The sequence below is a fragment of the Psammomys obesus genome, unplaced genomic scaffold, assembly GCF_907164565.1.
Source record: "Psammomys obesus unplaced genomic scaffold, mPsaObe1.curated_primary_1811, whole genome shotgun sequence".
NCBI classification, from domain to species: domain Eukaryota; kingdom Metazoa; phylum Chordata; class Mammalia; order Rodentia; family Muridae; genus Psammomys; species Psammomys obesus.
This window is the reverse complement of record NW_026596091.1, coordinates 20598352-20666999: the sequence shown is the minus strand read 5'-3', so window position 1 is coordinate 20666999 and position 68648 is coordinate 20598352. Positions and strand designations below refer to the sequence as shown.

The 68648-nt window shown below is 36.3% G+C and overlaps 1 protein-coding gene across 2 annotated transcripts; it reads right to left on the bottom strand.

Annotated features, from left to right (window-relative positions):
* Positions 1-8026: 8026 nt before the first annotated feature.
* On the bottom strand, positions 8027-42157 carry Slc6a15 (solute carrier family 6 member 15). 2 transcript variants are annotated; one of them, XM_055627970.1, is made up of 11 exons: positions 41803-42157; positions 37594-37751; positions 36410-36536; positions 35242-35423; positions 27770-27880; positions 24183-24424; positions 23877-24069; positions 18297-18489; positions 16752-16911; positions 10437-10599; positions 8027-9314 (listed from the first exon to the last, which is right to left on the bottom strand). In XM_055627970.1, the coding sequence occupies exons 1-11, from the start codon at positions 42089-42091 to the stop codon at positions 8943-8945; spliced, it is 2190 nt and encodes a 729-aa protein (XP_055483945.1). In that variant the 5' UTR covers positions 42092-42157; the 3' UTR covers positions 8027-8942. The 2 variants fall into 2 exon arrangements, with proteins under 2 accessions (XP_055483945.1, XP_055483946.1); XM_055627971.1 differs by having other exon boundaries at positions 24261-24424.
* Positions 42158-68648: the final 26491 nt, after the last annotated feature.

The window sequence follows — 68648 nt, the reverse complement described above, 5'->3', positions numbered from 1 at the left end:
TTAAGGAAGAAATAAAGAAAGAAATTAAAGACTTCCTAGAATTCAATGAAAATGAAGGCACAACATACCCAAATTTATGGGACACATTGAAAGCAGTGCTCAGGGGAAAATTTATAGCACTAAGTGCCTGCAAGAAGAAATTCATAACATCACATACAAACAACTTAATGGCCCAACTGAAAACCCTAGAAAAAAAAGAAGCAGATACACCCAAGAGGAGCAGACGGCTGGAAATAATCAAACTCAGGGCTGAAATCAATCAATTAGAAACAAATAAAACTATTCAAAGAATCAATGAAACAAAAAGCTGGTTCTTTGAGAAAATCAACAAGATAGACAAACCCTTAGCCAAACTAACTAAAAAGCCGAGAGAATCTATCCAAATCAACAAAATCATAGATGAAAAGGGTGATATAACTACAGACTCTGAGGAAATTTAAACAATCATTAGGTCATACTACGAAAGCCTATATGCCGCAAAATTTGAAAACCTAAATGAAATGGACAATTTTCTTGATAGATTCCATCTTGCAACATTAAGTCAAGATCAGGTAGAAAAACTGAACAGCCCTATATCCCCCAAGGAAATTGAAGCAGTCATTCACAGTCTCCCGTCCAAAAAAAGCCCTGGGCCAAATGGTTTCAGCGCGGAATTCTACCAGACCTTCAAAGAAGTTCTCACACCAATTTTCCTCAAACTATTCCACAAAATAGAAACAGAAGGTACATTACCAAACTCATTCTATGAAGCAATAGTCACCCTGATACCTAAACCACACAAAGACCCAACAAAAAAAGAGAACTTCAGACCTATCTCTCTTATGAACATTGACGCAAAATTACTCAATAAAATTGTTGCAAACCGAATCCCAGAACACATCAAAGATATCATCCAGCACAACCAAGTAGGCTTCATCCCAGGCATGCAAGGGTAGTTCAATATACGGAAATTCATCAATGTAATCCACCACATAAACAACCTGAACGAAAAAAACCACATGATCATCTCTTTAGATGCTGAAAAAGCATTTGACAAAGTCCAACACCCATTCATGTTTAAAGTCTTGGAGAGATCAGGAATACAAGGCACATATCTAAACATAGTAAAGGCAATATACAGGAAGCCTATAGCCAACATCAAACTCAATGGAGAGAAGCTTAAATCAATCCCATTGAAATCAGGGACAAAACAAGGCTGCCCACTTTCTCCATACCTCTTCAACATAGTACTTAAAGTCCTAGCCAGAGCAATAAGACAACTAAAGGAGATCAAGGGGATACAAATTGGAAAGGAAGAGGTCAAAGTGTCACTATTCGCAGATGATATGATAGTATATATGAGTGACCCCAAAAATTCAACCAGAGAACTCCTCCAGCTGATAAACACCTTCAGCAAAGTGGCAGGATACAAAATCAACTCAAAAAAATCAGAAGCCCTGCTGTATACCAAAGACAAAAGGGCCAAGAAAGAAATTAGAAAAACAACAGCCTTCGCAATAGCCACTAATAACATAAAGTACCTTGGGGTGACTCTAACCAAGCAAGTGAAAGACCTGTTTGAGAAAAACTTCAAGTCTCTGAAGAAAGAAATCGAAGAAGATCTCAGAAGATGGAAAGATCTCCCATGCTCATGGATTGGTAGGAATAACATTTTGAAAATGGCCATCCTGCCAAAAGCAATCTACAGATTCAATGCAATTCCCATCAAAATACCAACTCAATTCTTTACAGACCTTGAAAAAAAGATTCTCAGCTTCATATGGAGAAACAAAAAACCCAGAATCTACAAAACAATCCTGTACAACAGATCATCTGGAGGTATCTCCATTCCCGATATCAAGTTGTACTACAGAGCAATAGTAATAAAAACTGCATGGTATTGGCATAAAAACAGAAAGGAGGATCAATGGAACCGCATAGAAGACCCAGAAATAAACCCACACACCTATGAATACTCAATTTTTGACAAAGAAGCCAAAACCATTCAATGGAAAAAAGACAGCATCTTCAACAAATGGTGCTGGTCCAACTGGATGTCCACATGCAGAAAAATGAAAATAGATCTATATTTATCACCCTGCACAAAACTAAAGTTCAAGTGGATCAAAGACCTCAACATAAAACCAGATACTCTAAATCTGTTAGAAGAAAAAGTGGGGAACAGCCTAGAACTCCTTGGCACAGGAGACAACTTCCTGAACAGAACACCAACAGCACAGGCTCTAAGAGCAACAATCAATAAATGGGACCTCATGAAACTGAAAAGCTTCTGTAAAGCAAAGGACACTGTCATCAAAACAAAACGCCTGCCTACAGATTGGGAAAGAATCTTCACTAACCCTTTATCTGACAGAGGACTAATATCAAGTATATACAAAGAACTAAAGAAGCTGAAAAGCAGCAAACCAAGTAATCCAATTAAAAAATGGGGAACAGAGCTAAACAGAGAATTCTCGACAGAGGATTATCGAATGGCAGAGAAACACTTAAAGAAATGCTCATCCTCATTAGCCATTAGGGAGATGCAAATCAAAACGACCCTGAGATATCACCTTACACCCATCAGAATGGCCAAGATGAAAAACTCAAGTGACAACACATGCTGGAGAGGTTGAGGAGAAAGGGGAACCCTCCTCCACTGCTGGTGGGAATGTAAACTGGTACAACCACTCGGGAAATCTATCTGGCGCTTTCTAAGACATTTAGGAATAGTGCTTCTCCAAGACCCAGCTATACCACTGCTAGGTATATACCCAAACTTTGCTCAAGTAAACAAAAGGGATATTTGCTCAACCATGTTTATAGCAGCTTTATTTGTAATAGCCAGAACCTGGAAACAACGGAGATGTCCATCAACGGAGGAATGGGTACAGAAATTGTGGTATTTTTACACAATGGAATACTACTCAGCAATCAAAAAGGAGGAAATCATGAAATTTGCAGGCAAATGGTGGGATCTAGAAAAGATCATCCTGAGTGAAATACCAGAAGGAGAAAGACAAACACAATATATACTCACTTATATAGACCTATAAGATGTGATAAACATAATGAAATCTGTACACCTAAAAAAGATAATCAAGAGAGTGGACATGGGTTAAGATTATCAATCCTTGCTTAGGAAGACAGATGGGATGTTCATTGAATGTATGACAGGAGTCTACTGAGCGCATTTGAAAGACTCTAACTAGCAGTGTTTTCAAAGCAAAGACTCATGACCAATCCTTTGGTAGAGTACAGGGAATCATAAGAAAGAAGGGGAGTTATTCTGATGGGGAAAGGATAGGAGCTCCACAAGCACCAAATATATCTGGGCACAGGGTCTTTTCTGAGACTGACATTCAACCAAGGACCATGTATGGATATAACCTAGAACCTCTGCTCAGATGTAGCCTGTGGTAGCTCAGTAACCAATTGGTTTCCCATAGTGAGGGGAACGAGGACTATTTCTAACAGGAACTCAATGGCTGGCTCTTTGGCCTCCTCACCCACTAAGGGAGGAGCATTCCTGTTAGACCACAGAGGAGAGCTTTGCAGCCAGTTCTGAAGATACATGATAAAACAGGATCAGATGAATGGGGAGGAGGTTCCCCCTATCAGTGGACTTGGAAAGGGGCAGGGTGAAGATGAGGGAGGGATGGAGGGACTGGGAGGGAATGAGGGATTGGGACACGGTTGGGATACAGAGTTAATAAAATGTAACTGATAAGAAAAAAAATAATTGATATAATTAAACTTAAAGAAGAGCTTTGAATGTCTGAATTCAAATGTTTATTTTTTTAAATGGATTAAGCAACTATAGAATTGAAAATTAAATTCTTTTGTACTTTTAGTAGTGACTGGCCTATCTGGGCACCTTTTTACTGTCTTCATTTCACAGTTTCATAAGTGAGTTGTCTGCATCTTTGGACCCAACTTAGGTTGAGGATGTGGTGGATGAAAGATCAATGTTAGTGAAGGGAAGATTAAATGGATGCTGTATTGCCCACTCACTTGAAAATGGTAAACTTTATTTTTGCTTCTCAGGTGAGGGTAGACCTGTGCTGACATCCAAAGTCAGTGGACTCTTTGTAATCATTCTTTTAGTTGAGGGTCTTCTGGGATACCATGATCTCAAAAGAGGTTAAACCAAGGTCGCAAGTTGTCAGGTCAGGTTAATCTAAGGTAAGTACTATGATCTCAAAGCAGAATATACTAGAGCAATACATAAATACATACATGTACACACAACCACACTATACACACACACACACACACACACACATTGAGGTTAGAGCACACAGAAGTATAATGATCTTATATCAGGGTATAGTAGGATATTATCTAATGACACGGAATGTGCTGATATCATGCTCTCGAGTCAAGGAAGAAGGGCTATCATTTTCTTGGAATACAGTACACTGGGGTATGATCTAACAGACATTAAAACAACATATTTTTCTAACTGGCATAACTGCCTTTAGTGAGAAAATTTTATTCTTAGAACTATATATTGGTCCCTTCTACCTCTTTTTACAATTAGAACTGTTTTAATTGTAATATTTTTTATGCCTCTTTCATGTTTTCCAAGATTTCTGTAAACAATTTACTGGATTTATAATGAAAAATGTGATTGTATGAAAAAACATTAAAATATACTGGCTTTATCGTGGAAATTTATATCTCAGCAGTACAGGCTGTTTCATCTGGCAAGTCTGTTATGCTACCTGGTAGTAAATGACAATCAAGGGATACTTATTTGTCTGGGAAGTGAGAAGTGTTTTCATGGGTAAAACACAACCCATCACTATAAAGAGAGAAATGGGCTCTCAAACTTTGGACAAGTTTGCTGCTGGTCTAAGATGCCGGTATTAAGGTGATGGAAAGATTAGAAAAATCACATTCAAACGTGTGTGTGTGTGTGTGTGTGTGTGTGTGTGTGTGTGTGTGTGTGTAGAAAGTCATAGAGATTTGATTATATTGAATCTATAGTTTAGTAAAATGATCATGTAATTCTACCAATCCAAAATAAGACTTCCCATTTTCTAGAATCTTCCTCAACTTCTTCAGAGATTTAAAGTTTTCACTGTAGATATTTTTCTCTCTGCTTAGATTTGTCTCTGGGTATTTTACTTTCTTTGAGGCTGTTGTAAATGGGAGTGTGCCTGTGATGCTTTCTCAGCATGCTTGTTCCTGGAAAAAAATTAAGTGTGATTTGTTTTTTTTTTCTTTTATTGAAAATAATTTTGGCATATAATAAATTCTAATTAACATTTATTCTCCTTCTATTCCCTTCAGTTCCCCAAAACCAGATACATCCTCTTTAAGTCTCTCATTAGAAAATAAATATGTTTCTAAAGGATAAGAATAAAATAATTGTAATATCATTAGATAGTATGAAAGATAAGACGTCAGACGCACAAACAAAAAGAAGAGAAATAGCTTTTGTGAGTTAAGGCAGAAGAGATTTAAACAGAGGGACCCACAAGGTTCAGACACTCAGGCATCTCACAGAAACACTAAACTGGAAGCTTTAGTGTATATGCAAAGATCCTGGACTATAAAAAGAGAGAGAAAAATATATAAAAATAAAAGTTAATACAAAAATTAAAGTATCTACTTTTACATTTATTTATTTGCATCTGTGTGTGTGTGTGTGTGTGTGTGTGTGTGTGTATGTGTGGGTGGGTGTCTGAGTGTGTGTACACGTGTGTGTGTGTGTGTGTGTGTGTGTGTGTGTGTGTGTTAGGGCATCACAGTATGCAAGTTGAGGTTTCTCCATCTACCCTGTGGATTCTGGGGATTAAACTCAAGCTGTCAGGGTTGGTGTTAACCCTCTGAGAAATCTCAGTACATTTCTATCTTTCTTACCAAAAAAACTGAGTGTAACCTATAAAGTATATCATCTCTGCCTGGTAGAAAAAGAAAGGGTCTTATATTTGTAGCCATTGCATCTTCTTGCCAACCTCCCACTGCCAGGAATCATGGGAGATACTAGAATGGATGGAGTGAAAAGTTTATTAAAAGGCAGCTCCACAATGTACCTTCTGTGTTTTTGTCCATGATGGAGTAGAACTTGTGGTAATGAAGCTGTGTTTCCCTCACGCAGGCTTTATAAACAAGTCCAATAAAGCGATTGGTTCACCAAAAAAAGAAAAGAAAAGAAAACTTACCCTAAAGAAATAACAGTTAAATAGACAGATGTTTAAGACTTGACATGCATCTTAATGAAATCATGTTGCATCACCTGATCGTATCATGATAATATTTCCTATACTGAGACGCTAACTCCCACACCTAAGGGCATTTTCTCTCTCACCATTCATTTTATTCTCATCACTGCATTAAGGATTCTACCACTGTTCCTTCTACTTTGTAACTGTAAAAAATCTCTCTTAGCTTTGACTCTTAGGTGTAATTATGGGCCAAATCTTGAAGTGGTAGTATAGAAAAACAATTGACTTAAAATTTTAGACTATAGATAAGGATATCTCAAATTACTATATTATTTTGTTGCGGTGGTTGTTCTTGCTGTTTATAAATACAATAGCTGAAAAAGAACAGATACAGTTCTCACTGGCAATAGGAAATGAATAAGGAAAAGATGATTGTACCTATGTTTTAATTATCACAGTGCATTGACTCAGATATGTATGAGGAGTAATGTTGACCTTTATTTACTTACATATTTATTTGGAGACAAGCTATCTATTTAGCATTGTGTCTATCTATCTCACTGTGTAGATAAAGTTGGAACTGAAGTGCAGCAATCTCTCTGCCTCATCTTATGAGTAATGCGCTCACAGACAGGAACTGCCAAATCTTGCTTAGACTTTTATTTAGGAGGTGCTGAAGTCAAGGCAAAGGCTACATGAAAGGACAACTGAAGAATTAATTGCATGACAATACTAAAAAAGGGGACGTTTCGCTTTGCTTTAGATTCTTGGCCAATGTTCCTCATGTGGCAAGTGGGAGGATTGGAACAGATTTAAATTGTTTTCTAAACCAAAATTATACTTCCTAAGTTTTTCTTAATTTCTGAGTAGAGGGTGGAGATATGTTTCACTGTATAAGATGGGATCCCAAACTACCAGAAGATGAAACTGTTACCAGAAGAGAAATGAAATCATCCCCTTATAGAGCTTTATCTGCTGCAACATCACAGGGAAGACTGAGGGTATGGAAGCAACATATGTGTACAACAAAGCACTGAGACGTAAATAAGTGGTCATATATAAAACAGTGGAACATTATTTAGCCTGAGAAAGGAGATAGTACCATCTGTGACAACACAGAAGGAACCAACAGAGTGAAAAGATTCAGAAAAAGAAAGTCAAATATTACTTTCAATTATGTGTAAATTTTAAAAATTGTATAGTTGGAAACTGAGGGTAGAACAATAAGTTGCCAGCATCAGATCAGAGAAGGAAATGGAGAGAAACAGACTTGCAAGTATGTGTGATGCATAAATGAAGAGGGCAAATGTAAAGCATGGCTATGAACATGACTGGTAATGCATTATAACTCAGTGGTAGAACACTTGCCTAGATTGTAAAGTATGATAGGTTTAATATCCAGTAATGGAAAGAAGGAAGAGAAGGAGGTAAGAAAGCTTTTTATAATTAATAATATTATAATATATATTCAAAGTTGTTTTATGTGCATTTTCTATTCTTTAATGTCATACATGAAACAGTTGAAGGTACCAACTGCATTCACAGATTGCTAAAGCCTATATGAATATTTTCACATTTTGAGGCTACATTAAAGCAACATTCAATCATTAAACTCTATTGTGGATTTGTCTATGAAGTAGTCTCAGCTCTGGGACATTTTTAATCTCACTTGGAATGTGAAGATTATTACAAAATGCATTAGTACTGGCTGAAATGGAAGACAGTGTAGCTCACAGGTTGTAAGGGACAATCCAGTTCAGGTGAGTCAAGAAAAATCAATGAAGGAAGCAAACACCATTGTTTAAACTTTGTTTATTTGTAGGTTAAAATGTAATGCCATACAGTTTTAACAATCACTTAAAAAAGGATTTATGTTTGCAAAAAATGAAGCAAAACAGAAATATATGAAATCAAATGCTATCTTGCTTCAAGTTTTCAAATCAGCACTTAAGAGTCCTGATACTCATCTCTATACATTGCAAGTATATTATATAAATATACTATAAGTGATCTCAAAACCACAATAAATATTAAGTAGGTTTTTAGGCACACGGCATAAGAAAAATGCAGTCTGCATAATTCTTGAGAGTGTGGAGTGGCTCACTTAGATCATTTTCACACACCTATTTTACACAAAACATTCAGCCATCACGTGTGATCCTCAGTCACATCTTAACCTCTTCATCCAGGATTAGTGCCTTCTTGCTCTTTGATACTATTGCTCTATACAGCTATCATATAAGAAAATACTTTGCAGTTTTCTTCAGCTAAGTGCCTAAGAAGGTTTCAAGGCTACCAAAATAAGTACAGACTATATACAGAACTTATTCATGGAAATGTGCTGAGAGGCACCGGCTCACACACCTTTTTGTGGTGATCCTGGGACTTATTCTGAAGGCAAAATTATAAAATGTAAGGTATAGGGATTTTTAAAATTGCCGATAATATTAAATTCAGAAATTATTAGAAACTGAGGTAACACCTGTTTGTTTATTTTTGTTTGTTTGTTTTTGAAGAGATAGAAATACTTGAAAATATGTCAAAAGTGCTTTTTTAAAAATACTGGCAAAATATGACCCCAGTCACTGTAAGCTTTGTCTGCATCCATTTCTGTGCAAATGTAAACTGAGGATTGCTGTTCTTGAACTGTCTTAAATTGTGGGGATTAAAGATCGCAGCCATGGACACCTGAGATCACTTTTGATAAGTGAAACCCAATGCTTCTCATGGTAGAACCACTGTTCATTACCAATAATGAACCAAGCTTAATCTCGGCTTTTATCCCAGCTACAAGTCAGACTCCGGCATATCCGGCATGTCTGCCATCAAATACCCAATCCCATAGCGTCCATTAGGAGCGGTGTCCAGAGTCGGGGAACCACTTTGTTTTCGGTAAATATTTTTACCAAAACTTGGAGATGACATTTCGCTGGGTATCTTTCCATGAATGAGGCTTGCGTCATCTCCTTCTAAGTTTACAGGCTCTTTCAGGACTCTTCCTCTCTTATACGTCACAGAGGCCAAATTACCAGAACTATCGTCTATGAGGTTGCAGCGACGAATGATGAAAACAACTGGGACAGGAAGTATTGCAAGAGCCATCAGAGAGAAACAGACAACCATCCCCCACAGTGGGTAGCTCAGAAATTCTTCTGATGCCTGGTAAAGCCGGGAGAAAAATGAACGTCAGCCATCACTCTATGTGCTCTTAGGAAAGTTACATTGGTCTTGGGTTTATATATCAAACGCTAGGATAATCATGACAGGTGGTGTGCTCTGACTGACAATAAATAATGGAAGTGACATTCAGCAAATTCAATGATTATAAAGTCCAATCACTTATATTTTGGTTAGAATTCTGCCCTGGACCCATGAAAACTTGAGAGAACCTAAGAATGATAGAAAGAGAGAGAGAGGAAGAGGGAGAAAAGACCGATTGACAGACAGACACACACACACACAGAGAGAGAGAGAGAGAGAAAGAGAGAAACAGAGCAAGATATTCAACTCCCTAACCCGATAACCCAAATGCATATGCATCTGTTAACCTAAGAAACCCCCAAAGAATTGACAATAATTTAGCAAAACTCTCAGTCACTAAGTTTTGGGGTATTCTGTTACTACCAGCTATGTCTACCATACTATCTTTCAGAAATCTAAAAACCTGGGTTTTGATGCACATCTGGTCCCAAAGGTTTTGATACAGATGTCAGGCTGGTCTGTGTTTACATTGTTAATTTGTTATTATTATGTAGAATTATTGACCATGGACTAGGTAAAGCAAGTGCGCTGTCTATAACAAGTAACACAGATCTCACATAGATCCAGTGTGGATAGAGCTGCTTGAAAACAGACCTTCCGTAGCTACTGCTTATAGAAGACAATTGTAAAAAGACATCTTTTCAGTATTTCTTTAAAGGATGTCTCAATCACTAATATGTGTTATAAGTGTTTAAGTAGCTGAGATGTAATGAATTTCTACAGAAAAAAACAAATATTTCTGGAGGTTTTTATGTTTCCTAGTGTCAAAGGCCATGCAGCCACTGTTCTTCAATGACAAGATGAAGAGATTTGGTTGAATAAATAGGAGCCTAATGAGTCTCAGTTGCTAAAGAAGTTTACAATGTATGAACATTGGGGCTGTGAGAGGTACATAGCATAAATCTTCATATCCCCATACTGGAGCAACACAGTCCAAAGCAAAAAAAAAAAAAATGCTCTGAAGCAAATAAAACCTTTGTAAAATTTTCACTCCAAAATAATCTGTAATTTGTGTTTTACCTTCTCCTCGATCCATGCATTGTAGCCAGGAGGACTTAATCCCATGTTCACAATGCTAGCTATTAGCAAAGTCAGTAGCATTAAAGGAGAAATGTACTTCCACATGTAATAGTAGTATTTGCTTGGAGCAAAGCCTAACATATCGGTTAGGTCTTCTATAAACCTGGGTGTAAAAACAATATTTAATTGTCCTTACATTTTAGTACATTGACTTAATAACTTAACAGAAATCTAGATTTAAACACTTTGGTATGTTTTCTTTAATGGACCACATCTTCAAGGAAGAGAGGGATGGCTCTGTGGACCAAATGTCTACCATTAAATCAAGTTCAGATTCCAACTCCCACTTAAAAAGCCAAGGCAATGAGTTTGCATCTCATCTTCAGCTCTGGGGAAATGAATATTAACAAATTCCAGGGGCTTCCTTGCCAGCCAGTGTAGCTGACATAACAATAAGAAGGTTAGAACAGGAGAACTCAGTGTTAACCTCTGGCCTCCACAAGCACATGGACAGACATGCTCACCTTCACATATATGCCTAAATACAAACACAAAAATTCACAATGACTTGTGCATTACATATTTACTTACAAAATAAAATAAAGCTATTATCATTGTGTTTAGTGAAGCCCTTGACAAATTATTGAAGTGGTGTTTATAGTTCTGGGAAATCTCATCGTTTTTGTTCAGTAGTGTCATAATTGAAGCAGTGTTCCCATTTTGTAACTCATTCACCTGTCTCTTGAGTCCAATCTTATTATTCAAGTTCCTCTCCTACATTTTGTGTTTTCCAAGGACCATAGTTTCTTAGAGGCAATTACCTAGGTCCATCAACATTGTCTTGTTCACAGAGGCATTTGATTCCTTACTACTCACAAATTAACCATAGCAGCAGATTCTTGATTGATTAGACCTAAATCTAATTTGGGAAAATTTGTCTGACTATTGTGGCGTCATTTACAGGGAAAGAGACTCAGCCTAACACTGTAACAGCACTGAGCCACTGCAAAATAGTCAACCTTTTTATTTAGCTAAGAATGAGTCTTGGGGCCACCAAGATGACAAAGTCTGTAAGATGCTGGTCACCAAGCCTGATGACAGGAATGAGATCTCCAGGAACCACACAGTGGAAAAAGAGTTTCCATCTTTGAAAATGGTCCCCTGGTCCCCTGAGTTCACTGTAGTATGTGCTCTACACATAGAAGTAAAAATGTAATGAAATGAAGAGTATCAAGATAGATAAGTGACAGGGAATTTGCTCACCACCCACAGCTTTGCAGTGATGTTTCTCACAGACTTTCTAGGAATCTAACTCCAGATCACTGGTAGTTTCTTCAGTGAGATCGTAATAATTTTTCCTATGATTTTTCACAAGTGTAATTGTTGACAACTGCTACACTTGAATGTCAGTTTATCTATGTTGAGAAATAGTTTTTGTTTTTCTTTTTATTGTTTATTATTATTAGTTACATTTTATTAACTCTGTATCCCACTCCTTTATTCCCTCCCAAACCCACCCTCCCTCCCTCAGCTTGTCCGTGCCCCTTTCCAAGTCCACAGATTGGGGAGGACCTCCTTCCTTTTCCTCTGGCCCTGTTTTATCAGGTATCTTCAGGGCTGGCTGCAAAGTCCTCCTCTGTGGCCTAGCAGGACTGCTCCTCCCTTTGGGGGGGGAGGTCAAAGAGCCTGCCATTGAGTTCCTGTCAGAAATAGTCCCTGTTCCCCTTACTATGGGAAACCAATTGGTTATTGAGCTACCACGAGCTTCGTCCAAGCAAAGGTTTTAGGTTATATCCATACTTTTTCCTTGGTTATAAACATACCCAGCTAAGAAATAATTGAAAAATATATTGACAAACAGTTATTTTTTTCTATTAGAAATGATATTGCTTTGTCTGAACAAAGTTTTGGTATGATGCTCAATATTTTTATTCTTGTACTAATAACTTAGAGATGTAGTATTGCCTATTACATGTTGTTTTAAAGAATTCTGCATGTTCTTTCAACAATCACTTACTTCAGGTCAATTTCTTCAGCATAGTTTTTTTGTGTTTGGTCTGCTATACATATAACTTGCTCTGAAACACACACACACATATATGTATATGTATATATATGCATGTATATATATACATCATATACATACATGCATATATATACTTCCTTCCTTAACTTCTGCCCCATTTTCTTTCCTAAACCATTCACAATTTTTAATTGATTTTGTTAAATAAATAAATAATAAAAATATTTTCTATTCTCATATAATTAATTACTGTGCTTTCTTTTATGTTCCTTTTATTTTAAGCCTCATATGTAACATATTTACATTTTATACAGTTATTTCCTGAGTTCCAACACTGCTGCTTTTAAGTCTTTTCCTTTGTCATATTTTTGAAGGTTTAAACTATTACACAGTTCCACCCTTTTGATGTATTTATCAGTTCTAAAACTTTACTTCAGTATCTTGTGAAATATTTTTACTTTTGTTTCTTTGCTGTGTATCTCATTCCCTTGTTTTCTTTCTTTTGAAAGGATTTGTTTTACTTAAGACTTCACTACACTTAAATAAAATTTACTTTTCTGAATTTTCAGGAGAAAAGAATTAAGACACTTACATATTTGCAAATGATCAAGGACTGGCCTTGTAATGGCTCAGACCTATGATCTCTGCTCCTCTCATTTATCTGTGCTTTCTTTTTCTGCTGTCCCTGACTACATCTAAATTAATCTTCTCCTGCTATTTTCTTTTCAGATTAGAGTTTAATTTTAGAACGGAACACTGGTTTGTTTCTTTTTTTTTCAGAAACTGGTTCATTCTCTCACTAATGTTCTTTCTGTGGTTTGAACTCTCTGTAGTCCTTGCACCAAGCAAAAGTATCTGGGAAATTCATTTGACACTTGGCCATGTCTTCGGAAGAGCATGGTACCCTTTGATGCAATGAATTAAAGATACTAAAGAAGGTGCCATAAACCTGGCGGCATGTTCTCTGCTGTTCTGCTCACATGTGTGACACCACAGAGTTCTTGAGGTTGAAGGTGGCTTATCCTTAACCTTTCATGAAGCTGTCTTTCATGGAGGCATCTTCTTGCCAAAAACTGTATTATTGCCAATGAAGAGATAAAAAGCAAAACAAACAAAGCAAAAACTCAAACAACCAATAACTACGCTGCCACCATTCCCATTTTCTTAGAATACTCCTTTTCACATTTGTTTTCATATTTACTAATATTTACTGTGATGCTATGCTTCAATATATTCCTCTTCCGTGCTAAACTATTTGCTATTTCAAAACGCTAGATTTAGGCTACCTAATATTATTTGTCTATGAACTTCCAACTGTATTAGTGGAGATTCTGGTAAAAGTACATGAGGTTACTGAGCTAATAAGATCATAAAATCATTGGAGGCAAACAGGAAACGTTCAAAGCTACTCCATGATGTGAAAGAAATAATTAAATAGAAAAATTCCTGTTTGAAAAGTTTATACCAAATCCTAAAGTAAAATGTGACGTTTGAAATCAACATATGTTACTTCAAGTGACAATTCTGCTATCTCTTAATATTCATCTTTCTTTCTCTGAACTTTACTTTGGCATTTCAAAAAATAATGTATCTGCCTTGAGATATTACTGTTATAATTATAAATTGCATATGCAGAATATATTATTTCACGCACAATAGGTATTCAGCAAATGCAGCTATTGTCAGTGTTACTTTTCTTCCTGTTGTTACTATTGGCTATGAAGTAGAAAAAAATATATTCTCTAGCAAGCCTTCTGCAAATAATGAACTATTTAAATGTAAATCCAAATTGGTAACTTATTGATTGAGAGAGAAGTCTGATAACAGATCAGATTCTATTACAATGAAGGTTAGGGGTCAGTGTCTATGTGTTAACACATCAAGAGATGTGGATTTGGAATGAAGATCTTAACCAATATTCTAGCTGCACAGTTAGAACACTGTATCTTCCTACATAGAAAGGAACAGTTTGCCATCTGAATGGTGTGTAAATTTTAGCCACTAGAGAATATTTCCTCACATATATTTAATTTTTAGAACAAATTTAAGTTCATAACAAAATTATCGAGAAGAGGATGAATCAGATATATTCCTGACCCCAACTCATAAATCATATCCTCCATTATAGACATCCTATACTAAAGTTGTATATGTGTTTGAAATAATGAAACCTTATTGACATACCATATCATCTGTTGCTGATAACTCATTATAAGGATTCACTGGTGTCATGCTTTCTATAACTTTGGACAAAACCACAACAACATATATCCATTATTATAATATCTGTTCTAAATACCCCTCGGGCTCAACCTATACATCTTTCATTATCCTCAACACTTGTCAAACACTGATCTGGATACTGTATAAATAGACGGTAATAAGTTGACTTCCAACAGGATGCAGCATTATCAAATATGGCTTCTGTCTCTTAGCAATACACATTTATATTTCTAACATTATTTTCATGGCTTGGTAGAAATTTACCTAGCACTGAACATTATTTGATTCTCCAGATGAATTTACCCATTCATCTGCTGAACAGCATCCTGACTGTTCCAAAATTTGACCATTGTGAGTAAAACTGCTATAAATATTCCTGTACATAATTCTGGAATATATTGTCAACTACTTTTAGTAAATATCAAACTATGCATCTGACATGTCGTATGATGAAAATATCTTCATTTTTATCACAGGTTATAAAGCTGTATTCTGAAGTAGTTGAACTCTTTCATCCCTCCATTGGCAACAAAAGAGGGTTCCTTTTAACCTACAGTCTCACCATTGTGTTGTGTTGTTGGTGTTATAAATGTTGTCCTTTCTGGTAAGTGTATAAGGATATCTCATTACTACCATACTTTTCATTTCCTTTTTGATGTGCATATAAGTAGGCATGGAATGTATGTATGTTTACATATATCTGTGCGTGTGTTTGTGTATGTGTTTGTGTAGTGCAAAGGTTGACACTGCATGACTTTCTCAATCATTTAGTCAGACAGGTTTTTTGTTGTTTTTTTTTTTTAATGTTACCTTTTGGCTAGCCAACTTACTAGCAATTTCTATCTCTGTTTCCTTTGTGGAAAGATAAGCAGGCCACTATACCCAACTGACATCTTTTATATGGGTTATAAGAATCTGAACTCCAGTATTCATGCTAGCTGTAAGTGCTTTATTTACTAACAATCTCCCCAGTCCCTTATCCCATTAATTTTCATGACACAGATATTTTCACCCACAATTAAAGCATAAGACTTTATTTACTTCTAATATTTATATTGCCGCTTATTCTTCATGAAACATGATTAGTAAATGCAATTTCCTATTCTTCCTAGCTTTTAGCTTTGGACAACAATAGTAAGACACTCTCAACTTTGTGAAAGCACTCACTCAGTACCAATAATATTATTCATATTACAAAAGAAAACTCTAGTCTTTATGCAGACTGCACTTTACACAAGACTCTCATCACTCAATCTGTGTGTCAGGTGAAGGCAATGAATTTAAATTTTAAAATGATTTCTACTGAATAAATACTTCAAAGATCTCTTATCCACTGAGGTGAACTTTCTTTTTTATTTCATATCAATCTCACAGGCTTTACACATAAAAAGTGTGCAACTGAGATTTAAACATATAGAAAATTTAGTTAATTACACATGAAGTTTGTATGTATCTCAAAATAGAACAATTTTCCCAAATCTTTCTGATACTATAAACCATTAACTTACACTCTCTTTTTCTTTATATCTCTTTCTGTCTCTCTGTCTTGCTCAGTCTTTTTCTCTCTGTCTCTTTCTGTCTGTCTCTCTCTGTCTCTCCCTCTCTCTGTTGCCATCTCATAAAAATTCAGCAAAATAACTAAAGCATAAGCTTTAGAAAAAGTGGGGAAATCTGTGAATCACAGTTATGCAGTTGTTCAGGCTTTAAATGAATAAGGTGCTTCCTGTTTCTCTTATTATTTTTTTCATACATGAAATGTGGGCAGCAATAACAAGCCAAAGAAACCTAAGGATGTTAGAACGTATCAAGTGCTTATCAATTGTGGATGTTAGTCTTTCATATTAATTAAAAAAATGCTTGGAATTCTAGGCAAACTTAACATTGTAATTTTCAGCCCTCATGCACTGGGGTAGTAGACCTCAGTAAACTATTGAATCAACAAAAAGCCTGTGAAATATTTGACTATGAAGATTAGTCCATTTTCCTGGCTCTTCGCTTTGAAATGAAATATTGATCGAACTTCTCAAAACAAAGCTGAAAAATAACTGAATGCAATTTAGTATACTTACTTATCTATGCCGTAAACAAAGCTCACAGCAATATTCTCCAAGATGACCACAATTAGCAGAGGCAAAGTAGCAGAATAATCATCAAACATTGTAACAAAGTAATTTCCAGAGCGCTGCACAAATATCAGGCCAATACAAAATGCCAGGAGGCAACAGATAACTAAAGAAAATAAATAAGTAAATAAATTAGCCTCTAGCCAAAGCCCAGTCTTTCCTTCATTATAAATGACTACATTCAAACAATGTTTTTCAACTTTTATAATTTGTTGTAGGCAATAGCTTCTTTGATTCTACGGAAAATTACATGTTGGTAGTTAGGTTACACAGGGTTAACCTCTACTAAACTTAATAATACATAGCTCATATCCTTAATTCTGTGGAATCCTACCTACCAAGTGCAAATAATAGGAGAGAAGAATTGTATGAAAAATTTAAAAATTTCTATTCACACTGTTTCTATCATTAATAGAAAAGTGACCTTCCAGGCAGCACTGTCCTAGGTGATAACTACATTTAATAAACTTTTGTAGTTTTGAAATCCCTATGCAAGTTTTATTTAATAATGTGTCTAGTGTGGCTTCTAATGAGATTATCAAACTTAAACTCACATTTAATTGACATATGATTATCATTATAGCATAACAGAAAAATTTTCACTATTAACCCATATTTGCATATTTATCTTGCCTGAACATCTTGAGTGTGCAAAGAAAAGTGATGATTATAGGGCTGAGCATTCTGATTATCCAAGCAACAACTAGGAAAAGCTATTTGTTCTGTTTAACACCTAAGAAATAGATTCATAAACTTAGGGACACTTGCTGTTCCTAGAACAAGTTGTAGATACATTTGTAATCTGTGTGTTTCCCCCCATACTTTAAAGCTATTATAATAGGCTTCTTGGCAGTTAAGATAAGTAAATAATGACTATATTATATGTCTCAATCCCAGTTTAACATAGATGAGTGAAAATAAAAGAAGCAGGCATAGCTTTCTCTACTTCCTCTTTGAGGATCCAGATGGGAGTTCTCAATTGCTGCTCCAACTACCTGCTACCTTAGAGTCTCTAACCCTCTGAAAATGTAAACCACAAGTAAGTATTTTCTCCTATAAGTTGCCCTGAACAGAAATTGATGAGTAACCAACACAGAACAGAAATAAAAACTACTTTTGTAAAAGATAAATATGTAAATGTAGCTTTTATTAAGTATATCCTTGTTTTGTAAAAACTAATACACTAACATAATTATACTTAGTATTAGTGTGTTATTATATATATTATTATAATCATTATATTATATAATATATTATATTATAATCATTATATTATATATAATATATACTATATAATATATTATATTATATAATATATTATATTATAATCATTATATTATATATAATATATACTATATAATATAATGATTATAATATAATATTTTGATAGTAACAAAATCCGAGAGATAACACAGTCTAATTACAACCTTTAACTTCTCACCAACATAAATGAGATACAGTTCATGTTGAAAGTCAAAACTGAAATCTCACCAGTGAGGACTTCCTTCCTCACTTTGAACGTGTCCACAATAGGAGTGATGATCCCTTCAATGGTTCCAAACATGCTGCCAAGCCCGAGATTTATCAGCATGAGGAAAAACATCACTGACCAGAAGGGAGATGCAGGGAAATGTGTCATGGCTTCTGTAAAGGCAATGAAAGCCAACCCAGTGCCCTGTACAGCCTGCAGAACACAGAAAAGAGGAACATTAACCAAGAACAAGAGAATGAGATACTTCTATTCATCAGTGAAGGTAAAAAAGTCACTAAGTAATGGTCAGAGCTACTACAAAGAAATACACTAACATATGCTTTTGTTTTATAAATCATGGTCCTATTTCCAGAACCCAGATGGATAATAGTGAGTAATCCCAAGAATGAAATATAGTTCAGAGTTGCTAAAAATAATGTACAACTATACAGTATTGTTTATTTTTTCAAAGATCTTGGAATAATGTAGTGTAATATTAAATATATGATATTTTTAATAGTGTTAAGGACTGTGAATATGAATATAAATACTGATTTATTGTAATAAGAACAGAACAGAATATGTATGCAAGTATTTCTGGCCTATGAAATAGCTTAGTTAACTAGAATAAAGAAAGCAGATAATGTAAAAAATAAGCTTTTTAAAATAAAAGACTTCCAGAAGAAGGAATTATTGAATTATAGAAAGTCAATTTTCAATATTTTTATTTTTAATTAGTTAATTAATTAATATAATTTATTCACTTTATATTCTTACAGTAGCCCCCTTGTCTTTTCCTAGGCCCAACCACTATCCCTCTTCTCCCCCTGTGCCCTTTCCCTAGCTTAGGGAAGGACATCCTCCCATCCAGTCTGACACTAGCCTATCAGATCTCATCAAGGCTGGTGGCATTATCTTCCTCTGTGGCCTGGCAAGGCTGCACCCCCCAGGAGGAGGTGATCAAAGAGCCAGTCACTGAGTTCATGTCAGATACAGTCCCTGGTCCCCTTACTAGGAAACCAACTTGGAAACTGAGCAGCTTATAGGCTTCATCTGAACAGAGGGTCTAGGTACTCTCCATGCATGATTCTTGGTTGGAATATCTGTCTCTGAAAGCATCTCTGGACCCAGGATTTTTGGCTCTGTTGGTCTCCTTGTGGCACTCCTGCCCCTCTCCAGGTCTTTACAGATTTAATGCAATTCCCATCAAAATACCAACACAATTTTTTGCAGACTTTGAAAGAACAATTCTCAATTTCATATGGAAAAACAGAAAACCCAGAATATCTAAAATAATACTCTGCAGTAAAATATCTTCTGGAGGTATCTCTGTCTCTGATCTCATGCTGTACTATGGAAGAACACTAATAAAGACATGGTACTGCCATAGAAACAGAATGGTGGATCAATTGAATCTAATCAAATACCCAAAAGTAAACCCACACACCTTGATACTTGATTTTTGACAAAGAAACCAAAACCATTCAATGGAAAAAAGATAGTGTTTTTTCAACAAATGGTGCTGGTCTAACTGGATGTCTACATGTAGAAAAATACAAATAGATCCATACTTATCACCCTGCACAAAACTAAAGTCCAACTAGATCAAAGACATCAACATAAAACTAGACACACTACATCTGTTAGAAGAAAAAGTGGGGAAGAGCCTTGACCTCATTGGCATAGGATACATAGAACACCAACAGCACAGGCTCTAAAATCAACAATCAATAAATGGGACCTCATGAAAATGAAAAGCTTCTGTAAAGCAAAGGACACAGTCATCAGAACAAAACGACAGCCTACAGAATGGGAAAGGATCTTCACCAACCCTTTATCTGACAGAGGGCTAATATCCAGAATATATAAAGAACTAAAGAAGTTTAAAAGCAAAAAATCAAATAATACAATTAAAAATGGGTACAGAGTCAATTTTCAATATTTATAAAATTCATTTCAAAGAAATTTTAAAGAAAAAACAGCAAGAAACATATTTTGGTCTGTTTGCTTAGGGTTTTTTGTCTGCTTGTTAATTTGTTTTTTATTTTGTTCTCTAATTAGAAAGAGAATGAAAAGGCATAGAGTTGGGTGGATGTGGAAATGGAGAGGAAGTGGAAGGATCTCAGGGAGGGGAAAATGTGATCAGAATGTATTTTGTGAAAACACATCTTTTCCTCCTATTGGGTTGCCTTTGCCATTTTCAATATGAAGGATATTGCCTTGACTTATTGTGTCTTCTTTTGTCTTGTTTGGTTGTTGTCTCTCCGAGGCCTGGTCTTTTCTGAAGGGGAAACTGGAAGGAGTATGAATCTGGGGTAGAAGTGAGGTGGGGAGCAGCTGGGAGGAAGGGACAGTGGGGAAACTGTGCTCAGATTATATTTTACAAGAGAAAAACATATTATCAATGATTTTTTTAAATGCCAGTTCCCACATTTTTCTATAGCAATGTATTGCATCATTTTTCTTATCTAAAACTAGTACTCCTATATTCTAATATTAAAAAATGGGTTAATTATAATTCTCATAATCACTAAATCTGTTAGAGAAAAAATTATGAAAAAAACAACAAATTACGGGCATATACAAACACATTTACAAAACTAGGAGTTCATTTGAAGATAAAATTAATGCCCACAAATGAAATATTAGATATCATGAAATTAAAATAATTCTGTACAACAAAAGAAACATTCAAGTGAATATACAGCATGCAGATGAGACGAAGTCTGCTAGCTGTGCAACTTGACAGATGATTAATACCCACAGTAAACAAAGAACTTTAGCTACTGGATAACAACAAACAACTAAATAAATAAACAGGCTAATAAAATGAGCTGATATTTCTCAAAAGATGAAGTTAAACTGACCATATGCAAAGGGCTCAACATAGTTAACCATCTTAGAAAAGAAAAGTCTTTTATGAGACTGTTTCTCCAAACAAGGACCATGCATGTATGGATACAACCTAGAGCCCCTCCTCAGATGTAGCCCTTGGTAGCTCAGTATCCAAGTGGGTACACTAATGAGGGGAACAGGGACTGTTTCTGACATGAAGTCGATGGTAGGCTCTTTGGCCTCCCCCCACCCCCCAAGATAAGCAGCCTTGCTAGGCCACAGAGGAGGACTTTGCAGCCAGTCCTGAAAACACCTGATAAACCAGTATCAAATGGAAGGGGAGGAGGTTCTCCCTTATCAGTGGACTTGGAAAGGGGCAGGGAGAAGATGAGGGTGAGAGAGTGGGATTGGGAGGGAAAGAGGTAGTGGGATACAGCAGGGATACAAAGTTAACAAACTGTAACTAATATTAAAAAATAAAAATTTAAAAAAAAGAAGACCTGGAGGGGAGCTCCACAAGGAGACCAGCAGAGTCAAAAATTCTGGGCTCAGTGGGTCCTGCAGCCACTGATTAATCAACCAAAGACTATGCATCGAGAAGATCTAGACCTCCGGCTCAGATGTAGCCTGTATTAGCTCAGTCTCCATAGGGGTTCTCTAGTAAGGAGAGCAGGGGCTGTCTCTTTGACACCCGCTAGTGAGGTGGCCCAAACAGGCCTCAGAGAAAGAGGATCTAGACAGTCCTGGTGAGACCTGATAGGCTAGAGTTAGACAGTAGGGGAGTAGGACCTCCCCTATCAGTGGACTAGGGGAGGGACATAAGGGGAGAAGAGGGAATGAGAAGAGGGTGAGATGGGGAAGAGATGAGGGACAAGGCTATAGCTCATGAATAAAGTGTAATAAAGAAAATATTAAAAAAAAGAAATGCAACAATTAATTAATTAAAGACCTGTGAGACTGTGGGGAAAGGGAAAGCTTACACACTACAGATAAGAATGTTAACTGGTCCAATCTTGTGTAAACTGCTATGAAGTTTTCCCTCAAACTACAAATAGCCATAGCATAAAATACAGTTATATCATTCCTGATATTCACTCAAAGAACTCCAAAACAACATGACACAGATATAATTGCACATTAGTTATTGTAGTTATGGAACTAACTTAGATTTCAGCAACAGGGGAATAACAGATATGATGTGATATATATGTGTGTGTGTGTGTGTGTGTGTGTGTATGATGGAATTGTTTTAGCCATAAACATAAAAGTCACATCATTTCCGGAAAAGTGTGTATAGCCGGAGATAATCATGTAAAAGAGATTCAGTCAATTTCAAAAGGACTGATCTTTCATGTTTTCTCTCATTTGTGATTCCTAAATTGTGTGTGTGTGTGTGTGTGTGTGTTTGTGTGATTAGGGAAAAAAGTAGCCCATTTATTGATTCAGTGGTTTGATTCTTCTTATTTTGTTGTTTTCTAGCACACACACACACATATATGTGTGTATGTATCTATGTATGCACGGATGGATGGATGATATATGTATATGTATATGAATGTATGTATGTGAAGTTTCATGTACATGAAAGTATAGGCAACATTGCCTGGGGGAATAAAATGTAGGAAGAATTTTGAAGAAGAGTATGTATGGGAGAAATAAAACTCCCAAACAAAAATTTTCTTATGTAACTTAGTACTGTGTGCATTGGGTATCCATCCACGGGACAAAACTAAAAGTAAAATTTAAATGAAAAAAAAAAATGAGGCCGTGGGTCAGTAGGTGAAATGTTGGCTATGCAAATATGAGGATCTTACTACAGATCCTCAGCACCCATGTTTAAGTAAAATCTGTTGCTATGCGTCTGTAACTGCAGCACAGGGGTGAGGGTTTGGTGGCTTACACAGACATGACAAGCACATCCCTCTAGATCACAGTGTTAAGTTCCAGGTCTCTGAGAGACACACTCTCAAGTAACAAGGTAGCAAAGTGATGAGTGAAGACCTATGACAACCTGCAGCCTCTCTACATGCCCACATAGGAGAGTGACTCACAGGCATACCCTTCCCTATACACAGTGAAACATCCCATTATTAACCTACCTGCAGCAGGTATCAGATTTTTTTCAATTACTAAAAGCTAGAAATTGTATTTTCTTTTAGAATTTGAGGTTATTATAACCATTTATGGCTTCAGCCATTTATGACTTCAGCCATAGTTGCTAGCATGAGATCTTTATGTTGAGTTCTAGGCATAGTTAACTTTCTTACTGAAAGTGATTAATGAGCAATTTCTACCTTCCTTTCTGATAATATGAGCAGACAATAGCAACCAACAGAAGAATATTTATTACTTTTCTCCAATTCCTTGTTCATTAATATAATATAAATTAAGAGTCTACAAAAATACATAATAAAAATGTTTAATTGTACTGTCAAAAGACAAAAATTATTTTTTTTTATTCATCAAAAACTCAGGACTCAAAATTCAAATTCTGCACTAAATTTTATAGCAAAATATATATCAGATTAGTCCTCATTCTGGAAAGGATACTGGTTTATTTATGCTAAGACTCAATCAACGAGACTGCTTTCTAAAATAAAGAAAACCTTTGTAAATAAACATATTCTATCCAGAAAAGAATTATCTATGAATTTAAAGATGTATCCCCAGGCATTTTGCAACCTACTTTCCTGCAGAAGAGTTTTGGATGATGCATACTTTAACTGAATGGCAATTGCCTGACTGCTCAGACATGGCCTACTAACTTTATTTAGCTCATCCTCAATTTGACAGGAGTTGATATGAAGAGCGGCAAACTCTTCTTCCTTCACTTTCTGAATGATGTCATAAACTAAATGATAATCTTCTGCAGTGACAGCTGAGAGGTTAATGTGATGGGGAATGACATCCCGACTAATGTTTCCCATTTTCAGAAATTGCAAGATCATCTCAGAATTTCTGAAAAAAAAAAAAAAAAATAGAACAGATTGAGAATGAGCATTCAGGTTCTTTGATTCCTATTTCACAGAGAATCATGCCATGAAAAACTAATGGAAATTCATTATCCATACTGTGAAATGCATTTTTCATTTATGATATTGGCTTTGAAACCCAGAACTGCAAACACCACCAGTGTTGCCAGAACAGACGTGAAAAAATTGATGAAGGACACGAGGACAGCATCAAAGTGGCAGTTGTTGTCTCTCTTGTTGTAGCTTGAAAAGGCAATGACTCCACCAAATCCCAGACCTAAGGCAAAGAAGACCTGAGTGGCTGCCTCTCTCCAAACCTTGGGCTCCAGCATCATTTCAATCTGTTTGAAATCAAAGAGAACAGAAGCAGTAAGAAATTACTAGTTCTGTGCATTTTGGTCATATGGAATTAGATGATTTTAATCTGGATAAATTATATGTGAACCCAAATATTATTTAAAATAATTAAATAAATTATCCCTTATGAATAAATAACTATTTTTTTTTCTAAGATAGCAGCTAAGAAAGTAACAGGAGATACTATCAAGTCTGGACATGGAGATTTCCTAATTGTAAAGGAACTTTTCAGTGTTTTCAGGTAAGTCATCACGGGATAATATGACAAAGAAATTACTAGTCTTTGATAATTCCCCATTACATATCTTTCTTTTTCTTTTCCAAAGCATAATAAATAAATGACCAGCACAGATGAAATAACTACGTCCCACCCCAATCCTTTTGAGTTTGGCGTTTTCTGCTTGAAACCTGATGACGACGGAGCTAACCGGTGTAAAACTGGTGGGGCGAGGCTGCCAGTACACCTTTCCACCGGTATTAGTCATTCACTTTGAAGTTTCCCGAGGGCCATTTCTTGGAAAATAGAAGAACATCTATTGTGTCATTACTGCTCTGAATGTGTAAACATGTTTCAGAGAGTGGTGCCTTACTTAAAAAAAATCAAATCTTTCAATAAACATTTAGGTTCATTTTCAGGCATAAAAAAATGCTTACTTGGTACTTGTTTTTCTTTCTAACATTAAGGTCAAATTGTCTTTATTGAGGGTAATGTCAAAGGGCAGGGGGGAGTCCTAACAGTGCAAGTACTGTCAAGTGTCAGACGGTGATGCCACCACTAAGTAATTTAACAAAAGAGCAAGCGAGATAAATCATGCTTCTGTGGATTCAACTTTGTCAATAGAAATATCCCCACAGTATCAGACAAATTCCAAGTGTCTAATATTGATGGTGTGTGCAAACTGTACGAGGCAAACACAGATAAGTGCTTTGCATGACTTTTCTAGTTTAATATTCACAGGGCCCCACGTAGTTGTTAAAACTATTATTTGAGCCTTTCAAAGGATGAAAACCTAGCCCAACATTACACAACAGGTCAGAGGCAGAAATAGTCACATGTGTGCCCTCTGAAACTCCCACTTTTCCTCAGATATTGGAATGCAGTGCTTCGATTAGCATTGCATCTTTATTTCTTTTTAATATTTTATAAATTATTATCACACATAATGATTATACCCATATTTTAGCAATAAGCTAATATGCACATACAGTTTGTGGAATATGCCTACTTTACTGCTCGGTACCTTTGCGCTCAGCTGCGAATACAGTCAACTGTCTGTCACAACATTACCACTAGATGGCAGGAAAGAGCCATTTCTAAGACTTCATTGCTCTTGTTTCCAAATTCAGAACTGAATTTCCACTTGCTGTTTCAGAGTATTCTGTGTGCTTAGGCACTTTCTTCCCTACATAAACAACGTAAATTAAAAGTAACCGGTAACGTATAACTGAGTGTGGTAGCTCATGCCCGCTATCCCAGCACCCGAAGGCTGAAATAAGAGGGCTGCCACCGGTTTGAGGCCAGCCTGAACTAAGGTCGAGACTTTTAGGGACTATCTACACCCTGTCTGAAAGCAAACCAACTAAGACTAAGTTTACAATTATCAAAATTTTTATGTCAACACCTTAGAGCAGCGGTTCTTTCACCTTCCTAATTCTGTGACCCTTCATGCAATCCTTCATACTGTGGTGAGCTTCCGTCATAAAATTATTTGTGTTGCTACTTCGTAATTGTAAGTTTTGCTACTTTTATGAATCATAATGTAAATATTTTTTGGAGATTTTTGTCAAAGAGGTAGTGACCCACAGATTGGAAACCATTTCCCTGGATAAACTAACACCATTTTATCAATGGTAACTGGAAAGTAAGCTGAAACAAAGAAGAAGAAGACAAAAGAAGAAGAAGAAGAAAAGAAAAGAAAATGAAAGAAACTAACATTTTAATGTGGATCCCTAACCCCAAAGAAAAAACGTTGATTTATGCTGAAATTTTAAATGCTAGATCCACTTAAATGTCTGTATCAGTTCTAAACTACGTACAAAAATAAAACTTCACAACTACACTGTGTAACAACCAGCGGCAAGCTTAGAGAGTAGTTTCCAGAAGTTTACCCAGAAGAATTAGTTGCATTGAACTCAGGAAACAATTTCTTCAACGCTCTGAATATAAATAGCTTTAGTTATTAAGTATGTGAGGCTTGAAGTGGATATTAATTCTAACGAGGCCACAATTATGATTCTCCAGCGGTGTTTCATTGAAAGTTCTAAATGGCACCAAATATTAAAGAGCACTTTTGAACTACAGAAGAAAACCAGACGCCCACGTCAGCATTTTTGCTCCTACAAAATGAATACAAACTCAGAACCAGACATGCAAAGAACACAGCTCCTTTTACCTCTGAACAAGGCAGCTGACAAAAAATTCCACAGAAGCTAATCCCTCCTGCCCCTGCTTAAAGGACCACCCTAGCTGCACACTTGTCCTTCACATAACCTCCAGTGTCTGAACTATCTTAACTGCATCTTATGACCTCCCTACCAGAATCTTAACAAGTTAATGGTGAGCCGATCCACTAATTTGGTGAATCACAAAACACATGCACACCGAAACCTATTTCTGTTCTCTGTTGTTTAAAAATAACAAGGCATGATTAATTCCACAAGCCCTTTATGAACAATCAGAGTCGAGGTGCACAGCAGTATGTTTAGATCTATTTAACAGAACAGCAGTATAATTTTCAAACTCTCTATGAAGCCAATAGAAATTTTCCTGAAATATGTATGAGTCTATAAAAATTCCCAAGTTTACCATTGTAACTATCACCCCAAAGGGGGCAAAACATTCTCAAGAAAACATTAATTTTTTATGAGATCATATTTTCTAGGAAATAGTAGGCTCATACCCTATAATCTCTGGATTTTAGATTATCTAACACGCAGACCCTCAGAAGATTAGTATTTCCATTAGTTCTTCTAATGGAAAGATACTGTTGTGATGTTTCAGATAATCACTGATGCAAGACAGATATGAACCACTCAGGTAGAGGGTAATGAGTAAATGCAGGTCAAAATGTCTCAAATTTATCAGTTTAAAACCTTAAGCTATTTCATAAGGAGAGCATTTTCTCATTTAAATAATGACAATCTTCCTCAAGAACCAGAATAGTAGGTTTTAAAAAAGTGGATATGGACCTATTTGAGAATACAGAAAAGTGGATGGTTAACATACTCTAATTTAGAAATCTAATATATTTATGTTAGGAAAAAACAGGCCTTAAATATAGATATGCTGACATTTTTATAATAAGTGTCATGGAAAATAAGATCGATACCTTAGGAGTGAACATGTGTCGGATGCCATCGACTGAGCCGTTTAAAAGGAGAGATCTGATTAGGAAGCATACAAGTACCACGTAAGGGAACAGAGAGCTAAAGTACATGATCTGCAAACAGAGAAAAGTAGCAGTAGGTGAGAAAGACTAATGACCAGTCTTATACTTCAAACTACACCCTTGATAGCCATTTTTTTCTGTAGCAATATTAATAACAACTACTAATGCCACTTTTTAAGGGGATTGTTCTGGATCCAGACCGCTTTAAAGTCTTACTTTACACATAAATAAAACTTTGTTCAGACTGATTCATACTGCTGCAAATATTTAAAGGGTGCAACATAATTAAATACATGTATAAAATGTTTAAGATAATTAATATTTTAGGTTGGGAACCGTTAAACACTTCTCTTGTTATTTTATGATGCACAGTAAATTGGTATAAACTACATTCACCCCTGTGTGGTACAGAATGCTAGATTGTGTTCTTCCTTTTGTCTTTTGGGTGGCATTGTCCATCAGTTCTTTATTTTCCTCTTCCCTCCCCAGCCTCTAGAATGACCTCTAAATCTGTGTAATAGACTTTTTTACTATCCAGACAGGAGAACACACAGAACTTGTCTTTCTCTTATTGATTTATTTCACTTAAGTTATGTTCCATCTGTATTTCTGTAAATGACAGGACTTCATCCCATTTAATAGATGAATAATATGCAGTGTGTGTGCATAGAATTTAATATATATTATATTTAGATATTCAGTGTGTGTGTGCATAGAATATATATATTATTTATTTATATATATTATAAATATTATATATTTATATATTATATATTATATATAAATACATATGTTATATATTTATATATTATATATATTTACCATCTATGCTGCTTCAAACAGCAGGACTTAATTCTGCTCAGTGACTGAATAGTATATCACTATGTGCCTGCGCATAAAAATTCTAACTTTACTTCCTTTGAATTGGTGAATAAATACGGTGTAGGATGAATGGTGTTGGTTGTTTATAATGCATCTCTAAAAGCAGTATTAAGAAGGAAATAGCATGAACTTCCTCATAAATTCTGGTTCATGTTTCACATCTATTTTGTGCAACGATTCATGATGAATCAATCTGTAAAGCTCCAAAAGTACTGAGTAATTTTTATGCATTGTGTTCAGTATAAAACCTTTAACCATATTTTCTTCAGTGTTTCCCTCTGAGAAACTCAGCAAATTGCTATCATGGAAAGGAACCGTTTTATCCAGGCAGTAACTATCTCCTTGAAATCTCCATGTGGTGATCTAATACCTCTAAAACTTTCTCACTGGAAAAGCAAACTTCTAAATTTCCCTCCAAACTGTGCCCCTCTATTTCAGGAATGGCCCTAGCCACTTTGTTGCTGAAGTCAAACATGCAGAGATTTCTAAGACAATCTGCAATATGCTCATGGTTTTCAGATCAGCTTCCCAGCTGCGTTATTTTCTGCTAAATGCACCCTAAGTGTTCTAATAGCATTGAACAAATTGCTAATTGTCCCCTCAGCCCAGTAAAGCTTTAAACTCCTGTGTTTTCTTCCTGCAGAACTCAGACTCTCAGGTCATTACCATCTGGTAGGTGCAGCATGATCAGCCACTCCCTGTAGGCATAGTTCTCTGCTCCTCTTCCTCTTCACTACACTCGGATCCATCTTCTCCCAGAATTCTTCCTGGGTATCCCAAGTAAGACTGCTTTTTTTGTTTGTTTGTTTTTTGTTTTTTGTTTTTTTTTTTCCAAACTAAAATCCACTATCTTCTGTCACGTCCACCACAATACAGGTGATGATATCACCTTGGAGATATTAGCATTAGGTTGGGTTATGTCTGTGGCAGCCTGTAGCATTGCTGAAGTGACCTTACTTGAGTTTTTTTTTTTTATGCTCTGTCCAGTTTGCTGTTACTTAAGCTCTCTCGGGATGGAGGTCTTGTCTTTCCTGCTCCATAACAGATCTTGAAGTCCTCAAACACTTGCAGACACAGAATAGCTGCAAGATATGTTTGTGAGTAAAAAGGAAATGAAGGGGAGCTGGGAGAATAAGGGGGAAACTGTCAAAGCAGAGGAAGCATCCCAGGAGAGAGCATGTGAATTGAGAAACTATGAAGAACATATAAGATAAAGAGAGTTGTTTGTCTGTGCTTCCTCTGTAGTTTATCCTCTGTAAGTCGTATTTCAACATGTGGAAGATAACAAGGACAAATTAGTTTTATGTGTAGGATATCAAAATATATCAGTATTTTGCTGAAAGAATTCTATTTTCATTAGTGAAAACAAACATCTTTTCAATAAACTTAGACTGGCCTCTGCTTTGATGATATGCTTTCATTTTCATTTCCTCATTTCTCCTTATTATGGTGCTTTCAGCAGCGGGGGTTACTTTTCTATTTCTCTCTGATGACTTTAACATTCTTTCAATCTGCCAATTCCCTAGGTCTCATTTGATTGTAGTTCTCCAAAATTTTGTGGTTACCAAAACCATAAAGTCTTTTCTGCAAACTTTTTAAAATCAAACTCAATTTGCTGCTCCATAAGTGACTTGGAAGACTCTGCTGATTCTCATTTAGTTTATTTCCTGCTCATCTTTCTTCCAGAGTCTCTCTGTCAGCTCTCCTCTGCATTCCAGAGATCCAATATCCATACCCCTGCTCTCTGGAGTTTCCTAGAAATCCGATGTTATTGTTTGCTGAACTGTTAAATCTCTTCAGATCTTTACAGTGCTTATTATATAACAGCCCATCGCTTTAGCAGTTTCTGCACACATCAGTGTCCATCCGAAACCAGGTAACAGTTCTTGCTTTAATCTCCCTCTGACTGCACAAACTGTGTCAGAGTCGCAGAGGAGCACTTAGCACCTCAGGGCTTGAGACTGCTGGATTCTGTGCCTACCACTCCCTTCTCTGAACCACCTGGTGAACTTTCCTCCAACAATCTTAGGGACACCAGCAATTACCCACTTTGTGAAACCTCCCAAACTCCAGGACCATTTCAATGGTTGTCTTGTTCATGTTCTCTTTGCCTCTATTACTGTACTTAAACACAGCAATGAGCTGCCTAGCTACTTGCACTGTAGACTTTTGGAGATAGAGACTGCTTAGTCAATATCTATATTTATTAGTGCACAGCATACAGTAGATCAAGAGAACTTATAGAAGGTTAAGGTTTCTTTTATGTACATATTCTCTAAAATACAAATTCTTTATTTCATACTATTTTAAAATTTTATCCTAATTGTGAGGTCCCAATTATTTCCAGTTTCTTTTATTAGTTCAACATGCATTTGTTCTTAAATACAATAATCTGAATTTAGTGATAAGAATTTAACACGCATTCTTAAGAACAAAACAGAAATATTTCATTTACAGTGTGAAAAACTGTCAAAATTCCAAAGAGATGAATACTAATAAGTATGCCAAACCCTTGACTCTATTCTCTAAGCAGATAAAGGTTCATATGTTCACATCTAAAATTCTAAGGGTTAAAGGAATGTGTCTTAAGTCAACTCTATACAAGTCACCTTTTTCTTAAACCTTTTTCTTAAATGTAAACTTACATTTACACAAATGGCTGTATTTTATATCAAAATCTTTTATAAGATTGCTAATAAATACTCAATTAAATCTGTTGGTATATACCACAGATGCGTGTATATTGGTATCTGAAATTGCTTCATTTCATATAGCTACCTAAATTTTAAAGTCTTATACATTGTACACATTGGTGTTGTACACTTGTTACCTGGAATTATTTTACGAATTTGTGGTTTGCCTCTGTTATTAGAATGGAAACTTCCTAAGTGTCCATGAGCCTTGTATAGTCTGAGAAGTACATATTCTTAGAATAGAGAAATGACATATGCTTCTTTATTTAATATTAAGCCTTCTTGGAGTTGTCACTTCATAGCAGTTAAAGTAAGTAAAAGATTAGTTTATCAACCAAAATATTATATAGGATGCTTCCATTGTTACACTACTGAATTAGAAAATACACAAAAATCTCATATTTTTCTAATTATATTAAAATGTTGGTTATAAACACACACTCAGAAATAACCTTACTTTTGCTAGCTTAGTTGTTCTGTCTGTTATTGGTTTCTTGATTCTGGAAAGTTAACCTACTCCTTCTAAACTTATCAATTTTGTTGTAAATTAGAGATAAAAACATATGAGCCATTTGACTGACAGAATAAACAAACCAATATATGCAACATATTTAACAGAGTAATACATTAATAATGAAAATATACCAACAAGAAACATCACCCTGGGGCTGGAAGCAAGTTGATGGCAATTTGTATCACTGTTATATTCTGGGGGCAGGAATTCAGTAAGATGCTGTGTCTGTAATGAGGGCACACACAGCCTCTGAATGTAGCCAATGCCATAATACAAAATAAATAGATCAATGCAAATGTCCATGAGCCTTGTATAGTCTAAGAAGTACGTAATCTCACAATAGAGTAATGAGATACGTCTCTGTTTAATTTTAAGCCTCCTTAGAGTTGCCAAACAAGGTAATTTCGGACTGTGTACTCTGGAGGTTATTAATTTCACTGTCACTAAGCTTCATTCCTACAATATTTTTTTTTAATTTGAAGATTTATAGTCCTTCTTATTCCATCTATAGTCTGATATTGGCTCAGAGTCCTAGTCTTTGAAGCTACACTCTTTTATTCAGCTAGATGTTGATTGTGATCACTGAACAACAATGTCTCCTCTCCATAATAAAGGCAGAATAATAAAAGCTAGACAATTCAGTGCTGCTGTTGCATTCTGGGGCATGTTTACCTGGCCTGAGGGATTACCATCATCCTTCCTCTTGTTCCTCACATGGCTTCGGAGAGCATTTCTTCCTCCCTACCCTGTGTGTATTTGCATGTTTAAGAAACAATTTAAGGAATTCTCTTTAGATGGGACTTCTCTAGGACAATTTACATGTGCTCGCATCAGGCACACTATTTAATGCTTACATAATTATTTTTTGAAAGCTTTTGTTTGATTGTTTAATACACATACAGAGCTTTAAATTCCTCCTTTCCAGCTCTGCTTTCACTACTTCATACTAAAGAACTGTGGATTTAAACATTCATTACTACTGGGTTTTGTCCCAACTGTACTGTTAAACCATTTTTGTATGAGGATAAATAGCTCAGTGGAAGAGACCCTGAATTTTATGAGAGCATTTTGTTTCAAATAATGCCTCAATGTCACTTACTCGCTAAGATCCTCCCACTGGGTTAGTAAATCACTTTCACTGCATAAACTGTACTCCATTCTACTGATACAATTTTATTGCACAACATTGAAGACAAAAACAGGAGAGTAACACCAATATCACTGGGAGTAAATTTCAAATAGTCTCATTATAAAAATTGTTAAACATTTGATATCACACATGTATCAATTAGCTTGAATCAATTATCATATATTTTCCTAAAAAGTTGTAACATCAACTTTGCATTTCATACATGTATACAATCAGAACTTATAAATATAGCAAAAGAGAAACTAGTATACTTTTTAAAGGAAGAAATTAGTCTTTAAGTGGCAAAAAGGCACAAATCAGAAATCCTTAGTGAACTTGATCGTGACAACTTTTAAATATTTATGACAGACCAGAGGAGGCAAAACATTACCTTAGCATTTATATACATGTGGTTAGACATGGCTTAAGAACTTATTCCTGTATTTATAATCTAACTTCAGTTATTCTTACATAGCTAAGGTGCCCTCAATCAAAGCAATGTCTAAAAATACTAAGTTGCTGTTAACCATAATAACACTTACAAAAGATTTAAAGTCATTTAGTTGTGTTTGCTATTATATTCACTTATTTATATGAAAAATAAGTAACAGCTACAACTGAAAAAAAGGGAGGGGATGGTCAAGCCAAATGTGGTTCACATGTTAAAATGGCATCAATTTTTTTTTTTTTTTTACTAAAATTAAACTAACAGGTAGCAAAAGTGAACTAGATCAACTTCTATATACCCTCATCCCATCCCCAAGTCATCATTTGGTGGGCAGAAATACATTAAGAAGCCACAGACTGTGTTTCATACCAAGGGCTCTTCAATTAAAGACAGCAAGACAGCATTATTACCATATAGGAATCAGGAAGACCCCCATCTTAAGAAAAGCTGAGCTTTATATATATTAAAAATAAAACTAAGAAAAATAAAGGGAATAAAATAATAATAATAATGATAATAATAATAATAATAATAATAATAATAATAATAATAAATAACCCCTCTCTCTCCTCTCTTCATATGTGCCTATGTGTCCTGGGACTGATTCCTCATGAACTTAAGCAAGTCACTTAGTTTCTCAAGCCTCTTTTTTTAAAGTCAGTAAAGTGGGTTTGAAAGTACTAACCACACCTTAGAGCTTTTAGGATTAAGTAAGATAAATCTACTACAGTTCCCAGAAAAAAGAAACAAATAAACAAACAAGCATGTACTAAGCATCAGTGCCTAATACAGGCTCAAATAACCTGTGCCAATGTTACTTTATTATTAATATCAACATGCTTTATTGTTATTAATTATTTTTATCACTGATAATAGTAGAATAGTCCAACTGTCACTGTTCCCACTGCTGCTAACCTATGATGCCCACTTAGACTGAAAAGATACATTATCACAGCCACACATTGAGAAGAAAAATTACAATATACCGTTAAGGGTCAGAGAGAAGAGCCAAAACTGAAATCTTGATATGAAGCAGCTGAGAGATGAAAAGAGCTTTAAAACAATGGCAGTGATAAGAATAGGATTTAATTCTTTTAAAAGCAAAAGAATGAACACCAATTACATCCCTAGTGCATCATTTTAAATGAAAACTATGTAGTCGTCACACTTCACATAATGTCTTTTTCAAGCACAGTATTGTAACATTTTTATTTTGACTGAAAGGCATGCACTTATCATCTTTTATTTATTCTGTGTTCCTAGTTTGAATTATTCTAACTACTTGAAGACAAAAAGAACTTTAAGAAATGCTCAACAGCACATAAACTCAGTATTTATTATGCAATTATTTCTTAAAAAAAGAAATGATAAAAAGGCAACAAAAAGAAAAAGTAAAGTCTTCATTTCATCAACTTGCATGACTATAGCTGACTTGTTTGTACTCAGAGAACTAAAGCATCGGATGATGAATAAATTGTAAAATAAACAGACTTCTAAATATTAAAAGTTTTTTCAAGATTTTGCTGGAATAAAATATTGTAAATGACATTAAATGTTACTATAAAGCATGTTAATTGTTACTTTTTTTTACAAAGTTTTTAAAATATCATATTTTGGCCAATATGGAAATACCTAAAGGAAGTATTCAAGAAATTTTTCAGTTGAATTGTAGGGGATAGCCAGAAGGGATTGATAGAACCCACAAATGGTGCTTGGCAGAATCAGGAGAGATTCTAACATACTAACTTTTCCAGATGACTGAATGCCTTTGATCATGGACAGACAAACCATGACCCAGGCAGCCAGCAGGCAGACAGTCATCTTCCAGTTCAAGCCTCCACTTTCAGAGATGGAACTAGTGATGTTTAGTGCTTCCCGGTACCAGTAATAGGTGGTGCCAGAACTCTTTTCACATTCTGGTTCGATATCTGTGGGGGAAAAAGAGAAAAAAAGCATAAAAAAGCAATCACTCAGATTTTATGAATAGTAATGAGTAAAACTGAGTTTTGCTCTGCAAGCCCACAAGACAGTTCTTACCATTTCCTAGACAAAACATTAATCTGATGACAGCAATCATGTTTGTGGGGAGCAGCAAAAATTTGAAAACTTTGTAAACTCAGGTAACTTCTTTGATACTTATTGAGAATTCTTAAAGAATATGTGAACTTCTTACAGAAATAATTAAAATAAATAATTTATGTCTCACCTTCCAGACCCATAATTATCTGATACACTAACACAGCACAGTGAAATGTGGTATAGCTGCTGACCAAAGGGATTTTGTTGAAAAGCTACAATGAAGCGATATGTGATAGAAATGTAAATTTCAAAGTTTTTTTGTTCAGAATTGTCGCATGAAAACTAATGTAAATTATTGTGCTAATAAAACAACATTTCCATATATTGGAATTTCATATGGTAATATTTTATATATACTTCATCAAATAAAATGCTTCACTTGTTGTATTTTACTTTCTTAAATGCGGCTAATAATAAATTTTAACTTCATAAGTGACTTGCCTTCTAATTTACGCAGTTATCAATACTGTTTTATTGCATAAAACAATAAGTTCAGTTCAGTTAGTTGTTTGTTTCCTTCTTGTAGATTTTAATGATAATAAGGCTTATCAGAAGTGTACATGGTTTACAATGCAAAGCTTGCAAGCTTAGAGTCTTTTAACCTAAAGCCTTAAGTACATTAAATTAACTTAAAAGAGTCAGTCAAATTATACAGTTGAACTGCTCCAATTATTGAAAGAAATGGCCATTCCATAAGCAGAAGAAAGCTTGTTACGATGCTCATTTCAGGGGGGATTTTCCCACTCACCATAGTATTAGAAAAGCCAAAAAGAAAGTTTATGCCTTTACTAATTTTTTAAAAGTTGTATGTAAAAGACTATAATATATGTCTTACAAGTATGAGATGCGTTTTTCACCAAGGGGCACTGATCCCAAGGAAGAGGTTGTTGGAAAGACTGAGAAAAGTAAAACAATGTCCAGCCAATGATTACATTGTAGTAGAGAGCCACAAAATAGCACACCTGAAAAAGAAAAGAACTGGAAATCAATCTGGCTCTTTCTCAGAAAAGTGGGAAGAGCCATACCTGAAGAAACAGCTATACCATTCCTGGGCATACAACTTAAAGATATTCTATCATAAAACAAGGACATTTGCTCAACCATATTCATAACAGCTTTATTCATAATAGCCAAAAACTAGAAATAACTGAAGAATGGATTCAGAAATTTTGGTATACTTACACAATGAATACTACTCAGCTATTAAAAACAAGAAAAACATGAAATTTGCAGGCAAATTAATGAAACTAGAAAACATTATCCTGAGTGAAGCAACACAGACCCAGAAAGACACATATGGTATATACTCACTTATGAGCGGATTTTAGTCATATAGTACAGGATAGACATACTACAATGCACAGACCCAAGAAAATAAGTCCAATGGGCACCTCAGACTTCATGTGGGCATACTAGTTAGGGGAGTGAGGGATATCTTTGAAATGGACTATTTTGCCTGCTTTTTGATCACTTTTCTCTCATGGAACTGTCCCACTAGGACACAGGGGAGGAAGAACTCAGTCCTCTTGTGAATAGATGAGCTGGGGTGTCTGAGTAGGGGGGCTCCTTTATTCTGAGGAATATGAGAGAATGGATATTGGAGGTAAGGTAGGGCTGAGAGGAGAGGAAGGAGGGGGCTATGACTGAGATGTAAATTGAATTAATAAAAAATGAAAAAGAATGTGATTACATCATGCATCCTCTGCCACATCCTTTAAAAGAGTGAGGAGGAATTCACTCCATCTAACAATTTTTAAGTCTTGAACTATTTTTTTTATCTGAAATACATTATCTTTTCTTTAAAATAATATTTTAATTAAACTTTTAAAATACATTATAAAATTGAGGTAGTATTAATGGTCATAAATAGTTTTGTATAGTGAGTGTTCTATGTCCCAGTTGATTCTAAAATAGGATTAGAAAGCTGTACAGAGACAGATACTTGGCGATTACAGAGATGAAGATTACATTGACCCAAACCAGCCCAGGTAAGAGCAAAGTTCACCAGAAGAAACTTACAACACAGCTTGCGAATCCAATCCCACCCAGTTTAGGGCTTATGTAATTCCAAACCCCAATGCTGCCTCTTCGGATTCTTTGACCCACAGAAAGTTCCAAGAAAAAGAGGGGAATTCCTATTACCAGAAGTAGTATTAAATATGGTAAAAGATATGCACCTAGAGAGATAAGAACAAACAAAACTTGTTATATTTTCAATAGTCATAGTATATACTGACACTAATCATTTCATGAAAGACAATATTTGGGGTTTTTCTGTAATACACATGGAGGTCTTTGAAGAAAACATAATTGATTTTTTTTTAAGCTTTTAAATGTTTGAACCCCTATTACACGGGTCTGATGACCTGAGATTTGTTCCTTGAACCTGCTGTGGAAGCAGGAAACTGATTCCTAAAACCTCCTCTGACCTCTGTATGCATGTTCTCCCAATACACATGTGCACCATGCACAGACACACAAATACAAAGTAAAAGCAAAGTTTAACATTTCAAAAAAGTAGCTAAATGATATAATTCTCACAAAAATTAACCCACTTTCCTTTTCTTTTTTCTTTTAATTATTATTTATTACAGTTTATTCAGTTTGTATCCAGCTGTGGCCCCCTACCTCTTCTCCTCCCAATCCTACCCTCCCTCCCTCTTTTCCCTCTATGCCCCTCCCCTAATGCACTGATAGGGGAGGTCCTCCTCCCCTTCTATCTGACCCTAGCCTATCAGGTCTCATCAGGACTGTCCGCATTGTCTTCCTCTGTAGTCTAATAAGGCTGCAGCACCTCAGGGGGAGGTGATCAAAGAGTGAGCCACTAAGTTCATGCCAGAGACAGCCCCTGCTTCCCTTACTAGGGTACCCACATAGAGACTGAGTCTAAGGGCTGAGCAGGGGTTTTAAGTCCTCTCCATGCATGGTCCTTAGTTGGGGTATCAGTCTCTGCAGTTAGCTTCATTTGACAATTAAAGATCAGTTCTTTAAAACAATTCTTTTTGTCAGTAGGCTTCATAAACTCAAATCCGTCTTCACACAGTGTTTACAATGTTATTTACTGAATACTAACCTAAACTCATTTAAGTCCTGCGTTCCAAAAGCATGAATTGAGCTCAGTGGCATTTGACAGAACTAAAACTTTTTGTATTCTAAATAAAGTAATACCATAGAAGAGCAAATACCTAGTCTGGAAGACAGAAAAGGAAAAAAAAATAATTTCTAACAAAGACAATATGATTTTTTCATATATGTCACCATAAAAATTTCACTTGAGGAAGTATATGCTTTTGTTTCCAAAATCATGACAAAGTGTTTGAAAAAGTGAAACTGACACACTGTTCATCTGTCATTAACGTATATGTGCTGTTATATTCATAGCACAACACTCATAGTCAAGGAAATAACCATTTTTTATCAAAATCACATGTAAATTATTACTCACAGTTTGCAAATCAACTGAATAGCTTGGTAATGTTACCCTTATGTTTTATCGATAAGATAAAAGTTATGTACATACATTTTAATATGAGATCATTACAAATTACTGTGAAATGACCTATACACTGGGCTTAATACTTTCAAATTTCTCGGCTGGTAGCCTACCACTGGGTCACGGATACATAAACCCTGTCACAAAGGAGTAAAGTGAAGAGAGCTAAAGCAGAGCACGGTTGTGCTCCTCTATCTCCCATGGGTGTACAGGAACATATGCCTGCAAAATGCATGTGCAGGACTTCACATCCCACACACACACTCACATACACACACTCACACACACACACTCACACACACACACTCAAACACACAACACGCACTTAGTGTGCTACAAGTGCAATCTTTCATATGTATGAACTGAGCTTGAGGAAATGAGGCAGTCAGAGAAAGATCACAAGGCTTCGCACATGGGAAATAGCCAGGCTTCCAACTGTCAGAGTGACTGCAAAATATGAGACACCCTCTATGTTCTAATACTGTTCAACCTTAGCCATTACCTGTGCATTAAATGTAATATCTACACTAATCCACATGTGTATTAGACTTGGGTTTGTTTTCCTGTTATCCAAAAGATGCTTCAAATGATTTGTGAATAAGGATTTGAGATAGTTTTGTGTTTGATAAGATATTCCTCAGCTTCTAGAAAACTATGCTACACAATAGTTGTCCCTCTCCAATCCAGCCTGTGTCTCATAAGAAATGCAATAGTGCTCTCTATTTTCATTTGTAGGCAAGAAATCAATAGCAGAAAGAGTCCTTTGACTTTTACATTTATCAATATAATAGAGGAATTTATCTTGATAATAACTGATAAATAAATTTCAGATTCTTAATAGCTCTCCATCAAAGCCAAGATCATACTAAGAGGAGTAAAACCTGATTTTAAACTGAGGCTGCCTTCATCCTTAGCAGGACATCTAGTAAGCTGGAGAGAGTGAAATGTCTTAACATCAGAATTTACTTTCTGCCAGTGTTAGCAAATGAAATGAGTAGTGATTAATACACAACAACCACAAAAAAAGGAAACAAGCAAGCAAGCAAATGAAAAAATTTAAAAAGCAGTCATACACAGGTGCTAATTTTTGACACCATAAGTAATGCTCATGTGATATTTTCAATTTCCTAGGGAAATACTGTTTTCTGAGCAATAAGTAGTGTGAGGCTCACGTCATATAAAATTTACTTCTTAGCTCGCAGGAAGATCTGTTACCTGGTTGGTTTTCCCAAACCTGTCACTGCATCCTGAGTGGAATTATCTAACCATCTCACTTTAATCACCACATTTTATTTTGGTAAGTAAGAAAAAGTTGTGGATGGATAGTTACATTCGACATGGTGTGTGGGGGTTATAATTACTGCCATATTTGATTTCATACAACCAAACTATCAAAGACCAGAACAAAATATCAAAATAATCCTTCTGATAGTTGATAATAAGATGCATACGTTATAGAATATATATATATACTTGTGTTTGTACATGTATGGGGAGGAAGGTCACTCACTTGTGCATAGAGGCCAGAGGACACTATTAAGCATCTTCATCTATCAATATGCACTTTTTTTTTTTTTTGAGACAAGACCTCTCACTTACTGTTTTGGTTGGACTGTTTGTCTGGCTGGTGAGCCCCAGGGATTCACCTGACTCGCTGCCATGAGCATTAGCGTTTCAAATGCGTGCCACCATGCATGGCCTCCATATCTGGTGTAGAGAATTCAAGCTTGTACGCCATGTACTTTTCCTGCCTAGCCATCTTCCTAGCCCAGAATATGTATTTTTCTCTGTATTTACTTCAGCAGAATTCATATACATGTATTATAAAATTTAAAAACAATCTGCCTTTATTTTTCCCTTGAGCTGGGAGTTGAATCTGTGATATCATGTGTGGTAGAAAAGCATTTCCCTCTTGAGCCGCATTTAGAGATCTCTCACTTCTTTGGCAGGATACTACAGACGTATTAGGATTTTCTCCTTTGTATTCACTTAAAAAAAAAACTGGGTATTTTTAGTCAGCTTTTTATTTCTTGTTAAAATGTTGAAAATTATGTGCGCACATTTACACAGCAAAAATGTTGATAACGCCAAGAATAGTTTTTGTTTAAAGTTAAGAGTGTTCTCTTTTTTAAAGTATCTGTTCAAACTGGACATAGTATTACAGAACTGGAATCAAAGGTGTAAAGTCCGTAAGGCTAAAAAATGCCTGGCATTATGGTAATTATGTGGTTCAGCTTGGTCATATGAGTTCTCAAAGTGCTAGCCCGAATTTAAAGATCATAATCATTTTAAATTACATGTTAGTTCTGCTTTGGCTAAAGAATGAAACAATTTAACATTCAGAGGTAATAAGTCATGGATAGAACATTCATGCTCCCTCATGTTGTTGGCTTTAGATTCTTATTGAAAGCAAAAGTCTGGCATGCATAAAAAACATACCACGTGTTAGAAAAGTTCTCGTCAGTACGCTAGCAATGTTTATAGTATCCAGGGAAGAAGTTTGAGAATGTGTTACTTTAAGCAATTCCTGAGATTTGTAGGACGCCAATCTGTTCCTATGGAAACTTGATCAGAACACAGAGCTGGGCTGGCTTCCCACAAATGAGTCTCCCTAGCTTTGTAATGGAATTCACAATTTCAGAAATAATGAGACTTCAGGGAATATGGGAGCTATCTGAAATAATGAACTGCAGTAGAGTAGCAAGTCAACATTAAAGCAAACGAACAGGACTTACCACCACCGTTCTTCTGACAGAGGTATGGGAATCGCCACACGTTCCCCAGACCTACAGAAAATCCAACTTGTGCCAGAATGTACTGCAGCTTACTGTTCCAAGCGGGCCTTTCATCATCAACTTCAGATCCGTCTTCAGCATCGGCATCTTTCTCTTCTTGAACATCAACGATTAGTTCACTTTTCTTGAAAGCATCTTCTGCTGAGTCCTCATTGGACAGAAGGTCTTTGACAGACTCAATGACTTCATCATCTAAATCTCTCTTTACCACTTTGCTATTCTTAGGCATTGGAAAATATTCTTCTTAAAGACTCCCTTGAGGCAAATATATGTATTTATATTAAAATGTTAATTAAAATTAAGTAAATCTGAGAAGAATATCATACAAATCCTTGATTTGAGGTGAGAAATTCTTTTGGATCCTGGATGTAATCCCAATACTCTGTATGTATACCTGTGAAATAAAAAGTTGAAATGTGGTATTTAACAACAAAAAATAACAACAATACTCCAACATCTTTTCTTGCTCAATTTTATGATTAAAGTCTCTTTCTAAGACAGTAAAACATAATTGATCTTGGTCATTTAGAGCTCAGTAATTTCAAAAGTATATAAATTAGAATGTGTATGAGGTTCACATATATTTTCTTTTAGTTAAAAATCTTCCTTGAAAAATACACTTTAATCTCCGTTTAAATGTACAGTATAGGCTGTTCATTATTAGTTATGTTTTACAATTCTTAATGTCTTTTCTCTTTAACTCAAGTAAATTTATTATATATATATATTATTTTTTCTGATTACAAATTATATTTACATATACATACATATGAAGTTACAGGGTAGACTTGACGATACATATAGATAGATATAGATAGATTATCTATGGGCATAGTAGATGATTTAAGAAAAAGATGATTTAAGAAAGACTTATAGTATATACTTGAAGATATAGATGGATAGACAGATAGATAGATAGATAGATAGATAGATAGATAGATAGATAGATCTATATAGATATTCTCCATTCATTTATTACTTGCTCATTGTCCATTCACAAACTTGTTATTAACTGTGAGGTCATCCTATAGATTGCAATAATGAAACATGCAGGGTCCACTTTTATGGATCTTATATCTAATAAAGAGAAGTGTGTCTTAAATAACCAAACTACGACAGAGTATTTCAATAAGATTTTGTCTACTAAATAATGGCAATGAACTAAATAAACCAAGTATGTCTCTTCCACACTAACATTGTAGACTGGGGTATGATAACTACTTTTTGTTCTGATCTGTTGAATACGATTTTGTCATGAAATTTACATTTTTCCAGCAGTGTATGACAAAATTATACATCTTTCCTGTCAGTCCGTGATGAAAACCACTCATGTACTCAGTCACCTTTTAAAGAGGTCAGCACTGTTTACATGCAGATATGTTTTATGTACCTGTTTCATCTGCTTTTCCATATGCAGAAGATAGGAAATATAGTATAGAAATATAAAGTGGGAATGCTGTCAAACTGATTGGTATAAGACACCGTGAAGTTTAGGAAATCCATCTTGCACCTCTAATTAGACTGTCCCTATCATTCCTTTGTTTGTTTGTTTTTGTAAAATAAAGTATTTTTAAATTTTTATTATTAGTTACATTTTATTAACTTTGTATCCCAGCTGTATCCGCTCCCTTATTCCCTCCCAGTCCCACCTTCCCTTCCTCATCTCCTTCCTGCTCCTTTCCAAGTCCACGGATTGGGGAGGACCTCCTCCCCTTTCATCTGACCCTGTTTTATCAGGTAACTTCAGGACTGGCTGCAAAGTCCTCCTCTGTGGCCTAGCAGGACTGCTTCTCCCTTGGGGTATGGGGAGGTCAAAGAGCCTGCCATTGAGTTCCTGTCAGAAATTGTCCCTGTTCCCCTTACTATGGGAAACCAATTATCCTTATCATTTTGTATGCCCTTACTACATTTCAGCCTAACTGTAATGTCTTTAGTTCCTAATATTTCCAATTGTGAGCATTATCTAACACTTAACTTTGTGCTACAGCAGAAGACTTGTTGTGATGGATTCCAAAACCTAAATTATGCACAGACTTTTTCTCCCCAAAGATGTTTTTCAACCTCTCTTTTAAAACATAAATCTTAATCTAAGAAGTAAATTTTTCCCCAGCTATCTTCATTTATTTTTCACTGTAAGGAAATGTTTACTTTATTAAAAAATGCATTCAATTGTAGAATTTCCTCCCTCACAAATGTGTCATTATGATGAATGAAACAGTATTTTATGAACAGAAGAAACAATGGCTTAGAGCTTAAAGAAGATGCAAAAGCAGGAAGACAAATACAGAATGTTAAGTACAAATGAGGGAATGGGTAAATCAAAGCTAAGTAACAAAGAGATCACATTTAAACAAACACAAATTACTTTTGTTATAAATGTCATTTGAAAATATTCCATTCTGTAAGAAAAGTGAAAAGTCCTGTGAGGCAGTAGATTGGTGAATTAGACTACAGGATCATAAGATTCAGTCATAGGGGACAGAGAGAGAAAAGAGAGAGAGAGAGAGAGAGAGCAAAGACTCCCCCCCCCCATAAAAAAAGTCATGCAGTACCTGGGACTTTAATCAATAGGAATTACAATTTATGTTTTGTATAACTTATGTAGAGGGATAGGTAAAAATTAAAACAATGTATCAAAATTGGGAAGTAAAATAAGAGGAATAAGAACAAATACACGTTTAAAATGTTATATCATGCAAAATGTAGAATTATTTAGAAAGGACACTCATAATCTAAAAGAAGATATTTTTTGCTACTTCCTCATCCCTTCTTGGTCTCACATAAGCTTTCTTTTTTTTTTATGATAATGGAATCTTACAAGAACTGATTTGTCCATGAGACATATCAATGACAAACATTTAAATCTAGTTTGTAAAGACAGGCCTTCTGAAGTTGAATCTCCTCTCTAAATCTTAAGGATTTTATGATCTTGGCCAAGTTAAGTAACTCATTTATAAATTGAGAATGGTAATAAACTTGCCCACCAAAGCTTCTTTCAAAAATAAAAGGAGAGGGGGTAATAAATGTCCACTTTCACTAGTGTGACTATGTTCACTCTTCGGCTGTATTAGTTTCATGTCCAGAATAAATCTTCCACATTTCAGAAGGGTTTTTTTATTTTAATTTTTATTTTGTTTTACTTCTACATACCAGGTCATTTCAAAATCTACTGACTTCAAACAAAGCAGAAGTGTTAACTGTGTGTGATTTACTGGCTCACTAACGAGAGCTTGGGTTTGCACAGATAGTTGTTGCGCTAGTTGTGGCATGCTGTATTGCTGCAGCAATGACCTCTTTCAGCTCCAATATGGTAGCCTGAGTGTCTCTACCGCAACCAGGTAGGAGACAAACTAGAATTCAGGTCACTGTGTTTCTTCTAGGGGCAGCCTTTCCAAAACGCTGGTTCCCACTATCCATATTGTAAACACAGATTACCAGCTCTAGCCTATAGAAGGTAAGTTCAAGAAACTGCATTAGTAAGCCACTGAACCGTATTTGAAAATGACTCACTGGTCAGAGGCAGGCTCACAAGGAAATCCACAGTGACTTGAATAAAATAGATATCTAGACCTATGGAACAGAATAGAGGACAGGGAGATAAACCCACACAGCCATAGCCATGTTATTTAAATGACAGCCTATTCAATACAGAGAGCTGGCAAAACTGAATATCTACCTTCAGAAGAATAAATTTAAATATATATATTCATATATATCACATTCTGTAAAATCAGTCTTAATTTAAAATCAACCTGAAATTTAAATCTGAAACTTCTAGAAGAAAACAGAGGATGCACTTCAAGCTATAGACAAGAACTTCCTTAGTACAACACTAACAGCACAAGGAAAATGTTTAATTAAAAGTTACATAAAAATCTAAAAGTATGCACATGAAAGAAAAGTGTCAAGACAGTGACCAAACAGTCTATAAGAAAGGGAGAAAAAGCTTTGCCAACTAAACCGAATATAAGACTCTAATATCTGAAATATATAAAGAATTGCAAAAGAAAAAAAATAACATCTGCCAAAAATAAATGGGCCAATCTACTAATCAGGAAGTTTTCAAAAAAAAGAAACACATGTAGTCAAAAATTATTTAAAATGTGGTAAATATATCAAAAGGAAGGAGTCCTTTACAGTGGGATGAGGGTAAGCTGATGTAGCCATTACAGAAATCAATATGAAGGTTTTTCACATATATTAAAAGTAGAATTATCAGACCCAGAAATTGCACTTCTGGTATAAATCCAAATGACTATATCTGGCCACAAGATACTTGTACACCCATGTTTACATTGCTTTATTCACAATAACCATGAAATTGAATCAGTGGAGATTGGATAATGTATATGTAGTGCATATTCACAATGGAATTTTACTCGGCCATAAAGAAAAATGAAATTATGCAACTTACAGGTAAACAGAGATATCTGGAAACAAAATTGTGTTAAGTGAACCATACTAGGCTTAGACACAGGCCATATGTTCTCTGTCATGCAGATTTTATCTGCTAATATTCCATATGTATATTTATTTGAAAGTGAATGTAGTTCAAGCTGTGAACCAAGAAAGGGGCCCATATGATAGAAAAGGTCTTGAGAAAGGGACCTAGGGAGGATGGTCAAGCACATATTATTTGAAAGTGTAATGGAACATACTGAGAATGAAAAGGTAAAGGAGATTCAAAGGGAGGTGGAAGACAGGAGCAGGCAAGAATAATCAACTACTACAAGAAATATTTGAAGCCATAATGAAGTCATAATGAAGCCATTTACATTGCTAGCTGATTTTTTTAAGAGTTTTGTTTGTTTGTTTGTTTTGTGGGTACTTGAGAAACAGTCTCACTATAGAGTTCTAGCTCTTCTGGAACTTACTTTGTAAATCAGGCTGGCCTGGAACTCACAGAGATCCACCTCCCTCTGTGACTCAAGGGCTAGGATTAAAGGCCTGAGTCAACAACACACCTGTCCAAGTTTATCTTTAAATAGAAATAAAGAAATAAATCCCATTTTTTGAAGGAGAGGGCAACAAAGTCATACGTCGAAGAATGTATGGCAAAGGAAGGGAAAACCACCATCACCATCTTTGAAAATAATGTTCTATGTTTCCTATTAGATTATCTTTCTTGTTTTGAATCATAAGGAGAAACATTATCAAAAAGTTGGTAGTTCCTTCAGGTACAATGATCATGTGTACCATGGGCAAAGCACAACTACTTCTGTAGTCATGGATACTGCTTTCTGTCTTTTAGAATTACTTTTATTCTTTCCACTTTCCATCCCATTGCCAAGCAACCTGTTGTGTCTATGAGGCCTGAAATTAAACCAGTTTCTTTTTGTTTCTTTGCCAGCATCAGTTTCCACAACTTGCAAAACAAGAACTCTAAATAAAACATCACTTTTAAATGTCATTTTTATCTCTGTGTTAAACTGTGTATAAGAATAACTCACTTGTAAAACATATTGAGAACTTTATTGTTTAAATTTGTATTTAAACTTTTCCATGGCTACATATTTTCATTGATTTAATTATATAAACACATAATTTTTCAGAATAAAATTCCTTTGAAACACTTAGAAACTGACCAAAAACCCTTTGTAACCAATACATATTCCCATTAATACTACTTTATATTTTCTTCTGTTACAGAATGCTTTACCTATTTTGGGTCTTTGTCTTCCCACATATGTTTTGAAATCAGCTTGTCAAAGTCTATCAGAAAACAAAAATAAGAAACCATGAGACAGCCCAGCTAGAAAATGTACTCCCCACCAGGCCTGATCAGCTGAGCTTGTTTACAAAGTACCCATGTAGTAGATGAAAAGAAGCAACTCCTGCTGCCTCTCACCTACACATAAATGCCATGGTATGTACACACACATACATACACACACATACATGCAGTGAGAGATAAAGAGATAGAGAGACACACAGAGAGAAAGAATTTAAAAATTAAAATTTTAAAACATAAATAATTAACTAAAACCAAAACCCAAATGTATTGGTATTTTAAACAGTATTGCATCAATTATACAAATTTATTTGGTAACAATGACATCTGAAAGTTTAGGTTTTCCAGTTTGTAAATTTGGCATATCATTACATTTACAAGAGTATTCCTCAATTTTACTAAACAGTGTTTCATAATATATTTTGTTAAATGTCCCTAGTTACCTTACATTTTTATATTATTATAATTATTTCTTAATTTCAGACTGTTTTTACTGTATATAGAATAAAGATGATTTTTAATTCTCACATTCTCTTCTAAGGATAATAAATTAGGTTTTGTCATTTTTATAAGATAACCTAGATACATTTGCATGATCATGTTATCAATAGAGATAATTTAACGTGTGCTCTTTCAACATAATATTTTTTGATTCTCTGTGAATTTCACATCATGCATCCCAATAATACTCTCTTTCCATTCCTTCCATGTCCACCCCCAACTCTTGTGTCCTCCCACACCCAAAAGGTAAAAATAATTACAATAATAATAAAATATCAAAAAGTCCACTTTTTGTTATCCGTATACTCACTGGAGCACAGTGGAACTCTCAGTGGCCTTCTCCTTAAATACAGCTGCAGCCCCATCAGAGGTCATCAATTGTGGAGAGCCAAACTTCAGCTTCCCACGCTTCTTGAATTCCTCTTCTGTGGCTTCCTGTCTAGGCTTTTACTGTTTGTTGTTGTTGTTTTGGAGGGGGGCATAGTTGGAGTAGGTAGGGGTTGTCACAGAAACTTTCCATGCCCCCCTCAACTGTGCCTTCACAGTCATTACAGCAAAAGCAGCCCCTTGGCTTTTCTCAGTAATTGGCAGCATGGGATCAAGAACCTCTAGATGGTTTCTGGCTAGAGTTTATACTGCAAACATGACTCCAGGCCTGCAATGTGACCGCTGACCCAGACAAGGCTCTACGAGGGAGAGGGAGCATGGATATCAACATTACCTCCAGTGGCAGAGCAGGCCATTCAGACCCATATGGCCCCTGGAGGCAACTCAACCTACTGATGTCAATGTGGTTTCAAGCTGCAGCGCAGACCATAGCCATGCCTATGGCCCTCTGTGGTTACATGGGCCACAAATGTCAATTCAGCCCTGACAAGGGGCAGGCATACCCCAGTCAACCTGTTCTTTTTTAATTACTTAATTTTAATATCCCTTAATTAACTGATATTACTGGCTAAGAAAATGTTGAACAAAGATGCTAAAAGTAGACATCCTTCTTCTTTATGTCCTAATATAGCTAGGAAAATATGCTCTGTTTCACACTAGTATATTTTTTAGCAATTGAATTTTGGGGTACATATTTTTTTTATCAATCTAAGGATGCTACATTTTGTTACTTATCCAGTGGGGTTTATAATTTTTATTTTAAAACATAAAAGAGAGACTGCATTTTTACCCACACATTTCTGCCTTTATTATAATAATTATGTAACTCCTTATCATGTTACTACTGAATACTAAAAACTGTTTCTTAACTTGATTTCTTTTAGGTAATAATGTATGTATTTTGTGTTTAATGTATCACTAGAACAAGCCTGTAAAAATTATTTTAAAGATTTGGCTCTAGTATGCTTTATTTTTTAATAGATATATGTATATATTTTAATTCCTTATTAATTACACCTTATTCACTCTGCATCCCCACTGTGGTTCCCTCTCTCCTCCTGTCCCAATCCCTCCCTTCCTCCACCCTCTGCATGCATGCCCCTCCCCAAGTCCACTGATAGAGGAGGTCCTCCTTTCCCTCCCTCTGATCCCACTCAACGAGGTCTCATCAGGAGTGGCTGCACTGTCTTTCTCTGTGGCCTGGCAATGCTTGGCAGGATTAATATAGTAAAAATGGCCATCTTACCAAAAGCAATCTACAGATTCAATGCAATTCCCATCAAATTACCAACACAATTCTTTACAGACCTTGAAAGAAAAATTCTCACCTTCATATGGAACAACAAGAAACCCAGAATTGCTAAGACAATTTTCTACAGTAAAAGATCTTCAGGAGGTATCTCCATCCCTGATCTCAAGCTGTACTATAGAGCGACAATTTCAATATATTTTTAACTGAAAAGGAATTAAAATAATGTTTTCTCCCTATCTTCCCTCCAACTTCTCCCATGCTTGCCCCTCTCAAGCTGATAGCTTCTAATATTGGTGTGTGAGTGTGTGTGTGTATGTGTGTGTGTGTGTCTGTGTGTGTATGTGTGCATGTGTCTGCATGAGTACATGTAAATATAAATACAGCTTTCTGAGTTCATTTTTCTTTTGTTGTGTATGTGATTCCAAGGCTGACCTCTGTGTAATTGATAACCACTAAGAGCGTTCATTCCTAGGAGAGGCTGATTCTTCTCCTAGCAGTCTTAGTTGCCTGTAGTTCCTTGTCTAGAGGCGGGACCCCATAAAATCTATGAACTTCTACTTTAGCATGTTCATTGATACTGCCTTTGCTCCAGTTTTATTTATTTCTAGGAAAAGACTGTTTCATGGGGAAAGTGACCAGTATTCTGGCTCTTACGGTATTTCTGCCTGCTTTTCTGTGACTTCTCCAGAGCCATAGAGACTGGAACCACGATCTAGATGTATCATTTAGAACTGAACTGTTGCTCTGTGCATTGTGTCCAAGCGCAAGAAACCTACTATCAAATGTTTAACCAGAGTAGTCTAATTAACTCTCAAAACACTACAGACATTTATGTTACCATTGGCTGCCCCTAGGGGTTGCGAGTGGGCCGCTATTGATGAAGATACCACACATCCAGGACACAGAACTCAAATGACTTCAACTGAATATGGCCTGAAACCTTTTTTACTTATGATCTGGTTTCCACAGCTCCAGAAAACGTCATGCATGCTTCCTTGGGGGAATGTGATTTACAGTCCTACTCAGCTGCAATACCTATGAACCACAGCAACCAAAGGTGTCCCATGTGACCCTCACTCACACGTTGGGTCAAGCAACTGTTGTCTAGTTAGAGGTAAAACCACTCAACATGGGGTGGGGGAGGGTGATGCCTGGTACTCATTTTCTGGGGCTAGTGAAGTCATAGATGGTAAAATAAATAAATAAATTAATAAATCTAATATGGTCACTTTGCTGGAATACAATAATTTCTTACTAAGTGTGGCTACCACACCTCATGAAAGAAGCTTCTCCTTATAGCAAATTGTGGTCATCTCTCTCTCTCACACACACACACTGAATATTTTATAACATTTCTAAGACTGTAAGTCTGAAATGTTTCTCTTACATTTTGCTTTCTTAGTTATAATGCTTTTATAAAAGAAGGGGGAATTGTCATGATTTTTCTTTTATTTTTTGAAAGAAAATGTGTAGGATACGTTTTATTTCTTTTTAAGTGTTTGGCAGCACCCACCAATAAAGCCATCTGCAACTGTGACTTTCTTTTCAGAACATACATTTAAATCAGAAATTCAATTCATTTCGCTGATATATAGCTACTTAAATCATGTCTTTGTTCGCTTGGTTTTAGGAAGCTATCTTTCAAGGATTTTATCCATTTCACCAAATTTATTTATATAAAGTGACTTCTGATAATCCATAGAATTTCTCAAAAGCAAATTGTCCTTTTATTTCATTTTCATGACATTGATATTAGCTCTTTTCAATGCTTTTCTCCTTCTTATTCTTCCCAGGTCATACTAATATTTTTATTGCAGAATTGCCTCAATATTTTGGTCATTTTGGGCCCCATATTTCAAGAGTTTTCAGCTCCAAATTATTACAACCTCTTGGGAAATTTAACACTTATAACAAAAATAAGCAGAGACATTGCAGACAGAGAGAAATGTGCATCTTATAGTCTATCGATGATAGTTTCTACAGGCCTGACTGCACAGCATTAAAACACAATCCTGATAAACTCATCTGCATTGTGACGAGGGATAGTCCTGAGAGGCCAGTTAGCACTTACTCAGCTTTGGCATTTGCCAGAAGTTTTATGTTCATAATGTATTAAAAGACCCATGAATCTATATCAGGAAATTTAAATTTTGACAAATTAAACTTTTACTGGCTAAAGTTTTCCAATTAGTAATTTGTGTATTGAATTTGAAATCCATCTTGGATTTAATTAGATACATTCATTTTCTAATTTTAACACAGAATAAAAAGAAAAAAATTATTTGAATAAAAAGAAAATATTAAGCCTTACTAGAATGCTCAGAAAAAAAATAACAGAATTTTGTTTGCTCTAAATCTGTGAAATCATTGCAAAAGAAAACAAATGAGAAATTTATGGAATACTGAAATAATGAGGTTGACAAATAATAAAATATTTTATCTATACAGAATATAATCCAACAGTGTCTTTTGTAAATTGTATTCCCCTACATCTATATCTATTGCATTAATCAAAAAGATAACTAAATGACACATTAAAACATCAGGGAATATATTTTACAAGTGACTTATATTTTATATGTGCTCACCTATACTCTATCAGAATAAGACAATATTAAAAAGTATTGGCACAAAATGCTGGTGAAATTGTGAAGAAACTTGACCATATTACATATTACAGATAATAGCATAAAATGATATATCTGATATAGCTAAAACTATGAAATAATTTCTGAACCTAACAATAAATTTCTTTGAGTGATCACTGACTGCATTCAGTTGTACATACCAGAGAAATAAAAACTTATAAAACTTAGAAAAAGTGTTTATAGTGTTTACTTACACACAGTTAAGCCCAAATCAGAAATTACACATACGTGCCTAATTGAGAATATAGTTAAACAAACTATGTTCACACCATGAAAAATAGTCAGCATTATAGGGGCACATGCTATCCCTACCTGTCTTAATTTGAATGGGTATCAAGAAGATGATGCTGAGCATAAAACATTTAAAAAAAATGAGTAGAGGTCAGCAATATTACGAAGAGGCCATTGGGAGGAAGTTATGGTAGAGTGCAGTGGAACACGCTCATATAAAAGGTTAAAACAGAAATGCGGAACAGGAAGTATTAAACTGAAAGGGAAATGGACAGGGTATAGGAGGGGGCCTGGAGAGGAATACATAATATTAAAGACCATTCAGAAAAGACATATGGAAGCCTACTACTGTAAAAGCTTCAAACACATAAGTAAAATGGAGTCACCCTACAACAGCAGAATGGTAAACTGCTAGACACCAGGAGCTACCAAATGAAATGTCCAGCGCCAGGAACTCCAAATACTTCTTTGGAGTTGTTAGCCATTGAGTTTCCTTTGACTCCCGTCCCACCCCTCCACCCCCAAAATCAAGCCATTACTCTTTTTCCTGATTACCCTCCAAAGCCTGCGAATTAAACCCTACTATAGAAGACACCAAATATTTGAATCATAGAACATGGCAAAATTAAGCTGGTATATACCTTGAAGCTTTACTCCTACTGGGTAGTTCCGTACTGTTAAAAGTACTATTCACACTATCAAGGGAGAAAGAAATCGTTAGTGATACTCAGCTGTGGACACCATGAGCTACAATAATGACAAGCCTGACAAGAAATATCCACTGGTACACTAGTGGCACAAAAATCACGGCATCAAACAACTCCTTTCTGATTAGATTTAAATTTCACTTCTCAAGAAGAAACCCATATCCAGCACCATTATCAGGAAAACGAAACAAAACAAAAAACAAAGACAAAAACTATGGAGAGACAGCTCATTGGCCACAGAGGGAGATCTATTAACATTGCCCTGCTAAGTGGACATAATATTAAACTGACTCCTAATGTCTTGCCACTATACTTATAGATCAATATATCACATAAGCTACATCTGAGAAGTTGCCATTTGCAGTAGACGATGAATAAGAACAACAGGTTCTGGTGCAAAGAATAAGAGACTTAAGAATACTCAGCTGTAGAGAGAATATACATACTGTGCCCTGGCCTCCCAGGACTCATGGGTCATTATAGAACAGGGGGTGAATAAGAATGAATCTAATAGCTCGAGGCAGTGGTTGACTACAAAGAAATGTCTTCTGGAAACAGTTGAGAAGCTGCACATAAGAACTCATAGTGATTAGGACAACTTTCACAAAACCAGCACAAGGTCAAGCCTAAAAAAATCCTAATAGTCAGAGAGGAATTAGCCACATAATCCCTCTTCAGGCTTCCAGAAGAAAAAGAGATTTTTATAAGAGTGTAACCTCTGCTAAGTGGAGCCAGTGATATTTTGGCAGCAGAAGCTGGTCTTGAAGGGTTTGGAACAAAATAAGGCACAGAGCGAGAACACCCAATTTCTTCTCCAGTGTCTAGCCTGGGAGTTTCCCTGACTTCCTCCACACATGCATTTGCAACAAACCACCAAAATTAGCCCAGATCCCTAATACAAAGTCCATCCCTAATATTTCTACCCAAGTCTGCATGGCAACCAATGTTTAGGATTCTATCAGGACCCACCCACCTGGCACCAAAAGCAAGTCCCTTCTGAATTGCATCAAACTTTTCCAACCACACAGACCTACGACTTTCTATAGGGTCTAACCTGGTGAGTCTCTTAGCCCTACCCCCATTCCGTGCATTCGTTCCAATCCTCCATCTTAGTCCAAGTCCCACATACAGTGTGTCAACCTAGTCTGCCCTCCCCTTCCTGCACTACAACTATCTCCAGGCTTCTACCAGAATCCTCCTTACCTGTCCACTCTATCACACAGGCTCGTCTCATTTTACATTCAAATTTTCCACCCAGCCAGATCTCCTTCATATTCCTGTTTGGACCAAGCTTGTCAAGTCTCCTCTATCCACTGGACTTCAATCAACCCAAGCCATTTCCAATCTCTAGTGCCAATGTCAACCTTACCTCATATTTTCCTTTTTTTCCCCCAACATGCTTTGTCTATAACACACTCTGATTTGACAAAGAAAGCCCACCTGCCCAGATCACATTATAAAAATACTAACAACAGGGAAGAGTGGGCCAGTACCTTCTCTCCAAAACCTATCAGTCATGTAGAAATGTTAGCTAATTAAGAACTACTTAGGATACATATGTAATTACCTAATGACAATGATACCCAGGACACAGAATTTTAAAAGAACAATCATCAACCAGGTGATGGTAGCTCACAAATTTAATCCCAACACTTAGGAGGCAAAGGCAGGTGAATCTCTGAGTTTGAGGCCAGCCTGGTGTACAGAGTGAGGTTCAGGGCAGCAAGGGCTACACACAGAAAAACTCTGTTTTGCAAAACAAAAAAACAAACAAAGCAAAAAAAACCAAAAAACAAACAAACAAACAAACATGAGAACAAAGAATTTAAAGAGGACACAAGGAAATAACAGCTCAATGAATGAAACTAAAGAGAAAAAGTTTAATGGGAATAAATGCCTGAGTCATACCGGAGAAAACACAAATTGATGACAATGACAAAGACAATCCAGGACTTGAGAAAAGAATTCAGTAAGGAAATACAAATATTGTCAAGGAAGCAATCTAAACTGTGGATGGAATTGAAAACTCCAATAACTCACCAAACAAAACAAAACAAACAAACAAACAAAACCAGAAAGGAAAACCTTATAAGTAAAAAAAAAAAAAAAAAAATTCAAGACTATCAGGACTCAAAAATAATGTGGATGATCAAGAATAAATAAGCAAGGAACACAAAAAATATAAGAAACTGAAGAAAATTAATATACTAGGGATATGAGACACCATGAAATAAACAAACTCTTACAGGCAGAGATGTGGAAGAAGAACCTGAAGTCAGTAAGACCAATTCTTCAACAAGATCACAGAAGAAACGTCCAGAAACTAAGCAAAGATACACCCAAAAAAGATATAAGAAACACACAAAACACCAAATAGCGAAAACTAGAGAAGAAAATTCCCCTGGTGTGTTATAGTTAAAACACTAGATATATACGGCAAAGAAAATGGATTGAAAGCTACCAAAAGTTTTTTTTTCTCTTTTTTTTTTTTTAAGTTCAAGCCACATATAAAGAAAAACCCATCATACTAACCACTGACTTTCTATGGAAACTGTGAAACCCTGGAGTAATGCTTTTCAAATTCTAAAGGACTATGAAATCCGCCTAGACTAATATACCCAGCAAAACTATTTGCCAAAATTGAAGAAAAAAAGAAAAACTTTACATGTTGCAAATAGCCTGAAAAAAACTATATTCATCAAGCAAAACATAAAGAAAACACTAGAAGCAATATTATATGCCAAAAAGAGGAATGAGCATAGCAGACAGCCTGTGGAAAGAAATATAAAACCAAAATTATTAAAACACAAAGTATCACTTAGAATACAAGCAATTAAAAAAAATAAAATATAAATAATAGCAAATAATACAAGTTGAATTGAGGGCAATACAAAAACAGATTCATAAACCAATGGAACAAAACATTCTATCCAGAAAAAAATAGACATGTATAAAATATGCCCTAAAGTTTCTGATAAAATTTGAAGGTAATGCCAATGAAAAAATGACAGCTATTTTAATAAAATAATCTGGAAACCACACAACATCCTTAATCAAAACTGCAGTTCTGAGTGAACTAAGCCTGCAATATTGTATAAAAGCTAACTCAAAATGGTTTATAACCTTGAATATAAAACACAAGATATATAACCTGGTATCCACAGAACATAACCAGGTAACAAGAGAAAATAACTAGCAGTGTTTTCAAAGCAAAGACTCATGACCAAACCTTTGGCAGAGTACAGGGAATCCTAAGAAAGAAGGGGAGTTAGTCTGATGGGGAAAGGATAGGAGCTCCACAAGAACCAAATATATCTGGGCACAGGGTCTTTTCTGAGACTGACATGCAACCAAGGACCATGTATGAATGTAACCTAGAACCTCTGCTCAGATGTAGCCTGTGGTAGCTCAGTAACCAATTGGTTTCCCATAGTGAGGGGAACAAGGACTATTTCTAACAGGAACTCAATGACTGGCTCTTTGGCCTCCCCACCCCCCAAGGGAGGAGCAGTCCTGTTAGGCCACAGAGGAGAGCTTTGCAGCCAGTCCTGAAGATACCTGATAAAACAGGATCAGATGAATGGGGAGGAGGTCCCCCCTATCAGTGGACTTGGCAAGGGGCACGGTGGAGATGAGGGAGGGAGGGAGGGACTGGGAGGGAATGAGGGATCGGGACACGGCTGGGGTACAGAGTCAATAAAATGTAACTGATAAGAAAAAAATAAAATTCAAAAAAAAAAAAAAAGAAAGAAAATAGACCTCAGATGTGACAATTAAAACAAGATTCATCAAAACAAAAATTAGTAAGCTGTGTTTTAAAATATACTTTTTCTCTATGAAAAGAACTATTAAGATGATAAAAACATCTATAGCAACAAAGTAATGCACAGATTGATGGACTGCATCGCACCTATACACACACACACAAAATCAAATCTACAACACAAATCCTGTACCTAAGCCTCAGGGAATATTGGAGAACAGAAGACAGAAAATTTGTATGAGCCAGAAGAGCAGGAAATCTGCTGTGACAACCATGCATGTAGAAAGGCTGTGTGTTCTGCATGACACTTAGAACTGCATGGTTCTATTACATAACATTACTGAAATGGAATTAAGTGGCTTTCGACATGAAAAGGAGGCCGGGATTTTCTGTGTGTTGGGAGGGTTCTGTACTGTGATTATAACAAGGTTAATGTTTTAAGAAGGAAAACTATATTTTAGTTTTTTTCTTATTAAAAAATAGTTTATATTAATTGCAGTTTATTCACTTTATATCCCAACTGTAGCCCCCTCCCTCATCCCCTCCCAATCCCATTCTCCCTCCCTCTTCTCCACCCATGCCCCTCCCCCAGTCCACTGATAAGGGAGTTCCTCCTCCCTCCATCTAATCCTAGTCTATCAGGTCTCATCAGGAGCAGCTGCATTGTCTTCCTCTAGTGGCAAGAATATTTTGTGATTGTTGTTTTAACTCATAAAGTCATTTTGTCATTCCTTAACAGCTACCTGTGATTCTATAAGCATCTCAAAACTAAAATTAAAATCTTACATACACTCACTAATCATGTTTGTATGTTTGTTTGATTTTATGCCACTATATACCTGGTTATATTCAGTTATTCAAGTAAATCTACTCTAAATAAAACTTTGGGGATGATGACAAGTTAATCATATCTTAAATTTCTTCTCATACAATTATTTTTTATAAATAATGTTTAGGCCTTTTGAGCTTTCCCCCAATCACTTTATCATGTTTATTGTTGTATCTTGTTTAGCTCATGCTTAGGTGGTCATGTTTCAGAGATTGTGGGGGTAGCTTCTGACATTATTACTAAAACATATAGTCTTCCTAATCCTCTGGCTCTTGCAATTTTTCTACTTCTTACTCAAAGTTTCTTGAACCTTAAGTATGGGAGTGTTTTGTAGAGGTATCCATTAGGATTGGGCTCCACATATTGCAATTTTTTTTTGTTGTGGTTTTTCTTAATGGTCTTTACTGTAACTCCTAAGAGATCTCAAAACTATAAAAACAGTAACAACAAACAACCTACAAACAGCTAAGGAATGCTGAGACCAGAGCAGAAGGAACAGTCTTACCCGGGAAAGATCTCATCAGCTGGTTATCCAACACCAAACTGTAAACCCTGAAAACATGCAGGCAGGTAACACAGGACTGATTGCTAACTATGTATGCATGTAACAATAACCAGTGGCAAAATTAAATAAGGCCATGTATTTAAATGAGAACAAAGAAGTCTGTATAGGTGAGTTTGGAGGAAGAAAAGGAAAGGGGAAATGATGCAATTGCCATCTCCAATAATAAAGTAAATAAATAAAAATGTTGAAAGTAAATTCCCTCTAAATATGGAAACAACAGTATGAAGGCTACATACCATTGGACTTCTCTACTTAACATGAATGCCTGAATTGATGTTTGACTACGACTCTACCAAGGACCTCCTTAGATCTTTCCACCTTACAATGTTTTCCTCTCTTATCTGTTTCTTTTCATACAACTATTTAATTCTAAATCTGCATTCTTTTTTTGTTAAAAATAAACACTTTTGATCTCATCAGACTTAGCTTATACAATATTTCTTGTATTTATACTCTGTAGAACTATGTTCTATCTGATCACTCATATTAAAATTTTCTAATAAATTGATTTGAATATCTTACACTTATAAATCTATAGAATAAATTTCTGGAGGTAAAACTGATTGATCAAAAGTACTTTTATAATCTTGATAAGTATTACTAACTTGTTCTTTATGAAACTCTCTCAATTTCCAAAACTTCTCATGACATCTGAGAGTGACTGCTGCGCCTTTTTCCAGTCACTGAGTCATTTTTGTGATCTTTTCCAGTCTAATGCATAAAAAAGCTTTCAAAATGAGCATTCTACTTAGCGGTAACATTAGTCATATTTAGAGAATAGATTTGTGCATTAATTTAAATAAATAAATACATACATACATAAATACATAAACTACTTTGTCATCAAGGATAAAGTAGTTCTCTCCTGTATCAGGTAATACCATTTCTTTTAACCTATACTGCATCTCTATTGTAAAGGTTGGTAACCCTCAGAGAAAATGATAGTTGCTGATCACAGCTGACATTTTACATAAAAAGTTCATCAAGATTTACTAATTACTAGGGAAAGAGTAACTTCCTAAAAAATCAAGAGTAAATAAGAATATTCTGGCCATGGAAAATGGCCATATCTTTCATGCATCAGACTATGCTTATGGATTTTTGTCAATTTTTGTTAATTCCATCTGTTCAGAAATCACTTTTAAGTCAAGTCTGCGTTATATTTGATCCTGCATAGCATATGTAGCTGTAAGGAATGAACATAATCATCAACAAAAGGTTGAGTGATAAATGAACTAAAAGAAAAACAACTGGAGGTTTTAATAATTACTGAGATCTCTTTCAGTTTTACCATTCTAAGGGAATTATGTTTTTAAACTGGCTGCATAATAACTCTAGTGTTTGAAAAACACCAAAAGCTGTCTCTTCTTTATACAGTTTTTAAGATAGAAAAAAAAAAATTTAGCACGCACATGCTAAGACTGGGTAAGTTAATGATTATAGCTCCAAAGCTCAAGGTGTAATATCTATTTCAGTTCATTTTTAGATGTTTCAATAATTTATAAAAAGGCATCCTGTTTTTATTTTGTTATCCCTGAAAAGCTAGATCATCAAAATTAAAAACTCCCTATTTATTGTTAATTAGATAACAAAACACTTGTCTTCAGGAAACATGTATAAATACCTTTTAAATTCCACTAGGATAATGTTTATTGGAATTATACAGCGATTCTTGAACCAACTAGGTAATATGTAATAATATATCCTTTAGTAATTACCATAAAGACACTGAAATTTAATTCTTGTCTTCTAGCAACACCAAAGAAATGCACTGCGAGTTTCATTTGGAGAAAAGTGTTCAGTTAATTTTAAATATGTTAGGGTAATACAAAATCGTCTGGGTGTAAGAGAAATACAAAAAACCGTCAATGAACAAACAAGAAACTTCATTCCATCAAGTATTTATAAACTGCCTAAACAACTCCATGGTAATTCGGTTTTACCCTGGTAAAACTATTATTCGGTCTGTATTAAAGAAATGCTCAGGTTTTGAAGCTTGATAGGATTGCTCTGACAGCTTTCCAGGAAGCGACCAAGCACTGTCAGTTATAAAATACCTTTTACAGAGAAGATTAAAAGGGGCCCACATGGACCACCCAAAATACAGTCTTCATTCCTCCCATCTTTCTCAGCTCTTCAAGAAAGAGCACCTTTAAGACCTGAAGAGACAGGGAGGGTACCCAAGGCAATGGCTGCAGTCTTATTTGCATAAGCACCCAAACACTTTCGACGTCACCACGCTGGCCTTCAGGCCCCGCCCAGTCTTACTCCAGCCTTTCTCCTCCAGGACGCAGGATGAATAGGGAAAAAGAAAAGCCAGAATGTGATCGCTTCTTAGATTAGCTATGTTAATGAGCACATTCAGTGCGACTTCTCAGCTCACTGGGAAAGATCTCCTACTCATGGAGCCCTTGGAAACGGGGTCTCTCTTACCCACCAAGTACCTTTCTGGGATTCGGATTCATTACTCTGCTAAAGGCTGGTGCGCAAGTTAAAAGTACAGTTTTCGCTACAGTATATATATATATATATATATTTTTTTTTGCACTGTCACACACAGCCCAGCCAAGTGCATCAACTACCTAGAAGGCATAAGGATGCCTAGTTCCTCTCTAGTCGTTCCTTTAGATTCCAGTGCCACCATCCTTTCCGCCACTCTCTCTGTCTCAGGTTCCGATTCCGGGATGCACAAGAGAAGCCCGAAGCTGTGCTTTCTCCAGCAGCCACGTGCCCAGTGTATGCCTAAAGGCTGGTTTTCGGACAGCCCATCACAGGATGTCTCAGGCGGGAGAGAATCAAATCCGGGTCACGTGAAAACACTGCCTTGATAGTCTGTGTTGCTGTTGCTAAAGATCCTCAAGCTCTCAGGAAGGAGCCTCGGTGCTCTTCTGCCTCAGCCCCTACCCTTAGGAGCACTGGATTCCACTTTACCCCGAGAGCGCGTCTCTGCCCTGACACCAACTTTCCTCCCGGACTTGCCTGGTTGAACCCCGCCCTTCATCCCCCAACTTGATTTGGAAAGGAGCGGGTCTCCACAGATGCGCTAGGCACTTTCCACCTAGGTTGGGAAGGATGGCGGCACGTTTAGACCCACGTGCTTCTCCCCACAAGTGCTGCCCCACCAGCTGAACCCCAGTTTGTGCAGGTGCAGGAGTCAGAGCCAGAGAGTACCCTCAGAAACCATCTTCATCCTTCTGCGTTTCCGTAGCCCCCCTCCTCCCATCCCAGGATCCAGCCCGAGTCTTTCTTGAGCTCCATCCACGCACCCGGCTGTCCTTCCAGGCGCCCGACTCCTGGGTGGTTAAGAGAGAGCCCCACCCTACCCCTGGAGGAGCCTCGGCAGCGGAGCGTGACCTTACCTCTGGAGCTTCTTGAGCCGCTACCTCTTACAGGTTCCACGTTCCTAGGTCGCCAAAGGGTCGGATCCAAGTGGTGGTACCAGAAGCCGCAGAGGAGATGTCTGGAGAGCAGAAACAAACAGCTTGCCAAGGGCAGGTTGGTTTCAGGAGTCGCTGTCCTGCAGGCTGGCACAGAGAGTCGTGAGTGCCTGTGTCTGCCAGGAATGTGACACGGGATGCTGGCGCGCGGTTACTGGGGCGCCTCTGTGTGTGTGTGCGTGTGTGTGTGTGAGTAGGGTGTGACGAAGGCTCCCACGTGCCCAGCTAGCTGGTGCTGCGGTCCCCGACAGGCTGCGGGGGAGAGTGGGGGTGGCTGCGGGCGGGGACCCGGCGTCAAGGATCGAGCCAGGTCTGCAGGCAGGGAGCCGCCTCCCCGCCCCGTGACGCAGAGGCCACTGCGGCTGCTGGCTGCGTCCTCCCAGCGCACAGGGTAGGCCGGCGGGGGCTGTGCTGGATGGATCTGGGGAAGCCCCACGAAGAGCCAACAAAACAAATTGGACGCCTCGCCTCCCACCCCTGCCATTCTAACATCTGTCTTCTAACGCACTCAGCTAAAAGGAGAGGTTAGCAATGGCAAAGGTCCTGCTCTGCTACTCCCTTGGAATCAGTAAGGAGCCTAGCTAGAAATGAGAGATTCTGAGCTTTCTCCCCCTGTCATCTTTTACATATTTTGTGAAAGGAAAGCATATGAAGCTTTAGTTCTCAACTGAGTCCTGGCTGCCTCAAGGATTCTGGTCGGGCTGTGTACAGTGGTTTTAGGGAGCAGGTCCTCACTCCAGGCCTGTGTCTATGTATCAGATTCTTTTGTAAAGGGTTCCCACCTGCTACCTCTTCCAATACTCAAAGCACGCTTGTAATTAAGCCATGTGGAGAATTCTTCAAATATACCTCGATGAACACAAAGCTTTACTTCTGTAAAATCATTGAACTGTACCCTAAACAGGACTATGTTCTAGGCATTAAGTTTATAGCCGTTAAAACTTTAAATGTTTGAAGAAAAAAAAACCTTTAAATTCTTGAAAGAAATGCAAAATGAGCCTATAACATATCACAAAAGAGTGGGTTTAGTTCTTTGGCGAGGTGCATTTCTTGATTACATCAGTAAAAATCAGCACTTGTAGGCCTTTCAAGGATCTCTTTGGTTTTAAGGCTTTGTATCCAATTCCTATCGACATTAGTAGTAAAGATACTCCTAGAAAGGTCTTCACAAATAGACAAGTATCTTGGAAAGAAATGACAAGGACTAAATTTCAGGTCAGAAGATTGTTACTAATCCTTTTAAAAGGAACCAACAGAGACCTTTCCATCAGCCTGTCTTCAAACTCACCTTAATTTTATTTTATTTTTTTAAATGTCAACGTTGATCCCTGATCTGCCTCTGCTGATGCTCTTTTGTAGAAAAAAACCATGGGGGAAAAAAAAAGAAATGAAGACATCTACAAGAAGCTTCTACGGAAGATCTTAGTTAATAATGTGGTTTATCCTTCATATACTGGGGGCAGGAAATTGTTTGCATAGACACATGCATTGCTTTATATGTTGAAACTGAGATCATATCACTTTAGGTAAAGAATGTCAGAAAATGAATAGCACCGCCCTCTAAAAACAAGAATGAGTTTACCTGTGGGGGAAAGTGATATGCTTGCTTCTAGGAATGATTTCTTTGGAACCATTTCATACTTAAAGTTCACATCCCTTATGCTACTCCACTGATAACTGAACTCTAAACGCATGTAACAAGCCACATGTCACAAAATACATGCTGATGTTCCCAACAATGACGAGTGCTTGATGTCCATAAGAAAAACTTGAGAGAGCAACTGAAATTCCAAGATTCTGGCTAAATACTGGGAGTCTTATCGTATTTTCCTTAACCTCTTCACCTAATTAGTATAGTCGTCGAAATTAGTTAAAATTAGTGAATTTACCTAATTTAGAGACTCCAGAGAGGTCATATTCAGAAAAAGAAACTACTTCAAACTTTACATAGCTAGTGGAAAATTCAACGTAGATCTGCTCTCTTCTGTAGCTCTGTCCACAGTACATGCTTTGGAATATTTTGTAAAATTTTAGTTAATCTAAGATTTCTTTAATGAGAGAAAAGGGATTTTTTTTTAAAATAAGAGTTAGGCACCTAGAAAACAAGAAGTGGAGTAAGAGTAGAAAGATTTTCCTGCTGAACACAGGGAATTCCAGTCACAGGTAAAAAAAAAAAAATCACATTTTCATTTTAAAACTCAGTTCGCTAATATGTATTATGCTACACCTTATTGAGTGCTTTCTCCACCATGCTGTATAAAATGACCACAGGAGGCTAATGCAGAGGAGAAAGCAGCACACAGGAGAAGAGAAGAAAGACTATGTCAACCCATGTAAGGGGATTAAATTTTACTGACTACACTCTATTCAAGATAGTAGCAAGCATCAAACCTATAATAATTGAGTTTACAGCACATGGAATAATTTATACATCTCTTACTTAATAATCCTACACTAGCCCATGAATAATTTACAAGCATACTTGTAATTTCAGTTTTATCACTGATTATTCATGATAGCATTTTGTTCATATTGTTGATGTTTAGGATATGAATTTTGTTAGAGTTTTTCAGTTGTATTTTATATTCTGACACTTTGTGATTTCATCAGATCAGGTGTGTTGGCTTCCTAGGAGTACATACATAGAGTGGACTGGAGAAACAGTTCAGGAGATATGAGCACTTGCTTTATAAAACATGATGACCTGAGTTTGGACCCCAGCACCCACATTAAAAAAGAAAAAAGAAAAAAGAAAGAGCTAGCATTCCTGCAAACAGGGGAAGCAGAGACAAAAGGCTTATTGTACCTTTCTGGCTGTCAGCCTAACTCTGGGTCTAGTGAGAAACCCTCTCTCAAGGGAATAAGGCTGAGAAGGATAGATTAGGACATCTGACATCTGGCTTCTGTGAGTACAGGCATATATGCTCTACAGACACATACAAATACATATATGTATAGTGTATAGACACATACACAGAACAAAACAGGAATGTTTGTTTTATTTATTAAATTCAATTTATTGTGTGTCCTAAACCTTTGAATATGCAGCCTCCACTGTCAATGTTCCATATGACTGCACAATCCATTCCCAATCTGAGTTTTAAAAGCAAAATGTGGGGTTCCTTTTCATGTAGTTGGTTTATATTTGATCTCTAACACTTTCCAGGTAAAAGACTGGCTGTGTTTAAACGTGTGTGTTCTTATTCCTGAATGTTTCTAAAAAGGAAGTTCAGTAGTCCATAATAATCAAATAATCCAGATGAAACTCCTCCAACAAAGTCCTTATTAGCAGAAAAATAACAATTTAGGTAGTCAAAAATATAAAGTAATAGGAAAAATATAAAGTAATAGGACACATACACACAGAGACAGACAGAGTGAGAGAGAGAGAGAGACTAATTTCATGGCAAGAAAACAAACTTTGTAATCACTACAGTTACTTTGGATTTTAAGAAGCAGAGCATTTGAGTCATAGAAAGAATATTTGAGGTTCTGATAAGTAATAAGAATATCAATTATCTGAATATCAAATCAAGGTTTGTCAGGACCCAAAGGTCCTGACAAAGCCATGGCTGTCCTGGATTCACTTTGTCACCAGGCTGGCCTCAAACTCACAAAGATCTGCCTGCCTCTGCCTCCCTGCGTGCTTGGATTACAGGCATGTGCCGCTGAATCTCATTAAAACATACTGCAGCTGCCCTCTCTGAGTGTGAACTCAGGACCTTCAGATTAGGAGACTAGTGCACAGCCTATTGCACTAAGGAGACAATAGGTTCAAGCCTTTAACCCCAGTACTCACTCAGGCAGATCTCTGAGTTCAATACTAGCCTACTGTAAAAGAGAGTCTCAGAGCAGCCAGGGACTATACAGAAGAGCCCTGTCTCAAAAACTAATAACAAAAAAGTTCAAATCACAAATAGATTCTGAAATGGTTTTCATTCCTTACGAACTGTGCACCTAAGATTATTCTAGTTTGAATGTTTCTGGTTATCTTTGATTTGATCAGAAAAATGGCACATCATAAATATTTGAGGAAAGATGCTTTCATAAATACTTGAGGAAAGATGCTTAGTATAGAAAATATTACTTTATATATGTGAATAGAATCATGGTAAAAAGTAAAGATTTAGGACCATGATGATTAATGTTGTCAATATGATAAACTCTAAAATCACTTTAGAATGTAAGCACTATAGTTGAGGGTTGTCTTAATTATGTTACTTGGGTTAAGCAGATGTGTCACTATTTCCTGACTGCAATCCTGGACTCTATACATGGATAAAGAGACCTGAGCATCTTTAGGCACTGTCTGCTTCCTGCTTGTGGTGGGATGTGAAGAAATGCTGCTTACTTCTGCCTCACTGACTTCCCTCTCATGATGGACTCTTGAACTATGAATCAAAATAAACTCTTTTCTTAAATTATGTTTATTGAAGTATTTCATCCTAGCACCTGGAAATGAATGTTATTCAGAAAATCAGATATTCACAAACATATTGAGATTCAAGCACTGTAGTAGGTAAAGGTTTAAGAAAATTGAAAAAGACACTAGAATATGAGTGGCACTCATGAGAATGGCAGCTTCCTGTTTATTCATGTGCTTTATAATTTTTCAATTATTTTTAACAAAATCAATTTATTCTAACTCACAAATAAAAACATACAGACTGAGAAAAGGACTTCACCAATCCTACATCCAACAGAGGGTTAATATCCAGAATATATAAAGAACTCAAGAAATTAAACATCTACAAACCAAATAATCCAGTTAAAAATGGGGTATAGGGCTAAAAAGAGGATTCTCAACAGAGGAATATTGAATGACAGAGAAACACTTAAAGGAATTCTCAACATCCTTAGTCATCAGGGAGATGCAAATAAAAATGACTCTGAGATTCCATCTTACACCCATCAGAATGGCTAAGATCAAAATAAAAACATAGCAGAGCTAGTTTAAGAAAGACATTTAAGCACATGCCCTATCCCAGATTTTATGCATTTCAGTAAATGTTTATGTGGTTAGAATGCTCTGTCTGCAGCAGCAAAGTTTCGCTTGGTATGAAGATGTATTTCAAAGAGCATTAATGTTTACAGCAGTCTGTAGAACTTAGGGAAAGAAATTATTAGAAACAAGTGTCCAATGAACTCCAAGGAAGTGGTGGCATGTTGTGGGTCTGTTTCCTCTCAACTGCAGCACTGCCTTCTGTGGAGGAAGCATTGAACATTCAGAACTCCTGATCAGATGTAGATCATAAGCACCCTCTCAATCTCCATGTGGCTTCCTGAGTAAGGGGAAGAGGGGCTGACTCTGACAGGGATTCAGTGGCCAGCTCTTTGATCACCTTCCCTTGGGAGGAGGGAGCATTGCCAGGCCACAAAGGAAGAGGATGCAGCTAGTCCTGATGAGACCTGATAGGCTAGGGACAGATGGAAGGGGAGGAGGACCACCCCTATCAGTGGACTAGGGGAGGGTCATAGGGGGAGAAGAGGGAGGGAGGATGAGATTGGGAGGAGACAAGGGAGGGGGATACAGCTGGGATACAAAGTGAATAAATGTAATACATAATTAAAAAATAAAAAAATAAGACTCAGAAAATAACGTTTTTATAAAATTCAGAACTTTGCCAGAGTCACAGGATCCTCCCCCAGTCATGAGAGCAGAAAACAACCACTGAGACAAGGAGTCTGGTGGAGCTGCCTGGCGATGTGAAATGAGCTCCACGACTCAGCTTCAGGAGGAGCCCGTGGCACCAAGGATGGCTTGCAGCTGTCTCTGTTCATCTTTGTTCCGTGCTCCTGTAAGGAAAGTGACTGGTTAAACTTGGATAAAATCTGTTGTTCGGTCTTTTGATGCCCTGTCTGGTGATTGTTTCTCTTGTCCCCACAGGGAAAGCCACACAACATGGCAGTACCAAAGAGATAACAGACAATCCAAGAAAAAGCATCATATAACTACTAAAATACTTTGAGATTCCCCTCCTCCTATAGCCTTTCTTTTCCTCCATCTATTCCTTCTTATTCTTAGGAGTCTGTCATTCTCTCACTCCCTCATTCCCTTCACTTTCCTTTTAGTTGTTTATGTCAGGTGCTATTTTGGCTGTGTTTATTTTTACAAAGTGAGGTGTGATGATTTTATAGCTTACTAAATTGCTGAATAGTTTGCATGCATCATTTAGAAAGAATATCTTCTTAGAGAGAGTGAAATCAATTGGCTTATAAAATTGTCTGGGCATAGAAGCCTGTCAGTGATAAGTCATATTTTTCAGTCTTTAAAAAAACATCTGTATATTTAGACATTTCTTTCTTTGTAGTCATTTGGAAGGATTTTTTTAAATTCATAATATCAAACTAATTTCAAATATGCACACATTATTAAATATTTTTAAAGTACTTTCACCAAGCATGCATTTTCATGAGTTCAAATTGCTTTAAGAAGTTGTCATAGATTAGTCACCTGAAACAATAAACATAAATTTCTCCCAGTTCAAGAGGCTGGAATCTACAGCAAGGTCCTGCCAAATGTGAAGTTTGATAAGGTGTTCTCCCAGGAATGCAGATTGGAAGCCTTTTAAAATATCTTCATATGGCAGAGAGATGTGGGGAGCAGAGCAAAGACTCTTGTCCTACTAAGGACACTGATAACTCTCCTGAGGGCTGCACCCTCATGATACAATTACCCGAAAACGGCTTACCATATACCAACTGACATTAGCCAGGCTTCCTGCCCAATTCACC

What these genes read in the sequence shown, in the direction of transcription:
- Slc6a15 (XM_055627970.1), bottom strand. Translation starts at nt 42,091, where the DNA reads ATGCCTAAGAATAGCAAAGTGGTAAAGAGAGATTTAGATGATGAAGTC. An exon ending in AATGAAAAATGCATTTCACA is followed by an intron (nt 24,070 to 24,182) that starts GTATGGATAATG and finishes TTTTTTTTTCAG; the next exon opens with AAATTCTGAGATGATCTTGC. An exon ending in GAGGAAGGAAGTCCTCACTG is followed by an intron (nt 16,912 to 18,296) that starts GTGAGATTTCAG and finishes TATTTTCTTTAG; the next exon opens with TTATCTGTTGCCTCCTGGCA.